This window comes from Amblyomma mixtum, chromosome 2 (genome assembly GCF_055824585.1).
Source record: "Amblyomma mixtum isolate Tamu chromosome 2, ASM5582458v1, whole genome shotgun sequence".
NCBI classification, from domain to species: domain Eukaryota; kingdom Metazoa; phylum Arthropoda; class Arachnida; order Ixodida; family Ixodidae; genus Amblyomma; species Amblyomma mixtum.
The window spans coordinates 208,269,898-208,341,682 of record NC_143013.1 but is presented as its reverse complement, the minus strand read 5'-3'; the positions used below and the strand labels follow the sequence as shown (position 1 = coordinate 208,341,682).

General features: G+C 47.1%; 3 protein-coding genes across 3 annotated transcripts in view; 2 read left to right on the top strand and 1 right to left on the bottom strand.

The window, feature by feature from the left end:
• The first annotated feature begins 25,895 nt into the window (after window positions 1-25,895).
• Window positions 25,896-40,578, top strand: LOC149362404 (uncharacterized). Its single transcript, XM_089568295.1, has 5 exons — window positions 25,896-26,018; window positions 28,120-28,277; window positions 34,400-34,473; window positions 35,004-35,087; window positions 40,451-40,578. Exons 1-5 carry the CDS (start codon window positions 25,896-25,898, stop codon window positions 40,576-40,578), a joined length of 567 nt encoding a protein of 188 aa, XP_089424421.1.
• A 4,616-nt stretch (window positions 40,579-45,194) lies between these two features.
• On the top strand, window positions 45,195-55,000 carry LOC149362403 (defensin-like). Its single transcript, XM_089569712.1, has 3 exons — window positions 45,195-45,249; window positions 51,446-51,505; window positions 54,850-55,000. The coding sequence occupies exons 1-3, from the start codon at window positions 45,210-45,212 to the stop codon at window positions 54,972-54,974; spliced, it is 225 nt and encodes a 74-aa protein (XP_089425838.1). The 5' UTR covers window positions 45,195-45,209; the 3' UTR covers window positions 54,975-55,000.
• A 9,422-nt stretch (window positions 55,001-64,422) lies between these two features.
• LOC149362402 (uncharacterized) overlaps window positions 64,423-71,785 on the bottom strand; it is an 11,091-nt gene continuing 3,728 nt past the window's right edge. Inside the window, exon 3 of the mRNA XM_089568294.1 lies at window positions 64,423-64,508. Within this exon, the coding sequence (XP_089424420.1) occupies window positions 64,423-64,508 (86 nt within the window). The remainder of the gene's footprint in view (window positions 64,509-71,785) is intronic.

Here is a 71,785-nt window from a genome sequence, read left to right as displayed (position 1 = left end):
ACATAGCTGTTTTGGTGGAACAAGGGGCTGATTTCTTCAGTTCTCTTTCAGAGGCAATCATGTGTATGCAGGGTGTTTCACGTAAGGCTTTACACAATTTTTAAAACTAGGCTTTTTGAGTTTTTTTTTCGGCACAGCAGCATCAGCAGTTTAGTGCATCAGAATACGACTAAGACGTACCAACTAGCAAGGTGGCTAACTAATATTGAATACTTAACTCTCTAACTATTATGGTTAGGCTCCTTAATTATGAGATGCGTGTAGCCCACCGTAAGTAATATCCATATCAGTTTTTAGAATTTCTAAAACGCGGTTACCGTCGGTACTGTGGCCCGACAAATTTTGGCTGTATCGCTTCAAAATACATGCTATTCCGTGAGGCTTGCAGGCAAGGTAACCTCTCCAATGCACATAACTCGTCGAAATGGCAAATAACTTTCTCATGGTTAAGAAACACAAGGTCAGAGTCAAAAAGAAGTCTAGAGAATGCTACACAATACTGGAACTGATTTATTTGCAACATATTGTTACGTGCTTAGCACGCACGGGAATTTATTTACAAAGGGTATCGTCGAAGCAGAATGGAAGCAGGAGGCAGGACGCCTACCAGAGTCCTTCAGCTCTTTCTCTTCCTTTCTCTCTGCTGGTCAGTTTTTCATCTTCTGATTCTTCCGTCGAGGTTCTGTGGAAGCACGTGACATTTCCCTCCTCGCAGACGAAGCCCGTCGGGCGAGTTAAATCATAGAGTTTCTTACTAATACCTAGAGGGAAAGCTGGCGGCGCTGCACTTCAGCCACCATGGACGCCCAAAGCATCACTGTTTATTTTCATTGCTCAAAGACTTGGCGAATGAAATTAAATGCGATACTAAAGAACATCCTTCGATCCGTGGCATACAACACAAATGCTTCACCTGATTGCAATTTGTTTTCGCTTTTACAGCTGCCCTCTTTTGATGCCCTCTTCCATCATGTAGTCATTCGTGCTCATTTTTGGGAGAGTACATTTTTGGTGCCTTTCATTCCTGTTCTTCCTTTTCGACATCATCCCCGTTTTACGGTACCTCGCTGCTACACTCACTATGGCCACTTCACTCGTAATTATTACATACCAAAAATGTTTAATTCTCTGCCTGATTCAATCTTTTCAGTTTCTTCGTTGTCTCTATTAAAGAACTTCTTAAAAACACATATGTCGGTAACCTAAACTGTTTCTTTGTTCTTGTTTGCTTTAGGTATTGCGGTTTATCATTGTTTGCTTGCTTTGTAACACCTATTGTTTAATATATCTGTCTTTCATCGATTGCCGAGTACTGCCCTACAAGCCTTTATGGCTTGGGCAGACTTGTCTTATAGATGTATTCTTTTCTCTGAAAATAAAGGTGTTTATTATTATTATCATTATTATCATGGGGCGGTGAGCTACTTGTTGCGGCATAGTCGTAATTTTTTGGGAACACGGAGTGGCTTTACTGAGATGTTTCATTCCGAAAACGCTGTTTGTGTGTGCGCAGACGACTTTCGCGCGAGCGCAGTGTGCAAAAGCCATAGTAGTGAAAACGCGACGACACACAACGCCAATAAAAGATTTTACGCTTCCGAAATGCTAATAAAAAACCTCTTAAAGTATCTAAACAACAACATTTTTTTTTAAACATATTTACTTTTAAAAGTACGCCTGTTAATTATGAAATATTAGTTTTTTTAGTGTTCATCACTTGGCCAATAGGAAAGCTAGTCATCTCTTATTTTAGGCAAACTTTGCACTTAAATGCTTTTCTGCTCGTTTGTTGCAATTATTAGACAAGATATTGAATGTTAGGACGTTTGTAGTTTTTAAACAGCTTTATTTTTTTATTATTTTTTGGCCAAAAGTTGCAGTTCCGCAACAAGTAGCTCACCGCCCCATGATGCTTTGAGCGCCCATGGTGGCTGAAGTGGTCACGTGGGGTCTCCATGCAAACTCCCATAGACGGCTTGCCAGCTTTACCTCTAGGTAATAGTAAGAAACTCTATGAGTTAAATAGACCGTCTGGGATGGAATCGCTTGAGGCGGGCTACATGCACCACCTGAAACTGGCGTGAGCATCGACCACTAGCAGTTAGTCGTGATATAACGTAATTAACGTCACTTATGCACTCCAACACAACAAACGGTCCAGTGTAGTGGGATAGCAGTTCCTGACACAGCGTGGTTTCTGACACAGACCACGCTTGCGTAGAGGGGCCCACAACCACACAATGTCACCAGGAACATAAGAAACTTCTTGGTGTTGGACGTCGTAGCGGTTCTTGGGACGCTCTTGCGAATATAAAATTCGAACGGACAAGCTGGCGAGCTTCTTCAGCTCTGCAGTGTGTGGTCGCAAGAGAAGGTTCATCATGGATGAAAAATGGTAGCATGGTGTCAAGGCCGCAGCGAGGCGAGCGAGCATAGAGCAGGTAAAAGGGGCTGTAGCCAGTTGTCTCATGTTGCGCTGTGTTGTATGCATGAGTAATGAACGGGAGGACGCCATCCCAGTCCTTATGATCTGCAGCGACGTACATAGTAAGCATGGTGGTGAGCATCCGATTAGTGCGTTCTACCACACCGTTCGTTTGGGGATGATATGGCGTGGAGTGGCGAAAACTGCAGCTGCTGAGGCGGAGAAGTTCTTCAACAACGTCCGCTGTGAATTGGCTTCCACAGTCGCTGATGAGAACTGCAGGAGGGCAGTGCCGAAGAATGACGAATCAAAGTAAGAAATTAGATACTTCAGACGCAGTAGCAGCTGGTATCGCGGCTGTCTCACAATAACGGGTTAAGTGGTCTACGCACACAAGAATCCATCGAGTTCCTTTAGAGGACCGTGGGAAAGGTCCAAGGAGGTCAATGCCAACTTGCTCAAACGGGGCTGTTGGAGGTGTGATTGGCCGCAGTTTTCCCGGTGGATTGAAGTCGGCAGCTTAAAGCGCTGGCAGTGCACACAGCTGGCTACATAGTGCTGGATGGTTGAACGCATGTTAGGCCAGTAAAATCGTCGTTGTGTGCGGTGGGGTCTGCGTGCCACTCCCAAGTGCCCAGACGTGGCGTCGTCGTGCATCATTTCAAGAACTGTGATGCGTAGGCTTTCGGGTACGACAAGAAGCATGCGTGCTCCTCTAGAAGCGAAATTGTTGTTATAAAGCAATCCGTCGCGAATGCAAAAAATATTCTTTACAGAATCTTGAGCGGCATCAAACAAAGTGGTTAATGTTTGGTCTTTGCGTTGCTCAGTTCGGAAAACTTGAAGATCGGGGAAGGCTTGTGAAAGTGACGCCAAGTAGTCATCAAAGTTGTCTGCGTCGTCATGAGTTGTTTGAAGCGGCAAACGGGAAAGACTATCGGCATCTGAGTGTTTACGGCCGCTTTTATGCACCACAGTGAAATTAAATTCTTGTAGGCGCAAAGCCCATCGAGCAAGCCGGCCACAGGGGTCACGAAGACTCACTAGCCAGCAAAGCGAGTGGTGGTCGGTCATGACGATGAAAGCATTCCCGTACAGATAGGAGCGGAAGCGCTGTACGGCGAAAACAACGGCGAGACATTCTTGCTCAGTAACCGTGTAATTTCTTTTGCACTTACTCAACGAACGGCTGGCATATGCTACCACGTGCTGATCGTGACCATGGCGTTGTATAAGTACAGCGCCGATACCGATACCACTTGCATCAATGTGCACTTCAATTGCAGATGGTGCAGATGGGCAGAAGTGGCGTAGGATGGGGCCAGAGGTCGAAAGAAATTTCAGATGCCGGAAAGCTGCGTCACATTCGCTGGTCCAATTGAACGGTGCATCTTTATGCAGCAAACATGTAAGTGGGTAAGCGATGTCCGCAAACCTAGCTATAAAGCGTCGAAAGTACGAGCAGAGCCCTAAAAAACTCTGCAGCTCTTTCACTGATTGAGGCACCGTAAAACATCTGACAGCTTCAATTTTCTTTGGATCTGGTCGAACACCTTCTTTATCAACTAAATGAGCAAGAACAATTGTTTCGCGGTTCCCAAAATGACATTTCTTGGAATTGAGGATAAGGCCAGCTCGTTCCATGCAATCAAGCACAATATCCAGACGGCTGTTGTGCTCACTAAACGTTTTGCCAAAAATTACAACGTCGTCCAAATAACATAAACAAATTTGCTACTTGAGGCCACGCAGGATTGTATCCATGAGCCGCTCGAATGTTGCAGATGCATTACATAATCCGAAAGGCATAACGTTAAACTCGTAACGTCCGTCTGGTGTTATGAATGCCGTTTTTTCCCTACTGCACCGTGCATGGGGATTTTGCCAGTAGCCGGATCTCAAATCAATAGAAGAAAAGTATGAAGCGGAGTGCAGACAATCAATTGCGTCAACTATACGTGGAAGCGGGTAGACGTCCTTCTTCGTGGCCATATTTAAGCGACGGTATAGTCAACACAGAACCTCCATGTGCCATCTTTTTTCTTAACAAGGATAACTGGAGCTGCCCAAGGACTGGACTCTCGAATTATGCCTCGCTTTAGCATCTCTTGAACTTGGTCATCGATTAACTTACGTTCAGTGGCTGAGACTCGATAGGGCTTCTGGCGTATAGGAGGTGCGGAGCCGGTGTTGATCGTGTGATGAATACGACTGGTAGGCGGTGGTGTTGTATCGTCTTTGGCAAAGTCGAACACGAACACGTGCTTCAGAAGGAGTTCCACTAGAGTGCGACGCTCGGTTGTGGGAAGAGCCTGATTAATCATAGCCTTAACTTGGGTCTCCATATCTCTCTTCACGTGCTCCTAACTGACAGAGTTGGTTAACGCTGCGACGGAACCTGACACGCCTTCCTCGAAACGGGCAAGTTTGAGGCCCCGTGGGCAACACAGCTGGCTCTTCAGAGTGGTTCACTGTCCACAGCTCGGTACGGCCTCTCACCACGGGAACGACGCAACGAGGCACGATGATACTCTTCTTAGAGCAGGCGAGTTTCGTAGGCTCTACCACAGGTTCAGAAGATTAGCTCTGATTGTGAATAGAGCAAACCCTGCACGAATGCTGCGGAGAAAGCTGGTACATTCTTCCACCGCAAATGCTCCAAAATCCGGTGTCGAGTTATCCACAAGAGCTGAAAGTAGTGAATAATTCAAAGGAATTTCTCCCGTACGACAGTCTAAAGTTGCACCACACTCTTGCAGAAAATTAATCCCAAGAATCACATCATGCGTTGACCGTGGTAGCACTGCGAATTCTGTCCCAAACGTTAAACCACCAATAACAACATCCGAAGCACACACACCAAGTGGAACCAAAGGGTCACCACCGACACCACGGAATAACGCTGCACGGTCACCACTAAACATCACTTTCCTACCTAAAGGGTTCTTAAACCTCAAACTCATAACGGATACGGTAGCACCAGTGTTCACAAGAGCCATTGTTTTCACACCATCAATAAACACTTCCAGTTTGTTCTTCAACATAAACACGGGCAGAGGTATATTGGACTTCATCAACTCGCCGGCGGCCTCACCTCCATCGGCCGCGCCTCCTAGTTTCCCGGAGGCGCAGGGGATGCACGACGTCAAAGAGAAGGTGACCGCCGTTGGCTCTGAGGTGGCGGCGTCACACTGCGGTCAGATGCAGGTGATGAACTCCGCAAATTGCTCGGATGGTACGGGTTCCAAGCGGACGTTGGGGGTCGCTGCCGCGCGATATGCAGTTGTCAGTTAGTATGCGCCGGGGGTTGGCAGTCTTGAGAAGTCGGGAAACGACGGCGGCAATATCTAGCGATATGCCCTGCAATGCCACACCGGTAGCACAAAGGTTGAGAGCGCCAGCGACCGCCATAAAAGTCCTGGCGAACAAAGTCGCGACGTTGGTTGGAGCCAGGATCTCGCTGCTGAGGAACCACGTCTTCTGGGTAGGTGGGCCTCCTTTCCGTCGGCTGGTGGCCATAACGTTGGGCAATGTTCCGATCGTCCATGGGCAAAGTGCCGCTAGGTTGAGCCCACGGAGTCGAGAGGGCGACAACATCTTCCTGCGATGCAGTACTGTTCCGCATATGTTCTGTGCGGCAGAAGGTGTCCCGGGATCTGGACAATTCCTATCGCACAATCTCTGGAATCATATCAGCCATAGAATTTGGAGGACAGGCCTCAACACTGGCTATAGAGGTGACATTGGCCAATCTTCCGAATTTAGGGGTGATTCGACGCAGCTTAAGAGCTTCAAATGTTCTGCAATGATTTTATAACGTCAGCGGTGGTGCTCAGGCTCTCTTTGCTAATCAGGAAATTGTAAACATCTTCCGCGATTCCTTTTAGAAGGTGGCCGACTTTGTCTTCTTCAAGCGTACTGGAATTCACTAGCTTGCATAACTTTAAGATGGCTTCGGTGTATGCCGTGCAAGTTTCTCCGGGTACTTGCGCGCGGTGAAGCAATGTCTGTTCAGCACGCTTCTTCTTTGCCGATTTATCCCCCAAATTTTTCTTGATCCCGGTCGTAAAGGTAGCCCATGAACTCAGTGAATCCTCATGATTGTTGAACCAGTCAAAGGCAGTGGCGGCAAGGAAAAACACCACGTTAGCCAGTTTAGTAGCAGCGTTCCAGCGATTGTATTTGCTCACCCGCTCGTAGTGTTTCAGCCACTCGTCAACGTCCTCTTCAGGTTTTCCAAAGAATGTGCGGGGCTCTCGATAATGCGGCCAGTTGTTCGCTGTGGATAGCCCGGGTTGCTCGGCATTGTCGTCTCCAGGCATGTCCGATGGCAGTGGTGGGAAGCCTGCGAGTCTACGGCTTCTTCGATAGATGGAATGCTCCGTGGTCGATACCCCGCACCTCCACCAAACTGTTGCGTGCTTAGCAGCACGGGGGTTTATTTACAGGGGGTATCGGTCGAAGCAGGATGGAAGCAGGAAGCAGGACGCCTACCAGCGTCCTTCAGCTCTTTCTCTTCCTTTCTTTCTGCTGGTCAGTCCTTCATCTTCTGTTTCTTCCATGGAGGTTCTGTGGAAGCACGTGACAATATATAGGGGGCCGTGGAGTCAAACGTCTATAAGCATTTTTTGCAGCAAAAACGCACCAGCCGGACATTCCTAGCAGAACTAATAACTTTACTTCTTTGTATTTTTCTGTTATGACCCGTCTGCCTCAGGGATTCGTCATGGGACGTATATTATTTTTCTTATATGTTAACGATTTCTCCTCAGTTCTCACTTCTGCCAAAGGAATTATGTACGCATATGACACCACACTAGTTTTAACCAGTAAATCACTGCGTTATATAACGTGCACTGTTAATAGAGAACTACTTCACGTTTAATCATGGTTTGCAGCAGGTAAACGTACACTAAACAAGGCAAAAGCTAACTACATACCGATTCATTCAAGATATAATCATGTAAACAGCGCAGCTCTGCAAATATATCTTTATGATAGCACACTGGATAAAGTGAACTCTGTTAAATATTCGGGCGTTACGCTAGACTGTAAGCTGAACTGAAAGGCACACACTAATAGCATATGCTCTAAACTAGCATCAACATGCCATGTCCTCTTGAAGGCTAGGGCATGTTTTGATCTTTCCGTATTGAAAATTAATTATTTCCCTATTTTTCACTGTCGTATCACACGCTGTTGCTCATTCACCTACTACTGCTGCGAATCATGGTGTTCCACATATAGAATGTATTTAAAATTGTTCGCCTACACAAGAGAACGATGCGAGTACTCACCTTTCCAGGTTGGTTACAATCTAGCTGTTCTTTATCTTACAGGTTGAAAATAGTTCGTTTGACGTTATTATCATTACGTATGTCCGTGATTCCTACTGATAACTCTAGGAACGCCACTAACATCAACGTCAATTTACCGGTTGTCAGAAACACGTACGGTCAGCGCCTGATTCAGTATCATGGTACTGAAATATGGAACGATTTACCAATAGAAGGGTGGACTACGAGTAACTTTGTGTTCTTCACAAAAATGTCCTATCTTTCAAAGGGGACTTAAATATTGCCGCCTAGCATTGCCAGGTGGCGCATAGCTGCTGACGACGACGAAGTAGGGCTCGCGCCGTGTGGAATCTGTTGCTTTGCTGCCCCAGCTTGCGTGGCCTTGTCTGTCTTCGCTCTTATTATTAAAGCCCCCTTCGTCAACAAGTACGTTACAGTTTGGTGGAGGTGCGGGGTAGAGCGCCTCGGAGACAATGAGCGCGGCTGATGCGGCGCGCGGACTGAAATTCGCTGTTCCGCCAAGAAGTCTTCAATGGCGAGGGGCCGATGGCCAAACCGGGGTCTGGGCGAATCGGCTCGAAAGCCCTGCAGGCCGAGGCGCCGATAAGAGCAATGACGGTAGAGATGTCCTGGTTCTCCGCAGTGAAAGCAGAGTGGCCGGTTATCAGGTGTGCGCCAGACATCGGCCTGCCGCAAGGGCGCTCGGCGATCGTCGAAATAATGCACTGGTGGCACTGAGGACCGCGGCTCAGGAGGCGTTACCGGGAACGGTGGTGGCGAAACCGCAGCCGGGCGCCTCGCAATTTCAGCATAGGTGGGGCGGTGGCAGTTTCCTGGTAGAGGAGGTGTTTCGACAGCAGGAGCCCTGAAAGCCTGTTGCACCTCCTCGCGAACAAGAGCAGAAATCGAGCCGAGCGCTGGCTGCGAAGGGCTGCAAAATTTCAGGACCTCTTCACGCACGATGGTGCGAATCAGTTCGCGCAGATCGTCAGGGTGGCTGCCGGAGGTAGTAGCAAACGACGCGGTGACAACAGCAGCATGCACGGGCCTGTCGTAGGTCGCAGAACGTTGTTGCAGCACCTTTTCCATCGTTGTGGCCTCTGTAAGGAATGCAGCAACGGTCGATGGTGGGCTGCGAACGAGGCCAGCGAAAAGCTGCTCTTTGACGCCACACATCAAATGCCGGAGTTTCTTTTCTTCCGGCATGGCCTGGTCAGCTCTTCTGAAGAGGCGCATCATGTCCTCGGCGTACATCTGGACACTTTCGTTCAGCAGCTGGATGCGAGATTGTAGTGCACGCTCAGCTCGTTCACGACGATCCACGCTTGCGTAGGCCTCCAGCACCCGACGACGGAACTCATGCCACGAGATTAAAACGTCCTCTCGGTTTTCAAACCAGATGCGAACACCATCCTCGAGGCTGAAGTAAACGTTCTAGAGTTTGGCTGCGTCGTCCCATTGGTTAAACGCCGCTACGCGCTCAAAATGAAGGAGCCAGTCCTCCACATCCTGAAAAAGTTCCCCACGGAACGTCTTGGAAATCCGCGGAGTCTGCAAGGTGTACTGGGATGGCGCGGCAGCGGCAGTTTGCAGAGGAGGAGGAGAGGCTGTCTCCATGGCGCCGCTCTCTACTAGTCCTACCTCCAAAGGCAGTCCCTGGATCCTCCGACTGAAGCGATGTACCGGGGTGTCAAGCGGTACAGGGCTGGCGCGACGGCTGCCTGGAGGGCTCTCTTGCATGGGCTCACGGGTAACCGGCAGACTCCACCAAACTGTAACGTACTTGTTGACGAAGACGGCTTTAATAACGAGAAAGAAGTCGCGGTGTTTTTCATGCACAACATCGCCTTGCGACACGGCGCCCCATCGCACGTCATTACAGACAGAGGGACGGCGTTTACAGCGCAGCTAATCGACCACATCTCTCGGCTGAGCTGCACAACGCACCGCAAGACCACGGCCTACCACCCTCAGAGCAATGGCTTGACCGAACGATTGAACAGGATCCTTTCGGACATGTTGTCCATGTACGTAGATGTCCAACACAAAACTTGGGATGAGGTCCTGCCGTATGTCACCTTCGCCTATAACACCGCCCTGCAGGAAACTACGCGCTTTACACCGTTCCGCCTTGTGTACGGTCGTGAAGTTCAGAGCATGCTTGATGCCATGCTCCCGTGCCCAGAGGATGACCAACTCGACCCAGACGCTCAAAAATTTGCCCAACGTGCTGAAGAGGCCCGTCAGCTGGCCCGCGTGCACATCGGGCAACAGCAGAGCAACGATGCGCGCCGTTACATTCTTCGCCACCGACAGGTTGGCTACAAACCCGGTGACCAAGTCTGGGTATGGCCTCCTGTCCGTCGCCAAGGCTTGTGCGAGAAACTGCTCTGCCGCTATTTTGGCCCTTACAGAGTGATCCGGCGTGTGAGTGACGTAAACTATGAAGTGGTTCCGCACGGTGTTGCGCAACCCCGACGCCGACAGCCCAGCCCTGACATTGTGCATGTTGTACGGCTTAAACCGTACTATACTCGGTGACGCAGACGTGTTGATGTCTTGGAACGCTTCAGTTGCGGAACTTTGCTCGTTTTTTGTTTATTTTTTGTTACGTCGACAGCGCTCTTATTTTTCATAAGGGGGGAATAATGCCGCCTAGCATTGCCAGGTGGCGCATAGCTGCTGACGACGACGAAGTAGGGCTCGCGCCGTGTGGAATCTGTTGCTTTGCTGCCCCAGCTTGCGTGGCCTTGTCTGTCTTCGCTCTTGTTATTAAAGCGCCCTTCGTCAACAAGTACGTTACAATATGTTGCAATGCCTCTACGGCGCCATTCCTTTCTAATCAAATTCTATTATGTTGCATTAATGTTTTCTTTCGTTCTAATTTATTTTGTCATCACTGCTCTATTGTTCCGTTCTGTGCCTCTATTCGTACTGCACATGCGCATGGGCCTGCACTAGCTTCGGGTATTGGCCCAACTAATGTTTGCTCTTTTTTTGTGCAGTTTCGTGATGAAATGAAATGTAAAATGCACAAATATCATCCTCATTGTCATTGCATAGCTCAATCCAAAGAGTCGCCTTCTACAATAGCAAAAATTATTTTTTTCCAGTTCGTCAAAATCGTGCTTTATAATTCGAATTGCCGGGGATGAACATCGATGTCAGGAGTCTAACAAACATATCAGTACGATTTCATGTGTGAAATCAAGGATTAGGGGATCTTCGTCTAGAAAGGTTACCACAATGGCCCCCTCTGGCAACCTTTAATCCTTGAAGGTGTCAAAATCGCACATGTGAAAAACGTGGTGCGGGGAAGCCGCCGCGCTTTCAATCATAACTGCAGTTATTAGCTTAGGAATGAATTTTACAAAGTATTTAAAACCATCAGCAGAAAAGAAAGAATGAATAGTGAAATATAAATGTTCAAATTTGCTACACTTGGTTTCTTCAACCATGCCTTCCGCGGTGGTTGTTCTTCCCAAGGTCATACAGCGTAGTGGAAATACAAGAAGAGTGATGCCGAGAGCATTGGACATCCTTGAGGAACTACTCCAATAAAAATCAATGGCTTTTGTATCGTTGCCTCGGTGCTAGAGGAAAATTTATACTTTGGTGTCGTCTGACACCACAAAGGCCGAAAGCGGTAAACAAAATGTGCCATATACTGTGTGGTCCGTGATGTTTAACACCCAAAAAAGGCCCATGGAGCTTTGAGAGCCGCCTTAGTTGAGGGCCGGGGATAAATATCAACCACATGAAGTTATTTAACGTCCACTGACATTGCAAAACGCACAAAAGTCGTTTGCATATCGCCTGCAGAGAAACGTAGCCTCCGCGGCCAGGATTCGACACCGCCTCCTCGTGTACAGCAGCCGAACGCAGTAACCACCACACCCGGCATGTGCAGCCGGATATCAAACCTGATGCGCCATGCTCATGAGTTGCAACAGGCAGCTTCATAGCCGCAGTTTATTTTAGTTTACTTCAATAACGATTTGAAATTTGTGTACCGAATTACTTGATTTTCATCTCCTATTTTGTTTTGCTCGTTGTCTTAGTTATTACTTTTGCCGTAATATTTTTCCTGACCTAATTTAAACAGTGGAAGTAAGGTTAAATCATGCTTCAGAGCATGGTGTACTAGTTCGAAAGGCTGGAGTTGTCAATGATGTTGTTCGGTGCCAGGGTTTCCAAATTTCTCGGTCGCTGTCGAAGGTCCATCCCAAGATCACAGGAATAATGGGGTAATATGGGGTCCCGTTGTTTCTTTGCGCCGTCCGGGGCCTGGTAATATGAAAGGGAAACAGAAATTATTTCTACTTCTTTTTTCCAACCGGCTCCTCGATAACTGGCTGAGTAACTATGTTCACTACAGTACTCTAAAGAAAACATTGATTTCAGTCCCGTCAGCCAAGAATTGCTGTCATTGGCTCGGACGTCCACTGTACAAGGGTCTCTTCAAAGAATCCGGTAAAATAATGATGGCTGGGACTGAGTATGCTCTGTTTTACTTGAGACCGAATGTAGGTAACTCTTGAAGAACATCACTGATAAAAAAACACACACTAGCTAGAATAATACACCGGGAACCCACATCTGGGTTTCCGGAAACATAAAAGCAACTCACCATGTGCTGATACTGAAAGGTAACGATAAATGTGAACATGAAATGTCATGGTTAGAAGGTATTTTAACCCTTAATCTGCCACTCCCGAGATAACTCGGGCTACCACATATGCACACCCCCTGCCCATCCCGAGTTAACTCGTTTTGGCTTTTTAACTCGCCCCCTGCCGCTCCCGATAATACTTGTGTAAAAAAAAACTAAGCAAACATGTAGCGCCATCTATGGAGAGACTCCGTAAATTCATAGATTTTGTAGGATAAATTTTAAACAACAGATGGCGCGCATGTTTTCACATCCGAGTCACTTCGTTTTGGTCTGCGCACAGCAGCCATGAGGCTATGTGCCACACCCGTCCGCGCTTTGACGGACGAAGAAATTCAAAATTGCTTGTGAATTCGGAGTCGAATGATAATGAGAACGAGGAAGGAGCCGACCTAAGTGCCTTGTCGAGTGATGACAGCGATGAAGTCCCCCTGCCACCGAAAAATCCGCGTAAAAGGAGGAAATTCGACAGGCCAGTTTGTTGCTGGAAGATTTGATTCATTACAACTAATATCTATAAGATTATCCTGAATAAACATATCTACATGTCCTGCAGAGCATTTTAGTCCGTTACTAGCAAAAAATTTCCAGGAAACTAACATGCAAAAAAACCCGGCAGGGGGTGTGCAGATGTGAGTAAAAAAACCTGGCACTGAAAGGGTTAAAGAATTCGAGGATAGGGCATGTCTCTGGTTTCGCAGGAAGCGTCGTCCATCAAGCCGTACCGCGCATTGTTATTGATGGGAATGCGATGTCCCTATGCTATGACAAATGCGTGGACATTTTTAAGCTTTCAGTCATTTGCATATAAGTTCCGCACGACTTCAAATGTGATATATGACGTCACATAAATGCCGTTCGACATTGGCCTCTCTCTACGCGTTGTTCATAGAGCCCGTATAATCCGTATGTTTTAGTGAGGTTTTCATAAGAACCATACAGAAAACATACGGAATTATGGGACTCATCACAGGCGGCGTTCACCGAGGTTCTTTGAATAGTGTGAGAAACTATCCGACGTTCATCGAAAGCATGTGAAGTGTTTGGCATTCACGCACGAACTTCTAAGTAGCGGTTCGTTGGATTTTTTAGATCTTAATTTGCTGTTAAGCTTTCATCACATCTGTTGGCACTATGCCCCACGAGCACAAGAAGAGTTTTTTGCATATGATTCTGCACATTCTGAGATAATTAAGAGAGCTATAGCAAGCTCATGCCAAGAATGCGCTATTACAATGTCATGTCCTAATGCAGTGGACGCCAGCTTTTATAATCAAATTAATAGGCTTCTTTCAGCCGCTTCCCTGCGAGGTCATCTGAGGTGTGGCAGAGAGCCTTTCGCAGAATGTAAAAAATTGAAGAACGCGGCAACAGCGTTGAGCGCATGCTCAGAAAGAAGGCCACGGTTGCGCCCTCTATGCATAAAGTCGCCGACAACCTGGAAAAAGTGGCCAACAGGCATGGCGTCAGGGTAGTTTTTTCAGCGCCACGAAAGCGCGCCGGGTCATGCCCGAGGATCTACAAGGAAGGACCCCGACGAAACGGATGCAGAATTTTTAAAAGCGGATGCAGAAATTTAAAAAAAATACAGTTGCCTCCAGCTCCTTAGTACTAACAAAGATTTTCCAGCAGACTCTCAATAATTCCCTTCTGCCAACACAATGGAAAGTCGGGAAGGTGGTTCCATTATTCAAATCAGGAAATTGAACCTCCCCTACAAATTATCGCCCCCTCTCGCTTACTAGTACTTGTTGCAAACTATTAGAACACGTCATCTTCACTAACCTTGTGAACGTTCTCGAGTCTAATTCCTTTTTTACACCCGCACAGCATGGCTTTCGGTTTGGTTGGTTTGGTTTATGGGGTTTAACGTACCAAAGCGACTAAGACTATGAGAGACGCCGTAGTGGAGGGCTCCGGAAATTTCGACCACCTGGGGTTCTTTAACGTGCACTGACATCGCACAGTACACGGGCCTCTACAATTTCTCCTCCAAAGAAATTCTAGCCGCCGCGGCCGGGATCGAACCCGCGTCTTTTGGGTCAGCAGCCGAGCACCATAACCGCTGAGCCACCGCGGCGGCCATGGCTTTCGGAAGTCATTTTCTTGCGAAACCCAACTTGCCAGTTTCACTATCAAACTTCACCATATTTTAGATCGCGCATCAGAAGCTGTCTGCATTTTCCTTGATTATTCTAAAGCATTCGACAAGGTGTGTCACCGCTTATTATTTTTAAGCTAACCCAACTGAATATCGACTACAGCGTTCTCAAATGGATTGAATACTTTCTTCTTAACCGATCGCAGTTCGTTTCCGCTAGTAATTTTAACTCACCTTTCAGCGAAGTTTATTCGGGCGTGCCGCAAGGCTCAGTACTCGGACCCCTTTTATTTCTTATTTACATCAACGACTTGCCTTCCATTGTATCATCTAACATTCTTTTGTTTGCTGACGACAGTGTTGTTTTCCGCGAAATAAAATCCCCCGACGATGCTAACCTTCTTCAGCGTGATCTCTCTAACATTTCTCTTTGGTGTAATGAATGGCTTATGGAACTTAACACTAATAAGTGCAAAATTATGCGAATATCAAGAAGTGCCAACGCTCCGCCTGTGTACTACCTAAAGAACGTTCCCTTTGAAGCGGGTACTTCATATAAATACCTGGATGTTCATATTTCTGCTGACCTTAACTGGACGCGCCATATTGAGTACATTGCTAACAAAGCTAACCGCATGTTGGGCTATGTGCGCCGTAACTTTTCCAAAACTCCGTCTTCCTTGAAATTATTGCTTTATAAAACACTAATACGCCCTAATCTGGAATACGCCGCCGCCATATGGGATCCCCATCATGAAAAATTGATAACTTCGCTTGAGCTAGTTCAAAATAACGCTGCTCGTTTTATCCTGTCCAACTTTAACCGTACCGCAAGTGTAACAAGCATGAAAGCTAATCTTTCTTTGCCTCTTTTAACATCCCGCCGGCAGACAATTCGTTTGAGCCTCTTTCATAAGCTATACATCATCCCATGCTACATGATGCCCTCATTTCCTTCCCCAGATACGTGTCAAACCGCATTGATCATCGTCACAAAGTTGGCATTGAAACGTGTAACACTGTAACTGCATTTCAGTCTTTCTTGCCTCGTAAATCACGCGAATGGAACCGCCTTCCCGCAGATATCGTCGACATAAGTGATAACCAGCATTTTCGTTCTGCACTAGTTAACATTGTATAACAGGAATGTGATAATACTTTGTTTTGTATCATGTATTGCATCTGTTTATGTATTTTCTTGTTTTTGTAACCACTCCCCTCTTTAATTCCCTTGGCCTTGAGGGTTCAATAAATGAAATGAAATGAAATGAAACCATGCCGAAAGTTCAGGAATAGTGCAACGGATGCGGTATACGAAGTCCCGTTCAAGTGTTGTCGCGTTTGTGTTGGCCAGACAGGCCGCTGCATGAATGAATGCGCAGGGGAGCATGCGCGGTGAATTAGAAACAGGGAAGTAGCAAATTTGCCGGCTCATTGCATTGTGTGCAAAGGCTGAGAGCCACGGCTCATGAGCATTAAAATTCTAGGCAGGAGTGAAGACAAAGTAGGTCGTGAGTTTCTAGAAGCGTACTATATTAAGTTAAAGGGCGAAGACTATATTATATAAGACTGTATATCAGCTACCCTGCATAATGCTGAGAAAAGCTTTATGCGCTGAGTTTGATTATTTGTGCCCAGACGACTTGCCCTGTCTCTCGCTTCTACTCCCTTCTTTTTTAGGCACATTTGCACACTGCCTATGTATAAGCATGATAGATCCGAATAAAACCAGTTGAAAGTTTACGCTTTTTTCGTCGTTATCCTCTCTCCTGTGTTTGTCCATTATCTATATGCATCTCGTTCTTAACAATAACATTAATTTACTACGCAGAGCTAATCCGAATTCCTTCTTTATTTTTTACTCCCACCCCGTTCTCATGACGCCTGTGGTTTCTCGGGCATGCTGCAGGCCTATCTGGCTTTGAGAACTGAATAATAATAGTAGTAATGTTTTTTTTAGACGACTGAATAGTCAACGTCTCGAGAAAGGTCAAGAAAGCCTGTCGCGCGAAGACAGTGCATAGCCAGAGAGAACCTCGGCGAACTGTCAAATTTCGAGTTCATTTGGGTTCGCTGCTACATCCTGTGTTCGTGGACGATGAAGCACGGCAGTATTTCACATCACGGCCAGACAGTATGCTATTCAGCAGCGACGCATGCATGCTATACCACAGGAAAGATATGTTTGGTGGCGACGTTGTACTTGCAGCGTATTTAATAATACACAGATAACTGCAGTTCGGGGTAATGTTTTACTGCTATGAGCGCCACGTGCGTTCGGCTATTCTGGCATTGACCTTTCCAGCGGAAGAAGTACAACACAAGGACAGTTGCTGGGCAGCGCTTGCACTCCGGCGCGCGGTTAACGTCCCCTCTATAGCGCGTGCGGTATATATTTATTTATTTATTACAATACCTTCAGGGCCCCAGTGGGGCGTTACAGAAGGGAGTGGATAAAAAAGTAAAAACAATGCAGCAAAATGAAAACAAAAAGTAAACGGAAAATGTAAAGTTATACAGCAAGGAATGAAAAAACGTAAGCTTGAACAAAATACAAATCAGATTACGTAAGAAAACAGCCTAGTCAAACACAGCTTTCCGCGGCATTTTTAAATAAACAGTTGTCAGAGATGTCGGCAACCAAGGTGGGCAGGTGGTTCCAATAGCTCGCCGTCTTTTGTATAAACGAGTTAAAATATGCATTGTTTCGGCAGTATGGAATGCGTACCTTGTGGCGATGATCCGTGCGAGGTGATAAGAACGATGGTTCAGATAGAAGATCCCGTTTTAGCTGATGATTGTGGTAGTAAATCTTGTGAAAAGTTAGTATTCGCGCGAGTTTTCTACGAAGGGAAAGGCTAGGAAGGTTCAAAGTATTTTTCATTGTAGTTACACTAGCAGTGCGGGAAAAGTTAGACAAAATGAATCTGGCGCTACGATTCTGTACTGACTCTAACTGATTAGTAAGAGTTTCAAGTCCCGGGTCCCACACAGAGCACGCATATTCTAATTTAGATCTAACTAAGGTTTTATAAAGTAGCAGTTTTAAAGAAGATGGAGCCATAGAAAAATTACGACGCAAGTAGCCAAGCATGCGGTTAGCATTGTTAACAATATAATGAACATGTGCCTGCCATGAAAGGTTAGAAGTTATATGAACCCCTAAATATTTATATGTGGTAACTTGTTCAAGGAGAGAACCTGAAATATTGTAGGGAATAAGATTTTCGTTAGCAGACCGGTGTGAAATACGCATGACCTTACACTTGTTAGTATTCAGTCTCATGAGCCAAACATCACACCAACTAGATACCTTATTTAGGTCACTTTGAAGTAAGGATGAGTCTGAAGCGGATTTGATTACTCGATAAATAACGAAATCATCTGCGAAAAGCCTGATTGTGGAGTTAATAGAAATTGGAAGACCGTTAATGTATATTAGAAACAATAGCGGCCCAAGCACGGAACCTTGAGGCACGCCGGAGGTAACAGAGCATGGTGAAGAATCAGCGTTATTTGCGGTGACGAATTGAGTTCTGTTACGCAAAAAACTCTCGATCCATGAAAGAATGTTTGGGTCGATATTTAGTTTACCGAGCTTAAAACAAAGTAGTTGGTGATTAACAAGATCAAATGCTTTCTGAAAATCTAAAAATACACAGTCAATGAAAAATCCCTTGTCTAATGCATCAAATAAATCATGGGTGAAGGAAATGAGTTGCGTTTCACAAGAAAATGATTGACGAAAGCCATGCTGATGAGGGAAAAAAAACGAATGATTTTCTAGAAATTTAACCCGATTAGAATAAATGACATGTTCAAACAGTTTACACGGGACACTCGCTAATGATATGGGTCTGTAATTAAGAGCACAATGAGCATCACCAGACTTGAATATTGGTACCACCTTACCCACCTTCCAGTCCCCGGGTAGCTGTCCTGAATTAAAAGATTGCGAGAAGAGTGCACACAAGTAAATGGAAGAACAAACACTTGTATTCTTTAAAAATTTAGAATTTATGTCGTCGATTCCCGAAGACGAAGAACTTTTGAGATTATTAATTAGACTTTCTATACCAAGACTGTCAAACACAATTGGGTCCATTAATGGATTCTGCACAGGCTGAAAAGAGGGCAGAGAAACAGATGATTGCTGTAAAAAAAGTATTAGAGAAGGCATCGTTTAGCACTTGAGGGCACTCCGATGAAGGAATGGCTGCGCCGCTTCTATCGTTCAGAGCTATTGCTTTATGCTTGGGACCAGAAATGATGTTCCAAAATTTTTTGGCATTATCAATCAACAAAGACGGAAGTGTACTCTGGAAAAAAAACCTGCTTGGCGTTTCTTAAGGCTTTTCGATACTCTGATGTGATGGCACGATACACATCCCAGTGATCGGGGCAACCGGTGGTTTTCGCTCTACGATAAACTCGTTTTTTTTTTTTACTTAAAAGGCGTTTAAATGCGGCATTGAACCACGGGGAACGTTGCTTGCCTGATATGACGCGTAAAGGTATGTGTTTTTGGACGAGAAAATGAACTTTTTCTTTAAAAAGGCGCCAGTTCGTTTCCACAGTACGGTTATAAAAGTTTGGCATGCACTCACCTAAGAAGATTTCGAGTTCTGCGTTAATCGACGGAAAATTTGCCTTTGAATAATCTCTGATATATTTGGGATTGGGTCGCACACGTGTGTTAGTATCTTTAAGGTCAAACTGGGTGAAGGAGTGGTCACTGAGGCCTGGTAGAAATGCCAATGAATGAACGAGCTCAGGAAGCGTAGTTAGAACAAGATCAAGGATGTTAGCGCTAGTAGTGGTGGTACGGGTTGGCTGGGTAATCAGCTGAGAAAAATTGAAGTCAGTGCACAGATTTATGAAGCCAATCGTGTCAGGTGACGAATCCAGAGTGGAAGGGAACGCACCAGACCAAATTATTTTTGGCATGTTGAAATCGCCAAGTAAAAAGATTGGCGAAGAAGGAAACCTAACTAAAATGCGATTGAGCACATCATGAAGTTCACTACAGAAAGACGGTGGAGCATTTGGAGGGCGATAGCATGCGCAGAAGATTACGTTTCGATGATTAATGCGTATAGAGGCGCATACAATTTCTATTGAAGAAACAAGTGACACGTGTGAAGAATGCAGATGATCAGCGACCGCTATCAGAACACCGCCTTCTATTCTGTCTCCACGGTCACATCGATAAGTAATGAAATCCTTTTCGCAGTTTAGTATTTCATCATTAGAAATCTTTGAATTCAGCCAGGTTTCGGTGAGGACCAGAATGTCTGCATCGCACGTGTCGATGAGAGTACACAGATCATCACGCTTGTTTACAACACTACGAATATTAGAGAACAAAACACATGTCATTTGAAAGCTCATGACCACGAGCAGGTAGCTACGCGGTAGAAAGATCGGCAGGCAAGGCACTACTATCAGGGCTGCGTGGGGATGCTTGGTTATTGATATGATATTCACAGATGCTATCTGATGCCGAAATGTAGATGTAACACTTATTCTTTATGAACAGTTTGTTCTGACGAATAGCGTACTTCTCTCCACTTGCTTGTCCAAAGTCAAAAAGTTTTTTACGTGCGTTGCGAGTTGACAAGCAGAAATCTTCCGTAACCTTTATCCCAGCATTTTTCATTTTGCTTCGGTCAGTAAACACGGCTTCTCGGATCTTAAAATTCGTAAACTTGACTATGACAGGACGGCATTTAACATTCGAAAATTTACCCAGCCGATGTGCGCGTGCTATGGCCTCGCTGGGTAGCTCAAGGTCCATTTCAGAAAGAAGCTTTTCACGCACGAGCTTTTCAGATTCATCCCAAGTTTCGTTTTGCGTGTCAGGGAGGCCGTGAAAAAGTAGGTTATCGCGTCGTGACCTGTCTTCGAGGTCATCGAGTCGTTTATGAAACGCCTCTGCTTCATTCTGTACAGCCTCAGACACTTCCTGGGTAATGTCAAAGGCGCTGGGGGCTTGCGAGGCGGCTACTTTTTCTTCGACGGCAACAAGCCTATCGTTCATACTGGCCATCTGACGCTCAAGCTTTGTTTGTGTTTGCCGAACTTCGTTGAGCTGGGAGAGTATTTCGCCATGGTTCTTGTCAATTTTTTCGTTTAAAGATTTTAACAGAGTGACTACGTCATCGTTGGACTGGCTAGAATCTTTTTTAGGGGGCCCTGGGTTCTGTTCAATGTCGCCACCTAAGAGCAATAATTTCAGCACACATACACATTCGCAGACAATGCACATGAATACGCTTGGGCATGGCACAAGCAGCAGGTTGACATTACTTGTGCGTTTACAGTGCAAAGAAGGACATGAACTGACCTGCACCAAGAAACAGAAGAACATTGGTCGCTGCTGCATTGCTGCTGCTGTTCCATGCCCACTGAAGGCGCTCGGTGATTGCCAGTGCTTAAATGGGCACGATACACTTGATGACTGTGACGATTGGGCTTGCGCGGCCAAAGGTGCAGACCACTTGAAGGCGATGGCTTCTTCCGGTGGCGTCGGGCAACATTCGCTCATTCGTAGCGAGTCGGGCTTGAACTATAGTGCCTAGAATATACTGGCTAGTGTCTCGAGCGGAGGGGTCTCCGCATGGGAGGAGGTGGCAGCGCCAGCGCTGCCTTCCAATTTTCGCCGCCAGAGGGCGCTTCCTGTCGTAAAGGTGCTGGATTGCTGCAGTTTGCCAGCCAAGCCTTGTGTTGTGCACTGTGTTTACCTTGCGTCTGCGCGTTTCTTTGGTTTTGTTTGCGCTGTGATTTGAGCCCATGAACTGAAAGTTGCAGCGACTAATCATGCTTAAGTTGCTTCTGTTCAGTTGCCTTGCCAAAACTTGGTTGCCCCGAAAACGAGGCAGCAACCAGGCTGTCGACTCTTGTTTTATGTTTTGCTAAGAATTACGTTTTATGTTAAAGGGCTAAACAAAGACAGAGAGGCACAAAGGCAACGAAAAAAATTGTTGAAGTTCAGACACTGCAACCAGTTTGCTAATATCAATACAGTGTTTTCCTTTCTGTATATATAAAGTGCCTTGCTTAAATGGTATGGCTGTGTACTGTTTCTAGGCGCTTCTCTTTATAACTGTTGATGAACGGTCTCTCCAGCGACCAACTTCAGATATTTTGTTCAGTTAATAAATAATTCAGTGCCTTGCTTACTTTGTACAAACTTTTAGCCGTGACCAGTTATTTTTACCTGTTTATTATGGCTGTAGCTTTACAGTTTGCAGTATATTGTAGCCCTTTGTAGAAGAGAATCACTGATAGGATCACTTTTTTGTTTTCGTTCTTGCCTTTTCTTCCCTTAAGAGATGGAACGAAAATTCGCAGACACCTGCATAAAAACTACTTCTGTGTAAAGCGTGTTCTAACTTCCAAATGAAATGCAACGAGTCCACTTCAGGCTGCATGTGTTCATTACATACGATCATCGCAAACAGATGCAATGTTGGGAAAGAGCCCCTGCGATTTTTTTTGCACATACACGACGCTATTAAATATTGTCTGACTGATATATAAAAATTCCAGTACGCGCGGTTGAACTGCAAAAAACATCGGCATAACCTGTCCATAAGTGTAGCACTGGACTGTAGAACTGAAATCCCTTGGGTCATAACCTTTGCAAAAGCTATGGATGCTATTTCCTAATGCCAGTGTCACACGGGCGCTTCCGATCGCTATCGATCCGTTTGGGGTGAAAATTTTTTTATCGCGATTTAAGAATGGTCGCCGCTGCGAGGTCCAGCCACCTGGATACTGCTAGTTGAGCATGACAGCATTAAAGTGCGCGCAACAGCCTACGGTCGCGGTTGAGATGCGCGGATCGCAGTCGACTGAATTCGGATCGAGTAAAATCGTGATCGAAAGTTCCCATGTATCAGCAACGAATCCGGATCGGAGAGTTTTCGGGGATACTGTGGCCGCAGCTGTCAGCCTTCGGTGTTTGTTTCAAGTTGCTAAGCTGGGCCTCTCGCTGGATATTCGGCATTTAATTTACCTTTCTTTTTCACTTCAGGGGTTCTGTACAGTGACGCTGTACAGTGTACAGCGTGTTCAGTGTACGGTGGAAAGAATAAAATTTTACGGATTGGATCTGGTAGTAAATTGGCACAACCATAGTCTTGCACAACGCATCGTCGGTCTCGCGGCGCTATCTCGGTTGATGATTTTTCTACGGACAGTGTTAGGCCGTTGAGTTTATCTTCCGTCGAGAAAGGTTTTGAACAAAAGTGTTCTCAAAGCACGGAGAAAGATGGGCTGCGTAGCGAAAAGCGCAGCGCAAGGTTAGTTTCCAACGCCGGGCCAAGGCAGCGAACGCTGCGCGGTGGCACCTTAGCGACTGGAAGCGCCACCCTGCGGTGGCTTCGGGAAGGCATCACCACGGCGGCCACGCGAGCGCGCGCCCTCGGCACACTAGCCAGTATATTCTAGGCACTATACTTGAACTGTACAGGCAGCCGAAGAGGCGATACGGGGCGCTCAGTCGATGTCAGGCAGGGAACGTTCCGCCGGTCGCTCGAGTCATGCCTAAGGCCGCTCCAAGATAGTATCTGCACCAAGAAACAGAAGAACATTGGTCGCTGCTGCATTGCTGCTGCTGTTCCATGCCCACTGAAGGCGCTCGGTGATTGCCAGTGGGCCTCTTCGATTAACCGCGCTCGGGCAGCCCGCTGGCGGCCCGCAAGTTCGCCTCTGACAGGAAAACGCATCATGATCACGTGGGCTGGCGGCCACCGGAACCAGCCTACCGGCAATCACGGTGGCAAGCAAGGCGCGGATCACGGAGGGCAGATGCTCTCTCTAGCTTCGCGTTCTGCGTCTCACGCGCGAAAGGTAGGAATCGGCTGCTTGGTATCGAAAACAACGACTCGAGGGCTGCGTGCCGCAGACTGCAGAACATGCAGCTGATCAAGCTCGCACTCGTATACATCGGCAACGACAACGCGAGCGTGTGCCTTCGGTGCACTGTGTAAGCATAGGACGGAAAAACTGCCCGTGCGTTGTTTATCAAACGACAAGCCGTACTCTCGGATTATTGCGTGTTTGCTTACTACGCAGTAAGTATATATGACTGGTATGACCGCCGACGATCGACCCTGGTGGACTCTGCTGTGGTCGTTCTACGCTGGTAACCTGCTTCCTGTAAGCTGTAAGCAGAAAAGAATCGGGATACGTTCGTTCAACTGTAGTCTGTCGGCCGCCGGCTTTTGCTGCGGGCAAGGAACGCATAATCTCGGCAAAAGCGCATATCAGCTTGTTGAACGTCCACCCAGAACAAGCGGGTGCACTGTATAAATTTAGCTGCGTCGTTTCTGTAATAATACAGCTTTATAGCAGAGAACTGGCACTGGAATGAAAGGCGCTACAATAAAGCCCTGCGTGTCGGCGCCTCACGTTCCGCGTGTGTTTGCATGACGATCAGCGCTAGAGCTCATTTTTATCTCTTTTTTAAATGAGACAAACGCGAGGAGGTGCATGCCTAGGGTAATTCTCAGATATTTTGAGCATATGTGGCAGAAGGCCCGAGCATGAAGCTGTACAACAGTTGGCGACGACAGAATCAGCACTTGGTCGGCGCGACAATTATTGCCCGCAGAGATGTCTCGAGCAATGTGCTCGTGAGGGCTTTTAATGAAGGACATGTTTCAGTCAAGCGTTTTTCAAAGCATATCCACTTTAGCACTGCGCCAAACGCAACGAAGACCATACGCTCCCGTATCGCGCTCAACCAACACTTCGTAAAACACGTTCAGCACATGCATATATGCGCGCGTCTGAACGCGTACTCAGAACTGGAATCCGGTTGCTCTCGTGAAAGGCCTCGAACACCATCGCAATATCCGCCGGGCGCACGAAATTAACAGCCGAAATATTTTGTGAATCAGCTGGTACGCGATCGTAGTATGAAGCGAGCAATTGTGCTTGCGAGGTGGTGAGACGATCGAAATATGATCGCGCATACGCACGCAAAACATATCAATAAACACCGAGAACTACCGCAAAAGGTGCCATTGCAGGCGACACAATCGATATGCACCGTGGCCTAGTCGAAACAAGCGCCTGCATCGCGCAAAACATCGCATGAAGAACCGCGGTCCTTCTAGTCCTTATAAAAATGGCCGCGCGAGCTTCCCGCTACCGTACACCTCTCTGTCGTCTGCTAGCTGCCCGAGCGCTGCCAACACAAAATCGTCCTGGCGAGTCTGGCCGCCGGCTGGCAGCCCGAAACCGCCCAGCCAGAGAAAAACGAACGCGTTCCGGGCAGCCACCGGAAGTGGGCGGAGCAACCCGAGAAAATCGAGCGCGCTCGGGCAGCCCGCAAGCAACCCGCGGGCTGCCAGAGGCGGATAATCGAAGAAGCCCAGTGCTTAAATGGGCACGATACACTTGATGACTGTGACGATGGGGCTTGCGCGGCCAAAGGTGCAGACCACTTGAAGGCGATGGCTTCTTCCGGTGGCGTCGGGCAACATTCGCTCATTCGTAGCGAGTCGGGCTTGAACTGTACAGGCAGCCGAAGAGGCGATACGGGGCGCTCAGTCGATGTCAGGCAGGGAACGTTCCGCCGGTCGCTCGAGTCATGCCTAAGGCCGCTCCAAGATAGTATCTGCACCAAGAAACAGAAGAACATTGGTCGCTGCTGCATTGCTGCTGCTGTTCCATGCCCACTGAAGGCGCTCGGTGATTGCCAGTGCTTAAATGGGCACGATACACTTGATGACTGTGACGATGGGGCTTGCGCGGCCAAAGGTGCAGACCACTTGAAGGCGATGGCTTCTTCCGGTGGCGTCGGGCAACATTCGCTCATTCGTAGCGAGTCGGGCTTGAACTGTACAGGCAGCCGAAGAGGCGATACGGGGCGCTCAGTCGATGTCAGGCAGGGAACGTTCCGCCGGTCGCTCGAGTCATGCCTAAGGCCGCTCCAAGATAGCATCTGCACCAAGAAACAGAAGAACATTGGTCGCTGCTGCATTGCTGCTGCTGTTCCATGCCCACTGAAGGCGCTCGGTGATTGCCAGTGCTTAAATGGGCACGATACACTTGATGACTGTGACGATGGGGCTTGCGCGGCCAAAGGTGCAGACCACTTGAAGGCGATGGCTTCTTCCGGTGGCGTCGGGCAACATTCGCTCATTCGTAGCGAGTCGGGCTTGAACTGTACAGGCAGCCGAAGAGGCGATACGGGGCGCTCAGTCGATGTCAGGCAGGGAACGTTCCGCCGGTCGCTCGAGTCATGACTAAGGCCGCTCCAAGATAGTATCTGCACCAAGAAACAGAAGAACATTGGTCGCTGCTGCATTGCTGCTGCTGTTCGATGCCTCGCTTTTGCGAGCTTTTGCTTCGCTTTTGCTAAAGTTGTGTATTGTCACTGGAATCATGCAAGCAATCTATGTCCGTGTCGCTTTAGCTGTGATAATCTTCGGAACTGCAAGCGCTGGGGCCAGCCAATCAAGACCCGACCTCAACCCCGCTCTGGGCTCCTATCAGGATGATAGAGACGTAAGTGGTCCTTCTTGGGCGTGCAAGAAAAGAAATAATACCGCTAGATAGAAAAAAAATCTTCTAAAAGTAAGGCGTAAAAAAGTCGATGCATACAGTACAGAGGAATAGGATTGACATCTATATGGTTGTACGATTTCAGTGCATGCAGTAATTTCTCAATAGTACCCGCTTGAGTGCAACCACATGGTTCCAAAGGGAAGCCATACAGCTATTCACGAGGTGTTGTTGCGGACTAGTTGGTTTAACATTGCGTAACATTTAACAGCGTACGTTCCTCTCTCTGTCCTGTGTTTGCCCTGTCCCCTTTTAAGCAAACATACAGCTGTCTCTGCTGATTCACAGCCGAAAAATATTCCTCCTGTTTCGGCATTTGCCGAGCCAAGTGGATGCTAATGAGTAAGTACTCTTGTTATAAGATCTACTCCACATTGGGCGATGCCCTAAAGCATTTTAAACTAACATATTCCAAGATCGAGTTGCACATCAATGCGGCCTCACCCTGCCATCTGCTAGCCACCCTGGTTAACTGAGTTGGTACAGCATCTGCCCCGGGCTCGGTCTTCGGACCGGGATCAATTTTCTTCAGCTATGAAGTCTCCGTTAAAGCTCTACATCTTTCAATTGTACCCGTATGGCGGCGGTTAGGCGGACGCTAATGAGTAATTACTCGGATGATGGAATTCTACTCCGCATTCCGGAATTCTCCTAAAACACAGTGGCTAACTGCACACTTTCGACACCAACCTGCCTTGTTTAGCTTAGCACCCTGCTAAGGTTTATTGCATGAATGTTATCATCAGTGTGATATATGTCAGAGTATTTACTCCACGACGCACCTTATGGCAGCCATAGCCACCACATTCCTTGAATACAGCTTGAATACCGTTTTCTACCCTTGGAATCCAATTGGTCGGTTTAATTGATAAGGGTTTGTGTCTTCGTCGCGCTGTGTGCTCCGCTCTATCTAATTCTTTATCTCAGTGCAGCCGTCGGGCACACACCGGTGATACAATGAATGCAACTTTTCCACCCTAGCCTGGTGCTTGGCTTATCTGGGTTCAAATGCTTTGGAATGGGCCAATGACCCCACCTTGTGTAGACAGAAATATCTTGTGTTGTGGCGCTTTTTGCTGAAAGCTGCCCTTGCGCCATAAAAATATTTTTATAATCATAATTTATATCATTTTAAGATAGGAAACGATAAAGTTTGGTTTGGTTAAAAAATGCATAAATCAAAGGAATATGAAGCGCGGACAAGCAAAGCTTCGCTGCTCCTGAAGCTAGATGATATAAAATACAGAAGCAAAGTACTCACAAGGAATTTGAAGAAGTCATATCTAAATTCAAAACAAGAGACATTGTGTTGAACGAGGGCAAAAGCGCACATTCCGCACTGTGGAAAAACACAAAAAGTAATGAAAACAAATGAAGGCCCGAATGCAGCTGTCGGAAATCTCAAATAGAGGAAAAGAAACCAGTGGCAAATGAATCCCAGGAACAGGGGTTGATAAAAAACGTAAGTCCAGATACATATTTTACGGCAACTAATAAGGAGCAGAACATTAAGAAGATGACAGTGACACAACGACGAGGAGACGAAAAAATGAAAGGAGTACAACAGACAAACGCAGAAGCCACGTGGGAACGCTGGCTGTCCTTGCCTTGGCCGGTCGCCAGCTGCTGCTGGTCCGCCGAACGCGAGACATCGCAGCCAAGGCCGAGCGTTTGAGTTAGGAGGACCACCCTCCATGCCAAAAATTTATTGTAATAAATTTCTCCCCTCTTTCTGTCTCATGGGTGACATAAATTAACCCTTGCAATCTTGTCTAACAGAAGCTCCCGGATAACGCAAGGTCTTCTTTCACACGCAGCCGCCGCATTTCGGCTCGCTCCAGTTGTAAAAGAGCCATGCTGTGCGACCACAGTGCGAATTAGAAAATAGCGGACAGTGGGAATTAATACGTATGTCTCCACTGCACAGGGTCGCTCATGTTGGTGTGCGCTTGTAAAACCGCTTTAATTTTTAATTCCTAACCAGGATGCTTGTTGTCTCCGACTTCAATCAATAACGATTCCGTACTTATTTTCTGCGTTTCAGTGCTTTCCCTTCAAGTCGCATCTGCACCAGATTTACCGCAATTTTAAAAGCGACCCATATTTCGGAGGTGAAGCGAAGTGCGTCAAAGCCAATCCAACGGGGCCTCTCCATAACTCTCATCTTCAGGCAATCTTTGAATATGGCTCCAATGGTGTGCTGTAAGTGTTTCGGTTTTTTTATAAAATCTTTTTGCTCTGGGTTCAGAAAGGACTCCTGCATGCGACTACCTAGCAGCTTACGTATCGTCGTGAAGGGTGGTTTTGTCTAGAATTAAGGTATAATTTGAATAGCAGAGCTAAATTCTGGGGTAGAGCTGTAGAATGGGAAGCTAGTTAATGCATTATTAGGGTATAATCAGCGCTGTAAAGAACTTCAATGCCGTCAGGAAAAAACGAACAGCTAAAAAGTCCATAATATATAGACGACGAGTCCGGTCGATGCGACGGAGTATGGGTTGGCATTAGTTCCACCATCTGTCGGGCTAGTTGGTTGCGATCCATATATATCAGCAGCGCGAACACAAAACAGGAAGAAGGAGAACATAGTACAGAGCGCTGAACCCGCTGGCGGGCTTGGACCATGGGAACAGGAGTGATTCAGCCCACATTCCGTGCTCCCTCTCAAATGCTCACCACCCGCCAACATTCGCCTTCCACCTTCTCTTCGTCTCCTTTCTTCATCATCTCCTCTGAAAGTGAAGAGGGGCTCTCCACTCTTGGCGAACCTGTATTGAAGGCAAGATTGGCAGCTGTAGGCGAGAAAGGGAGTCATCTACTGTTGTGCCCGCCCTTTCGTTTTCCGAAGCTGTATGTCTGTCTCTGCTACATTTCGGCTGAAGAATAGTTGCCTAGGAAGGCCGCTTGAATAAGCCAAGGTTGCTTAATGATTTACAGAGTACCGATGGAAATGAGGCCCAGTGGGAACGAAAAGCATACAAATCATTTTTTCTTGCTCAGGAGCTCTTTCTCTAAACAGGCTTAATGGTCTGCGGTGCATACTAAAAGTGGTGCACGAATACGGAAAGCAGCATTGTAATTTCTCGCAAATAGCATCGTTCCAAACTACTACCGAGACGAAAAGTGTGCAGGAGGCACAAAGTACGATGAGCTGCTATATTCTTGAGTGAGTACCTCATTTCGAAGTCCCATATCAAAGCACGCTAGTTCGCCTTTCCCTGCCACAAGTTTGCTTTCGGGTCTGTGGCTAATAACGGAGCAAATGGCTTGGTGTACAGCTCACTCGTCCTGGATTTGTGCGAAAGCACTTGCCGCAATCTCAGGATTTCAGCCGTGTGTTTCTGTGTGAAGCCTCACAATAGCAAGTGTAACTTGGTCACTGGACCAGTGGACACCACTTTCGCGCTGTGAGTAGGCAGTGGCGGCCACGTACCAGATGAGGCAGTTATGCGCCGTAACTTTTCTCAAAACCAGCGGAAGGTTCACACTCATCCCAGACATGCATTTTATAGTTCTAACGGACCAGCGGTATCCGATTCGACTGGGGCAGTAGTGTCCCTAGAGACATATGCCCGGACATCACGCTAATATGGAACGCCAGAAGTTAAGAGTGGTGTAATACCGGAGAAAACCTTGGAAAAGACCATTACATTCTACAGACTAGCCGGGAATGCAACAAGTCATGTACACCGCGAGGCCAAGGTAAACTAACAGATTGAGAGGAATTCCGAAAAGATAGTGCAGAGGCGCTTGCGACATCAACAGCAACTATGACGACTGGGCCTGTTCACTGCTTTTATACAAGGACCAACTAACCAAAACCCTGAACACCTCAGAAAAACAGCCGGCTATCGACAACCATCTGCTCCACCTTTGGGAGGCGCGCAGAAGGCCTCACCAAGAAGTGGAAAGCCCAGAAGCATAATAGCCGATAAAAACTTAGAATAACAGCGCTCGCTAAAAAAGCTGACAAATTTGCGTGGGAGCTCTCTCGTAATAACTGACCCACCAAGTGCGACTTCTTCATGGAAAAGCTAGACCCTCAAACCACATGGAATCTTCTCAGATGCCTTACTGAGCCCCGTAAAGCTAAGGTGGAAGAAAGCAAAAACCTGTGGCTGGCAATACACAACTTTAGAGGCTCGGACCAACAACCGGCGTCGGAGCTCGCCAAACGATGGATCTGCAACTAACTAGACCCGCGCTCCAACACATAATACCAGGGACAAAGCAACTGAGATCTCGATGAAGACTTCACCTTAGAGGAGTTCAGGCAGCCTTCATGCAAGTTTGCCGAGGAACAGCTCCCGGTTTCGACAATGTGACGGTGAGACTCCGGTGAGAAACAAGAGGTACACGCAAGGAGCGGTGCTCTCCCTAGTTCTCTTCAACATAGCTATGATATCTCTCGCGTCCCAACTAAATCAGATTCCGGGCATCAATCATGCTTTGTACCCATATGACATTACAATATGAACCACGACGGGCAGCATGGGAAGGAACCACAAGCATGGGCAGGCACATTGGAAGAGTCTCTCCACGATGCAACAACAACTGTTCAAACCTATGCACAAGGCTACGGACTCGCATATTGCCCTGAAAAATCACAGCTTCTTGTCATTCGCAAGCGGAAGAATCAAAACACCATAGAAATCCAGATCAACAACATATCATACATGAGGTGAAGACAGTCAAATTTCTAGGGCGCCACATCAAACACAAGGATAATAATTAACTCCTCCACCAAAAGTTCCGTGACGTGAGCGAACAAGTTGCCCGAATGATTCCCAGAATCACAGACAGGAAAAACGGTATGGAGGAAAATGACACCTTTCGCCTTACACAGACGTATGTTATCAGCCATATCGTATATGTGGCACCATACCTTCGCCTCAAGAAACCTGATATAAAGCATCTCGAAACCACAGTTAGAATAGCGTATAAAAGTGCTATTGGACTGCTGCTATCAACATCAACAGATCGACTGCTCCACTTAGGGATCCACAACACTATCGAAGAACTCATAGAGGCATACTGCACGGCTCAAGTCGTCCTACTGGCAACTGCACAGGCAGGGAGAAGGGTTCTCAGTAACCTCAATACTGAGTGCCCCTCAACCTTCTTACTAAACAAGCCATCCAAAGCGCCTAGAGAGGATGCTTCAAGTCTATTTCATTTTCAAGAAACGTGCACCCGACGTACCATGAAGCACGAAGACAAGCAAGGGTAAAGGAAATCAATCCAGAAACACTACGGCATGCAAGAAGGCGTATACGTTGATGCCGCGGTTCCCGAAGGTGTACTAGCCACAGTGGTGGTCGTCCAAAAAGTGCACCACTTCGATGGACTTACAGTAATCAGCCACGACACAACAACAGAGGAGGTGGTGGCAATAGCTCTGGCGGCCATTCATCCCGCCTCGAAATAGATACTCACAGACTCAAAAATAGCACACTGAATTTTCATTAAGGGTAGGATTGCCCACTTGCCTTCTTGATCCTACAAAGCAGACAAGCCTATGCTGACGACAAAGAGTTGATGTTGATGCACGGCCACCAGAGTGTAGAGGGAAACTTGTTGGCACACAACTCATCCCGAGCTTTTCTCCCCCCGGGCCCCGACAGATGTACTGTACGTCGGAATCGGACCAGTTCGATCCGCTCACAACATACAACGAGATACTGCGACACCTCAGATTAGAGCGGCACACATATCCCCCAACTGCCAAAACATGAGCAAACACGAGGAGTAATAAAGGAGTAATTACACATTGACCTCTACCCGAGCGCAGCCATACGGCTACAAAGGAAAGCTATGCATGCTTCTCACAAACTTCGTAGGTGAACAAAAATTCGTCCTGCTCCGGGCTTCGAACCCGGGACTACCGCTTCACCGGAGCAGTCGCTCTACCAACTGAGCTAACCGGGACGGCAAGCTCATGGTAGGGCGAGAGCGAATTGATCTATAAGTCGAAGTGGGAACTGTGCTGGTCAGAAGTTAATTGGTAGAGGTTAATTGATAGATGTTGAATTGGTAGAGCGACTGCTTCGGTGAAGCGGTGGTCCCAGGCTCGAACCCCGAACCAGGACGAATTTTTCTTTAACTACGAAATTTCTGAGAAAGCTGTATAGCTTTCCTTTTGTAGCCGTATGGCTGCGCTCGGGTGGATGTCATTGAGCAATTACTCCCTTATTACAAATCTACTCCGCCTTGGAGGATTCCCCGAAACATCTAACCAACACAGTTCCCACTTCGAGTTCTTGATGAATTCGCTCTCGCGCTACCACAAACTTGCCGTCCCGGTTAGCTCAAGATAGCTAAGCTAACCTGGACGGCAAGCTTGTGGCTGTGCCACGTAGCGTCTACCCAGGTGCTCTGTAGTTTTGTGTGTGTGTGTGTGTGTATGTGTGTGTGTGTGTGTGTGTGTGTGTGTGTGTGTGTGTGTGTGTGTGTGTGTGTGTACAAAACCATGTAAATAAACGCCATGAAAGAAAAAATGGCTGAGGCTTAACTTGGTTAACCCTGGTTAGATGCGAAGCATATTGATGGCTAGGCTTGGTAATACATGGCTTTCCTTGGTTGAATACTTGGTCATTTTAATACAACCACTAGAAGCCTTCGTCGTGGGGGAAGACAACGGCTTGGCTACAGCGGAACGCCGACTAACCCCGAGACGCGCGTTGGGTGGGCGCCTGGATTGCCACGGAAGCCGCGTCCGCCTGCCCGGTGAAGCGAGCGTTTCACCCACACCGAGTGTGAACGCGCGTTCGAAATGCGCGGGAATGCGGCTCGAGGACATTCCGGTGTCTGTGCGATGGCATCGTTCTCCCTCTCCCAGCGCGTGACGGCGATCTGTCGTGACGTCATGTGTCACGTAGTATGTCACGTGGTGTGACGTCACTGTACCACGTGGTCTGCACGGCGTGCAACCACAGCGACGGCGTGAGGTGGACCCCATCTTCCTCTGTCGTGACGTCATGTGTCACGTGGTATGTCACGTGGTGTGACGTCACTGTACCACGTGGTGTGCACGGCGCGTAACCACGGCGAAGGGCTGTAGTGTACCTCTAGTAATATGCTTCGCATAAAAAAAGTCCCGGTTAGCTGAATTGGTAGAGCGTCTGCTCCGGTGAAGCGGTGGTCCCGGGTTCGAACCCCGGACCAGGACGAATTTTTAAAGTTTCTGAGAAAGCTGTATGCCTTTCCTTTGTAGCCGTATGGTGCCGCTAGGGTGGATGTCAATGAGTAATCACTCCCTTATTACAAATCTACTACATCTCGGGAGATTCCCCTAAAAATCTGACCAACCACGAGGAGATCTACCTCTGTAGACTACAGACTGAGACATTTCACAGCCCTTATGTATTACAGGCCATAAGCGCCAATTCGATCTGATCAAAAGGCAGATATTGTAGGGAGAAGGCAAGCCTGTACCACATGGTATCGCTTGCCAAAAAAAACCAAGTTATTGATATTATAATTTCAGCCAATGCGGGAGGGGTGGGAGGCGGCACTGTCTAGCTCGGAAAAAGAACATTAACGTCCTCTTATCGAAAGAACAGAGGCAACAGTTTACTGCAGTGGAGTCCCAGACTAAGGACACCACCCTCCTTTTCCCCATCCTCTATCTGTCCTACAATAAATATTTTCATCATCCATTTATTACGATTAAAGGAAAGGCGCATAACAGACTGCCTGGGTCAGTGGACACCTCAATCGCGCTTTTGAGGTATTTTATCCCCGATAGTACATAGAGCCTTTGTCAAAATATACAAGCCTTGGCGTTTGCTTTTGGTTAATGGACTGTGTCTCCTTCCACATCATGAGTGCTCTAAATCTCCCGAAGCTGCCGCCGTGGTGGCTCAGTGGTTAAGGTGCTCGGCCAAACCAAACAAAATGAAACGTTACGAAATATGTTCTCAAGTTTCTTCTGAGAAGTCCTTGCAAGCCTCATGCGTGAACGGAGACCAACTACCTCAGTTTAATAATTCGCCAGTGAAGACACATCAGAACAAGCCTTCTGCGCGCGCACATACTATAGTATAGTCTGAATTCCTTACGAAATTCATCCCTCCGATCGCAAAATGTCCATCTCCAAATCACAATACTGTGGTGCGACCCTCGGCCCGACTAGCAGCGGTCGCTTTCCACATCTTTTCAACTCATCAGAGAGCAGATATTTCCGGCCTAAGTTCCTCAGCACTGTGGCTGAAACCTGGCTTTCATCTCCCATACGCAATTAATGCCAAAATGAGCGCGCAGCGTGCTGTGCAAAGTGAAAGCTATCATCTGCTTTGTTGCTCTCATTTTCATTTTTTTTTCAGGAAAACGAAGATTACAGTGACATCGTCGCCTGGCTACACAGCAGGAAACGTGCTCGAGGTTCAGCCACTAGGCGGTAAGACTTCTCCTCAAACTGCCGGTTCTTCAGTGAGAACAGATAACAGGGAAACTAGTGAAAGCACCCCGGTGCAGCTGCAGTTCCCGCCGGACAAAACTGGGTGAAGCTAGTCAGGGCTCCGCCGAAGGGCAATACTAGAGCACGAAGAGAGCACGCAGGACATCAAGGTCGGAAAAAGGTGGAGGGCGTCAACTTACGTACTGTATCAAACACCTGCCCATTGGGGCAAAGCTTCTGTGGAGCAAGAGAGGAAAACGTGTTCAAATGAACACAGAAACAGGCGCTAGAGTCTAGAACTGTTTTCACCTGTTTGAACTTTTATAGAATTTTCACAGAAAGATTGGTGATAGTTCGCAATTGAGGGCGCTTGAGGTATGGGTGGATTTCGCTCAAATTTCTTTCCGTAGGATGGCGCAGTGGTGACTCGCAGTGGGCCCCGTAGACTTTTCGCACGGTAGACTTATTTTTTTCTCTCCGTGTAAAGCTGGCTTGGTGGAAAATAATCTGTGCCTTTCTTCTATTTTCAGGCTCAATTCCGCCGTTTAACTTCACTGTAGCTTACAGGGACTGCGACAAGTGCAAGGTTTTCCGACACAGCTACATTGATGATGGTAAGCCCAATCGTTCACATTCCAGCGTCCTAGTTCATTTTTTTCTTTTGCAAATGCGTTTTGCCTATTTAAACAACTATGCTATTCCTGGTATATGTTCCGGCAGTGTTCAGGAACTTCAATAACTATATGAAGGAACAGACCAGTGCTTCCCGCAATACAAAAAAAAAATGAAATCCTTCATATTCAGAACAAAAACGTGAAAGCTTTTACTGCATGATAATCACAAGCGGAATTCGCTATTGTGAAGGCTATGAAAAACGTTGAAAACGACCATTCCTCTCCAGAGACAAATTTATTTACACTAAGCTACATACAGTCTATACAGACTAAGAAAAAAATGTCTAAGCTGTCACTTTATTACAACTGTATAACTTACTATGAGCGCCCAGTGCACTGGCTTTATTAAATGGCTAATAAAGCCGCCGTGATGGTTCTTGGCCGTATTATGATTTTTGAGTGTAAGGGAATATTTCTGTTTGGTTAGAGTGTGCAAAGATCCGGATAAGAATCCTGCTCCTCAAAACAGTGATTTGTCATCTGATGATGAAAGGCTGAAGTAATTGGTTAAGCTGCCGCTGACTTTCCTGTTCATGAGCACGAGTACACGCATTAACCATTTCGTTTCAACGCCTCCTGTAGCGCCGTTTCTAGCTTGCACACACGCGTTAGTTTCATGATTGCCATTCGATGACGTCAGTTTATTGCGCATATATTGTTCACAGTGAACGATTCTCGACAGAAATCTCAGCACTCTGTTTGGGTAAAATTAAAAATGACGTCAAGGTAACCATTAAAACCAACGGTCCTTTTCCATCAATTCAATCGTTGGCGATGACCTGAAGATGCAGGAGTAATTAGTCTTGCAACCATTTTATCGCAAATTGGTCCGTCTGTAGAAAACATACTTTCATCACCTGCCACTAAGACCGTGCGCCACTGTCCTCACAGAAAATCAGTAGGTGCTTTTTTACCGACAACTCTTGTTGTGCAGTTATGTTTCCCACCTTCTCACCCTGCGGAGCAATGTTTGATGCTCATGACGAAAACCTAGCCTCATTAGGAGGAAATAGTGCAAATCACCCTCAGTGGCAGTTCGTAAGCAGCGAACACGGGGCTTACTAAATGGGGTGCAACGAAGCTACTATGCGATGAGAGTTGATGCGTTGGCGATGAAGTGGCTTTCACCGGCACTAGAGCTCGCAAGAGAAAGGGATCTATGGAGGGGGCGCAGCAGAGTTGGGTGCTGCAAGAGTCGATGCATTGACAATGGAGTAAAGTGGCTTTCTCCGGCACTAGAGTTCGCAAGAGAAAGGGATCTATGGAGGGGGCGCAGCAGAGTTGGGTGCTGCAAGAGTCGATGCATTGACAATGGAGTAAAGTGGCTTGCTCCGGCACTAGAGCTCGCAAGAGAAAGAGATCTATGGAGGGGGCGCAGCAGAGTTGGGTGCTGCAAGAGTCGATGCATTGACAATGGAGTAAAGTGGCTTTCTCCGGCACTAGAGCTCGCAAGAGAAAGGGATCTATGTAGGGGGCGCAGCAGAGTTGGGTGCTGCAAGAGTCGATGCATTGACAATGGAGTAAAGTGGCTTTCTCCGGCACTGGAGTTCGCAAGAGAAAGGGATCTATGGAGGGGGCGCAGCAGAGTTGGGTGCTGCAAGAGTCGATGCATTGACAATGGAGTAAAGTGGCTTTCTCCGGCACTAGAGCTCGCAAGAGAAAGGGATCTATGGAGGGGGCGCAGCAGAGTTGGGTGCTGCAAGAGTCGATGCATTGACAATGGAGTAAAGTGGCTTTCTCCGGCACTAGAGCTCGCAAGAGAAATGGATCTATGTAGGGGGCGCAGCAGAGTTGGGTGCTGCAAGAGTCGATGCATTGACAATGGAGTAAAGTGGCTTTCTCCGGCACTAGAGCTCGCAAGAGAAAGGGATCTATGGAGGGGGCGCAGCAGAGTTGGGTGCTATCAGCTTCTTTGATTGGTTGGTTTATGGGGTTTGACGTCCCAAAGCGACTAAGGCTATGAGAGACTCCGTAGTGGAGGGCTCCGGAAATTTCGACCACCTGGGGTTCTTTAACGTGCACTGACATCGCACAGTACACGGGCGTCTAGAATTTCTCCTCCAAAGAAATTCCTTGAGCTTCTTTACAAAACAGTCACACTGTCACTAATGAGGCGCTTAAATGAAGTTTTTGTTCGCAAGAATCAGCTCAGTGACGGGGATGGTAGAAATTCAATGGCGCAACTGCCGTCAAAGAATGCCAAGGGGAAGAAGTTTAAAGGGACAATAAGGACAAATAGATAATTGGCCTCTATCGATGGTGTGCCAGACTCTAATCGCAAGGCGATCATCCCACCGGAGATGAACATTTATAGGGTGCAAAATGAAATGCAGGTGTCACCACCAGCACTGTACCTCTCAAGTGAAAAGCGTGAGCTGGCACAGATTTCTAGGCGCATATCGCTCAGGCTACCCTACACCACCACTCACTTCCAAATGATGACAACCCGTCTTTGCTGCTAAGGACATCGCGAGTTTGAAGATTTTTAAATCGGATTGTATGGGCGATAAATGCGTCTTTTGCTGCCACAAAAGCGTCAACATAGCCAGAGAGAGCCAACGAACTAATTTTTACTCAGAACAGTAATTGGATGGCGTTTTCCTGAGTGTCCCTTAATACTCCGCACTTGCTTTCGGATGTGCTATCAGGTTTAATTTGTGTGAAATTGATAAAGAAAAACACAAAGGGGGGGGGGGGGGGGGAGCACAATGGCAAGTAGCCCGTACGATACGATTTAAATACCCAATCTGATCTCAACTGCTTACGGCTGAATCTTGGTTATGCATTGTTTGTTTACAACAACGGTTGGGTAAAATCGAAAACGTGCAAAACCAGCTTTGGCTGACTATTGTAGGTGGGCGAGATTGTCGTGATAGAAAATGAAAACAAAAACAAAAACCGCTTTGCGCGATTTTTTGCGCTTCCCCTAAAACGCGTTGCGTGCTTATTTTCATTTTTTTTCTCATTGGTTCCGACATTTACTAACATCAAACCTTTCGTTTTCCCAGCGATGTTAACCCATTAGCGCCCAGCGTACTTTTGAAAGCGCAGTTAAGTTTTACATGATTTCAACATAAAAGATTGATTTTTTCTTTTCAATTATGTCATGCTTTTGTCACCAGGGGATTGGCCGACGCCTCTTAAATAAGGCACGCTTCCTCTACTCAGCATGTCAGCTATCCACGGTGAAACTTAACGATGTTTGTTTCCCACGAACTACACCATCAGTAGCTGGGTTATAATTTTCTCGCGGCCGTGTTGATGTATAGCCGGCCAAATCTTTAGCTGGCGTGCATGATGGCCGCATTTTCCGTGCTCCTGCAGCTTACGACGAAGCAAACTTGCGGAAAGTTCAGTAGTAAGCAGGGGCTTAGTGAGCCAATGCTCAGATTTGATATTTTCGTAAGTTTGCTTCGTCATAAGCTGCAGGAGCACGGAAAATGCGGCCGCCATGCACGCCAGCTAAAGATTTGGCCGGCTGTACATATTATGCAAGTTTCAAGAACAGAGCAGCACGAAAAACGAAAGTAAACAATGGATGCTTTGAATGTCCCGAACATTTAGATTTTTTTTTGTGCTATAATGAGCTATATGCTGCTGCACTTTCTATAGTACGCTGGGTCTTCCAGTGTGCACAACGGCGCCCATCTATTCCAGGTCATAGATCTTATGGTTTCTTGCAATTTAAAAAAAAACACTTTGTTTGCTCAGCGAGGCCAAAGAGACTGCTGGACTTGTCGCTAGCTATCCTGAATTTGACGAGGGGGCGATTTTAATTGCTTGTAATAAAGTTTTGGTTATCAGAACTGCATGGTCTGCAGAGCAGACAGTTATTGTTATGCATTTCACACCTACTGTGGAAAGTCCTTGAGTTCAGAAAAGAAACTTTTGGAAGTGCGTTTTGTGCGGTCGTTGCCTGAGGTGATTTCAACGCTTAGTGACCGTTTCTCTTTTTTTGGCATTTTTTTTTGCCACTGAACACATTTTTGTAATCCTCTGAAGGGGGCAATTTCGGGCTACAGATGCCTTTCGCCAAAACGGGTTTAGGAAGTGTCCACTCGGCCCAGAGAAAGCAACGGAACAGAAGCAGCCTGGAAAAATTGGTTCTTTGCTTGTAGTGTAGGTTACCTGCTTTTATTAAAGTCTAAGGACAACAGTGTAGTCAATATGGCCTGCAACTACAACAACACTGAGCCTACATGTTTTGCAAAGCTGTGGTTGCATAGAGCACACGAAAAACAGGACTTTTGTAAGCCAGAACTATTTTCCTTTTGCATGGCGGGTGTCGACCTTTCGGATCAAGCCGTCAACTACTACCACATCAGCATCAGGGCCAAAAAGGAGGGGGGGGGGGGGGGGAGGAGTGGTTGGCTGTTGACACGAAAGCTCAGCTTTTTCAATTGTGAACGCCTGAACAATTTGCCGAATTGCTATATACGAGCCTACTGACTATTTTTGCTTTGGTAAGAACGTTAGTCGTCATTACCTACGTCTTGACAGGCAGCAACCAGCGGTTCGCATACACATTGACTCAATCGTGTCTGATGCTTCTTTGAGAAGGAGAAAGCCTCCCGCGTAAATTAGAATAACTGCAGTGCCATTATAGCTAGAAAAAATTCATGAGGACCTGCAAGAAGTGTTACATCACCCTGCGCAAAAATCACGGACATATTAACAAAATTCACGCCACCAAGTAGGAGTAGAGCGAAGGAGCCAGATGTTCTATAGGGACGACCCAACGTATAATAAAAAGTACACCTGTGTAACTTCGGAACGAAACAAGCAATCGTGACGAAATGTAAGTAATCTGCTTTTCTTTAGAAACGGGCATTATGTGATAAAAATGAAGAAAATCCCACCGTTAGATTTTTCTCGGCGCCTAATGGGTTACTGCCACCCACACCAGCCCGATCTACAAGTTATGGCAGGACATATTTCTTGCCTTTAACGCGTCCGTCTTTTGTGTATGCACATGTGGCATGCGACTGAACTGGGGAAGAGGCAAAGGCCGATTTTTGACAGTGCACCGAAGATCACTCATTAATGCATGTCAGGAACAATGCTTCCTTCACTGAAACTGCTCTGCTAGAAATAAGCAGAAAGTTTTAGTCAAAACCGTTTTAGATTTCGCTGCCATTCCTTTGTTGGAGAAAAACACTATGTTAAACTTATACTTTGCTTATAAATTTCAGTTCTACCGATTTAGGACACAGGCTTTGAGCGCAAGCGAAGAGAACTTACAAAGCTTCGCGCCAATATGATCCGTTACAGCACGGCTCAGTTTCTTGTTTGTCATTCTACAGGAAATGGTTGCAGCTACTGGGTTACTGATGAGGCTCTCGGCGAAGAGGCTACCTGCTGCGAGTTCGTGTACGAGCTTCTCTGCGGTACATCGCCTAAGTACCAGATATACGACAAAAGCTGCCAATGAAAGCTCTCTCGGCACTGCGGGGAAGCAACGAAAACAACGACTGCATCCCTGTGATATCGAAACATGTATTCTATTTTGGGAATGAGCATTGTGTGTCCGAAAATAAAAGCATGCATTTCACAATTTCGATGCTAAGAGAGCGAACAACATCATGAATTTGTGAACAAAGAACCTGTAACGGTAAAACGGCTCAAACATTTCTCCTTTAAGCTCTACTGGCACAGCATATCCTTCCGCGAAATGCTTATGCGGCGAATTTTGTTTCGATTAAGCCTCTTTATTTGGGTGTACCATTGTGTCAGATCTGTTGGTTCAATATTTCTTGTACCCTATCAACGTCACAGCTGTGCTTATAATTTACGTGAAGGTTAAAAACAGAGCTTAAACATCGTATGCCACAAAGCTAGTTAGCCATCAAATTTTTGAATTCCTCAACGCTTACCCCTAGCTAGTCGACACCTTGTCCGAATCTAATCCAGCGTCAGGTTTAAAGAAAAAGACGAAACAACTTCTTGGTGAAGAGGATATATAAGAAATTCTGCTGTCTCGCTGTGTACAGCGCGTTGCTACTTTATGTAATCATGTTTATAATCCTGGGACCTATAGTTCCTCCCAAAATCAATGAATCCAAAGGCAAGCAGCCGTCGGTTACGTTGCCATCGCATTACATGCACTACCTACTCAGACTTCTTATTGAATTCGACTAGGATGACATATCGTCTATATTAATATATACCTACACAAGCATGTGAGAGAAAAGTGGAAGATGACGGCGCTGACCGGGGTCCGGGGCATCTACTCTAGTTTTTTTTTTCATTTTGTCGTCACGCTGTTGTGTCAACACGGCTTGAGCAAAATGTGTTGATATATTGTCAAAAATGCCTACGGTCTTAATTACAGTAAAGTTAGAGGTTCATTTCTCTTTAAGCGTTCAGATGATTTGCCTGTACACGACGTAGCAGGCAGCTTCTTCGAGATTCTGATGAACGGATGACAAGCACAGTTTGTTCGGAGAACAGGCCTTCACTTTATAAAAAAAAGCTTCCATGGTAGAGACAATACGTGCGCAAAAAAAGAGACACGCACTATACAGCTGCGATAACTGACCTCGAAGATTGACCTAACTATTGTACTATTTCTTCCTCCTGTCCCGTACATCTCGGCCTGTCATGACGCATTTTTTGTCGTTCTCTGTATTCACTTCCTGTAAATCTATTTCTTAGCTGAAGAGCGTATTCATGCTTCCACCAAACTTTCGATATATTTAGTTAAGACCTCAGCGCAAACGTGTCTCCTTCCATTCTCTACTTGTCCCTGTGGGCTCTTTTACCCTGTACATCAAACTGACACTAACACAATGGCGGTTGTCTGCTTTACCTTGAGCACACAAACCACCGCGGCCTATAAAAGTGGCTGGCCATTTACAAGCTCCAACACGTTTCATTCCATATCTGTTGGCCAGCTACTGCAAGATAGTGTAAGTATAATCACGTTCAACTTGATTCGTGCTTATAAAGCAGGTGTTCTCCCTAAATGTAATCCGTATATTTTTCACCCAGTAATGACTGATGACCATTGCAGACAAGAAAAGTACTCTTTAGAAAGTTGTTCATCTCACTGAAACTTTGTCTTTGAAGAAAAATTCGACGAGCTTCGGGCACCAAACCCGGCATCACCGCCCGCCCGGAACAGTTACCCTTAAAGCTAAGCTAACCATTAAGGCAAAAAATATTGTAGGGCGAGGCCTAATTGTACAACAACTTGAAGTGCGAATGGTATTGTTTATATGTTTAGGGGAATCTACCAAGGTAAAGAAGATTTGAATTGGCGAGTTAGTAGTCATTAGCATCCACCCAAGCTAAGCCTTACGGCTAAAAGCAAAGCTGGATAGCTTTGACAGAATCTTCGTGGTTAAAACATTGGTCCTGTTGCGAGGGTAAAACTCTACCCCCGCTTGTCCCGGGCAGTCACCCTACCATCTGCTAGCTGTTCCGGTTCGAAGTGCGCGATCAGTTCGGTCTCGTGGCACCGCTTGCCAGCCGTGGTGTTCAGATTAGTCTGTACAGCGAGTGCCTGGGACAGGCGGTGGTCCCGCGTTTGATCTCTGCGCCAGTACAAATCTTTAAAATCGATGTTTCGGTCAAATCTATGCAGGTTTTTCTTTGCAGCCGTACGGCTGAGCTTGGGTAGATGCTAATGAGTAGTTACTCCATTATTTAAACTGTTCCCCAGCTTGGCGGCTTCCCCTCAACAAGGACTAATGACTTCTTTTTCTGATGTTTAGCTAGTCCTTTCCTGCTTTAGCCGTGCTCATTCTTTCGCAGCAAATTTCCCCCTTTCATCACCACAGCTGGCTGTCTGCAGCCATAGGTTATCCGCTCTCCGCATCATGCCGCTGCCTAAGCCCATTGATTCGTATTTCCGGTTGAATGTAGAATAAACGAATTAGCATTATTGCAGCGCTTCTTTAGATTCAGAAACAAACTTCTTCAGCTATAACATTTAGACCTTAACAATTATTAAAAGCGCACATCATCCCAGCGCACTTACCGTGTTTCGAACTAGGAAGGCGGGAACGCAGAAGTGATTCTTACACTGTCACTAAGGAAGCATAACCAACAAAATCCCCTTTTCCCAGTCGTCCTGTGGCCCCTGGTGTACAGTTTCGGCAGGCGTTTATCCGTAAAGAGATTGCGCCACTGTGACTGATGTCTGCATTCAACAGACTTGCGCGTTACCGAGATAAAGCATCGCCCATGACTACCAGCGTAAAAAGCGCTTCCCGATACCGACGCACTCGCTGAAGGTGGCTCGACAGCAGTCACGCACGTGCAAATACACTTCCTGAACATTTCGCTTCTTAGCTCAAAGACGAGCTGCCTACGGCGCTGCAGGTTCCTACAGCCTTGATGGAACGACTGCTGCCAACGTTGGCTGCCCGTTGGCCGCCCAATGCGCCGATCACGGCACCAGTGTACCGCGGTTACGTGCTGCGTAGTACGTAGCCCGCGTGCAACACCAGAAGCGAAAACCATTATTCTGCTGCAACTCGGCGACCATTACTCCTTGAGGAGAGCCCCAAAAACGTGGTGTAGGACGATCACTGTCGCCGATTTCAGCATAGCAGAGCGCCCGCACTTAGCGGCGTTTTTCAAGGTGTTGTGGCTGTCATTAAGGATAACCTAGAAAGCAGAATATATATTTTCTCTGTGATTTTTCTGGGATTAGGAAAATAATAGCAAGGGCCTGTAATAATGCGGTAAACATTTTGTAGCACTGTCCATGAAAAATTTCTGCGCTCTCTTTGTCCGAAATCGACACAGGTGCTGCAACAACGTTGTGCGGCCTTTGTGTAACGTTTAGTTGAAGCGCGTCCTTTAGCAGTTGCTATAAGCACACGGCAGTTTACGCGACCGCAAATTTGCTTATAGTTGTTTCCTTCGATTGAAGCACTACCAGTACAACCACGCAGATTGACGTAGGCGCGGGGCACGGCTGCGTCGAATGACTTCTTCGAGGTCCGAACATTATCTTTTGTAATTCCTTGCCTCCGACGTCAGAAAGAATCCACAAAAAGCGCTCTCAGCAGAGAAAAAGAACTTGTTACGAGATGATTCGAAAGCATCGATAAATAAGTTGTGGAGTTCTAACGAAGCTAAACCGAGTAGACGTGCGAAAGCACGCGTTAAGCCAGGCTGGCTCATGATTTCACTTTCTTTGGGTCGTTGGCACATTTGGAGACGCAATTAGACTCATGTTAAGCTCTGAATGAGGTTAAGCTGATCTGACCTGTTGACACAGCTAGAAGTTGATGAAGGCGAGGATGTGCAGTGAACAGCACGAGAGTGTGTTGCAGTTTAACACGAGACGTGATCGGGTACGGCGATAGCGTAGTGCTCTCGTGCAGTTGCCAACGGAGCTGATAAGTTCGCGCCGCCGCAGGTTTGAAACCCAGTTGCGGGAGATGTTTATTTTATTCCTGCACTCTCATGGTCAGGCACGCTACGAGACTCCTAGTTGGGTTTGACCCCATTATGTAGTGTTTTGGAACTAGAAAAAATGACGCCATATCTCGGCCTCAGCGCAGTATAGAGGTTTACAGCATATGCAATAGGCTACGGCTTACTTCACGCAAGCGTACGCTCTAAACAGAAAAGAGTGCAAAGGGGGTAAACTCTCCTCTAGCGCCTTCCCTTTTAGAAGAGGGTGTGCGCTGGAGAACCGCTTTCTCCCTCCTTACTCCCACATAGGCGTATTCGTGTTTGGAGTGCAGGTGCTCAGCTGTCGAATGGTCCGTTTACATACCTCGTGTGCTCAGTAGTTCCAATGTCTTTTCCGTTATGTGCCTCGCGTCTTTCCTGCTGGCCTAGGCTTACTAGCGATGTATCACAACAGACCTGTTCGTTATCCTGTTGGAGTCCAGCCAACTTTGCTGACGCCTTGGCTTGTCCATCATGCTTTGTCCAGAGGATATTAGTCCTCAGTGAACTGGAAGGAAGTTGTCTACGTTTTTATTCTACATTTACATTCACGGGATGAAGTTCCAGTGAAGGCTTAGCTGCGTTAAAACATTGCACGTCTTCGCGTGTAACGTTTCCACTCGTGCCCACAGGTGGCGAACACATCTGACGATGAGGCTCTCCGTCCTATTCCTGTTCGTGCTGCTGGCCGGTGAGGACAAATTCGGTTTTCTTCTTGCGAGCCATGCGTGAGCATGGAGCATTGTTGCGGTTCCAGCATTTAGAAGAGTCTTCATACATATTCTGTCAAGGAATTCCTGAGTAAAGCTATGCGTTGACATTTATAAAGATAATTTCACCCTCTATGTGCAACTGTTTCCGTAGTCAGAAAGACAGCTTGCTCTAAGGACGCAGGGTAGGTCCTATATTTCCAATGTGATGTGTGCAGGGGTGGACGAGTATTGAAAATTTCTGTTAGGAACCGAACATGAAGCAAAAATACTTTCTGTTCTCACATCCAATATGAAAAAAAGTTCAGTGTGAAAAAAAAGTTTCACAAGTCAAGAGCGAAAAGTCCTTACATAACGCAGTATGGAAGGATGAAATAAAAATCACACGCTTCTTGCCGACGTAGTTGATCGAAGCACGTGTTCGGTCATATGGGCCTGGTCACGTGTGATATGTGGGAGAGCCTACATTCGGCATTTCCCGCTGCCTAGAAGCATATCAATATCCGAATGAGGTCGGCCACGCGATAAACGATGGCGAGAGCAGCGAACAGGGCGCGTTTAGAGTAATTTTCTGCCTCTTTAAAATAGATCTTAGTATAGATCTTAGTATAGATCTTAAACTAGATCTTAGTAGAATCAGCCTGCTATTCGATTGCAGCCGAATATTTGTAAATTCTTGACTATCGATCGAAATATGAACTGAGAAACAAGCATGTTAGATTCGTATTCAAAGCTCGGAATGCTCGCTTTCTCCTACTTTTGAGGCACATATAAGCACCTTTTCTCAGCAGCTGCAACACACACTCCTCGGGCTCATTTTATCTTCACTGAACTGCCCCAGATTTATTGCTTTCGGTGAAATGTTTGAAGTTGGGTAATAATATGTTGAAGCTCTTTTTTCGCTGCTTTTCTTGAATAGACCTGTTTCCAAAAAAAAAAAAAGAAACTACTGCAAGTATGTGTACTATTCGATTTTATTATCTCTGAACTCTATGTGCAGTTAAAGGAGGACGCACACCAGCATTCCTTTTTTTTCCTCTGTCCGCCGCGGTGTCTCTATGTGTTTGGCGGTCGGCTGCTGATCCCAAGTTCACGGAATGGAATGCCGGCTGCGGCCGCACTTCGATGAAGGCGAACCGCGAAAACGCCGGCGTGCCACTGCACGTAAAGGTGCATTCATACGAGAGAACTTAGGGCCGCAAACCATGTGTCACGTGAGGTCTATCTTCGGGCCCATCAGGTCTGGCCTGCCCTTTCTTGTCGGCAAGCATTTCACGGCGAAAGACCACGCTTATGCCGAATCCGCTTATCCAATCTCCAAATCTGAATGTCTGAACAGACATCAATAACCGGGTCTGACATGCGCGCGGCCATTGCCCATGCTCGGGCCAGGCGCGAGCCTCACGGAGCGGAAGTTGGATATCACGTGACGTCTGGTTTGCGGGCCAATGGTCCGTCGTGCGAATCCATCCTTAAAGAACCTCAGGTGCTCCAAAATATTCCGGACCATTTAACTACGGCATTCATGAGAGCCCATATATCGCCTCAGGATCGATACACCACCTTACAGCCATCACAGTGTTTTTTTTTAAACCATGGCTCAAATATAAGAAACAATGATATTTTGACATATTTCAATTGGATTACAGAAAGATATTTGCTAGAATTTTTGCTTGAAAGAGCATGCACTCAAACATGTTTTTAACAGCCACTAGAATGTAGTAAGTACAGGCATTTTGCTGAGTAGTAAGACGGGATTTTGCTCGTCAGTTTTGTTGTACGGCCTCCTTCGTGGTCTTCAAATCAAATCAAATCAAGTTTATTTCATATTTACAGTACATGGTTTATGGGGTATATACATCAGGAGGCCCAAAAGTCGAGACTGCAAATAGGGCCTCCTATGGCTACATGAACAGAATACATAAACCGACGCATGCACAACAATTCGAGGTAAAAAAAAGAAAAGGAACGCAAATAAAGCGACAAAAAAGAAAGAAGTGTACAGCAAATGAATGTTACATAGTGATTGCAAACACAAAAACGTTATTAAACATCTAAAGATTCAAACAAGTGGTGTTTTAACATTTTTGTTGAATTTGTACAATGACATTGGGGTTTTCAGTGAAGGGAGCAAATTATTCCAAGTGGAGATGGCAAAGAACGATGTAGTTTGCTTTCCATAATTAGTCCGTACTTTTGGCAACAATAAATTGTTCGACAAAGCAAAACGCGTGATGTTATTATTTGTAATTATATTTTCAGGGACAAAATTAACACATATGTACTTATTGATGACTTTGAAAAGAAAAACCAGGACCTGAAATTTGTGAAGATGTTCAAGGGGCAGGACATGTAGTGAATGGAACAAAGGTGCAGACGGCTGGGTAAAAGAAGAGGAAGTGATGATTCTAAGTGCTTGTTTTTGCATAGAAATGAGTATAGAAAGATGAATTCTGTATGTGCTACCCCATGAAGTGATACAGTAATTAATATGGGAGTGTATGAATGCGTAATAGATTGAAAGCAACGTATCTAAGCTAAAGAACGGCCTTGTTCTGATGAGAGCCCTTATTCCGAAACGAAGTTTATTAACAACGGAGGCAACATGATGATTAAACTTCAGGTTCGAGTCAACTATCACACCTAGAAATGTAGCAGAATGTGTTTGCGGTATTGAAACATTGTTGATAGTTATTGATAATTGTGAAGTAATTTTTCTTTGAGGGGCGTGAAATACCACAAAACTGGTTTTAGACGGATTAATTTTAATACAGTTAGCGTGACTCCAGTTCTCTAAAGATAGCAGCAACGAGTCAAGATTTGTAGTTAATTCAGAAGACGTGTTACCAGTTGCCATGATGGTTGTGTCGTCAGCGTACAAGAGACATTGGGTTGTATTTAAGTAAGTCTGAAGGTCATTAATATAGGTTAGAAAAAGGAGGGGACCTAGAATTGAACCTTGGGGCACTCCTTTATTAATTAGTCTAGGAGATGACAATATACCTTCAATGCATACGCTCTGGTACCTGTCGGATAAATAACTTTTGATCAGGGTCAACGCCGGGCCTGTAATACCATAGCTTTCGAGTTTAGAAAAAAGAATGCAGTGATTAATATTATCGAAGGCTTTGGTATAGTCTATGAAGACAGCGCCGGCTATCATACCGCTGTCAAGTTGTGTTTTGATCCAGTCAGAAAAATATAATAGGGCACTTTCCGTTGAATGACCACGTCTAAAACCGAATTGAAAAGGAGACAAGATATTAAATTTGGCGTAATAGGAATGTATTTGTATTTCTAGTAGCTTTTCTACAACCTTGCTTAAGAAGGGAAGTATAGAAATAGGGCGGTAATTCTGCATATATGATCGGTCGCCTTTCTTAAATATTGGAACTATCTTAGCCCGTTTTAATTGAGTAGGGAAAACTCCTGTTTCAAAGATGACATTGATAACGTGACAGAGAGGCTCGCAAATTAGGTGCTTGACACTTTTAATATGGGAAGAATGTATATTGTCTAATCCAGCACCTGTGTTATTTAGGTTGCTTATTACACCTAAAACTTCCTGAGGCGTGCATGCTCTTAGAAAGAAGGACTGTGGCTGACGTGATAGAACAGGAACTTCAACGCTTTGAACTGTTTCAGAGGATGAAAAATATTCACAAAACGCATTGGCTATTGGTAAGGGGTCGCGCAGAGCTGAATCATCTTTCTCGATAGTCTTAATAGATTGTTGACTAGGTCTCGTGTTTATGAATTGATTAATCAGTTCCCACTTTCTTTTCGCATTACTACTGCTTTCGATAAGCTTGGCTTCAAAAAACTTTTGTTTTGCATTTTTAAGAGACTGGTTTATTTGTTCAGATAGAATCTTGTAGCGATGTAAAAGACGCGTTTTAAATGGTTGTCGTTTTGTTTTTCTATATAAGTTCTCTTTTTTCCTCAATGATTCCAGTATATGTGGGGAAACCCAGGGACAGCGAGGTGCGCGGTACCTTTTGGTCGTTATATGTGTTGTACAGGATGTAACTGCAGCTGTTATGAGACTTGAGAACATATCAATGGCCTGTTCAGCGTCTGAGCTTGAAAAAATTGCTGAGAAATCTGCCCGTGTTAATTCATCACTGTAAGCCTGCATATCTAGTTTCGTCTGAACATAATTGGTTTTGTAGTCATGATGGGAGCTAAAGTAAAAAAACACCGGATAGTGGTCAGTGATGTTGACCTCTGCGACTCCAACATTCGGCGAAAGCTCAACATTAGATAGAATAATGTCCAACAAAGTATATGGATTATGCGGCACGCATCGGGTCGGTATGTTTACAAGAGACTCAAAGCCAAATCCACTAAAGCAGTTAATGAACTCTTCATAACTTGGGCATGTACCATCAAGTAAATTAATATTGAAGTCACCCAATATTAGCGCGTTCTTGTTTTCGATAGATATTTTTTCAAGCGTAGCAGAGAAAGAGTCGCAAAAGTCAACAGTTGAACAGGAAGGGGAGCGATAGACAGTGCCCACGATTATTTTCTTTTTGTTGTACTGAGGCAAAAAATTTTCAATTTCCAGCCACAAGGACTCACACTTATTCACGTTAATGCTTAAATCATCCCGCCTATTGTATGAGAGGGAGGATGAAACGTACATGGCAACGCCCCCGTGGGGACTGCTACTGCGATGGAGAAATTCAGCATTGTAACCTTGTAAGCAGAACAGTTTTTCGTCTTCTGGGTGAAGCCAAGTTTCCGAAAAACAGATGATTGAAAAGTGATGGTTTGTTAACTGTTGGAAGGTAGCAACCTCATCGAAATGTTTCCTTAGGCTCCGGACATTAAAATGTACAGCCGAAGTAAGATTGTTTCCGCCTAGTTTATTTGTCAAATCTGAAGTTGAAAAATAATGCATTCACTAGACGGCTGAAGCGGTTGAAGTTTCAGAAAAAACCTGCAAATCCTTCTCGGATGTTATCCTGAACACAGTGCTCTCTGTTGACTGACGGGCTCTGATGACACAATTGTTTGTCCAAAGGAACATTCATTTTTTTTTCTTTTTTTAGTTTCAGCGCCGCTCCAAACAGCCTTTTGTTAGATGGTGTGAGGTGTTCATTTACATACACAACATTTTCATGCAGGGCCGAGTAACCAAGACTTTTCGTTGTCAGCCGCGTCTTCCGAGCCTTAGCGAAGAACTCATTTCGCTTTTCGCGGGAACGAAAACGTGCTATCAGATTCTTCTCGTCAGAACGTGTAGGAACCCGATGCACAACTTCAAAATCCTCAGTCCCAACAGCACAGCTGATCTCGTCGCCCCCTTTCTGCATTATCTGGATGCAGTCCTCACCTTGTGTCAGTGGGATGCCTTTTATCTCAAGATTGTTAAGACGGGAATACTGCTCTAGCTCAGCCACACGGTGAGCGAGCTGCTTGTTGCTATCAGCAAGCGTTTTGCACTGGGCGTCGATGTCAGCTCGCGCGGTTTTTAGTTCTTCAAATGTTTGATTCATAAAAGTCATGCTTGACCTGAAACTTTCAATCTCAGCCTTTAATGCGTCAAATTCGCTTTTCGAACGCTGAGCTAGTTCTGTTTTTGAATCGTTGATGGCTTGAAGCATTTCTTTCATTCTTTTTTCAAACATTTGCTTGAATTCTTCAAGTTCTTTTGCAAGAGACGCAACAGTCTCTTGCAGTCTCTGCATCTGCCCCGCTGAAGTACATGCGACGATGGTGAAACTCATGCCAACGTGTCCGGATGCTGCATCGCGAAGACATCCAAACTGCCTTCAGGACATTAAGTCGATCCATGCCGCCATCATCTAATACTGAGACCTGCGCCTGAGCTGGTAATTCGGAGATGTGCATTCTAAGGAATGCATTTTTCGATGAGCGCTTTCAGACGACATGATTAGAGAGAGGACTGTCGGTAGTACTATGCGTGTACTGAAGTTCCTTACGGGCGCTTTGCTTTTAATTCAAAGGACATTGGCAGTTTTGTATCCCCCAATTAAATACTTTTCCAATGCTTGCCGCACATCGGAAATTGTTCATTTCACTGGTCTGTGCAGTTATCAGGGACAAGTGTCGCAGAAAAGGGTATAAGAGCGAAATGTGCTGCTTGCTTGTAGAGCGTTGACATGTGTGCCGCATCAGGTTAACACCGATTACCTGTGATGCGTGCAGTTTCCCTGACCTTGACGTCCGGGGCGGAGGACAAGAGCCAGGAACCGCACTTGCGTGTCCGTAAGTGCAGCCAAGAACCCGTTTGAAGGGACATCCTGCAGCGCCTGGTGCAGGCTGCCCCTGCATCCTCGGCATGCCAGTTGTAACTGCACGCGCACGGAGAGAAGTTGAAGCGTGTCGCTGATGTTCGTCCTATGGTTTATCTGGTGCTGGATTTTTCTGTTTGTCTTAATCCGTTGCTTTCAAATGCACAAAGCCAAAGCAAAATCTTCAGGTTGCAATTCCTGGTAAAATCTCTGTATGCGGTGAAGTTCATAAGAAACATGATTGAAGAGCATGCCACAAGCGCACTCCATCATATAAATTCAAATTATAAATACAAAATTACACCGATAGTATAAAAATTACATCACACAGGGCAACAACAGTAAAAATTGACCAGCGACTAAGAATCGTTATGAGATACGATTTACATAACATTGCAGATTGGTTCGCAGTGAGCAAACCTCAGTCACCAAACCAGAAGATATGAAAAATAGCAGCATTTTATTTTATTTACTTTATCAATAAAACTAAGATAGTCAACATTTATCCAAAAGCCGAAGTAGTTTGTTTTACTGTCGGTACTATCGAAGTACTTTATGTTAACACTTTGAAGTAGGAAGAGTAGACAACGGCAGCTTTCTTTCAAAAGAGATGTCGGCCCTCGGGTTGTTGGCTCGCTGAAATAAGTATATAATATGGAAAAAAACCGAAGTCGACCCATGCTTCAGTGCGCAGCAGCAGTAGGAGACGACCAGATAGGGCCAAAAATACGCGGCCAGCGCTACATAAAGTAATGACGTCGCATTAAAACATTGCGTGCTGTCTTCCAGCGAGAAAAAAAAAATGACCAGAGGAACATTACGGTATTTTCTATGGTACTCTTCAATGCGTAATTCCAAGCCACGAGTTTTGTTACTAAAGTATTTGAACTCTTTTCTTATTCCTTCGACCTTCGCGATGCTAAGGCTGCGCTGAAGCCTGTACTGGAAACCGGAAACCTATCGCTCGCTATGGTAGCCGTGAGGCTTACAGGAATGGACGCCTTGCAGCGGCGTTCCAGCTTACTCAGACGCTGGTCTACTAGTGTTTTTGTTTGGAAGCCGTGTAGTCATGTCGTCAATATGACTCCCTGCCTCCGAATTTTTATCCGCGGATGGGGTGAATTAGGTGTTGTTGGCATTAATTGCCGATTTCATGCCAGCTTTGTGCTGATAACACCTTGCTTGCTCTGCTGTAGTAGTATTTTAACTCGAGAAGGTTAGTACTTCCATGCTGGAAAAAAATTGTCCGGTGGGGGCGTTGGTTTGAACCCTCGCAACAGGAGCGGCCGGTTGCTCCGGTCGCTCCCGCAGCCTAGGTCACGTGCCCGTGTGGAGTCATCACAACCGGCCTACAGGATTTTATTCAAACTGACCACCTGGCAGGTGGCCCTTATAGTAAGGATTGGTCGTTAGAGGTTGATCTGGAAGGGCAACCAGAAACTCACAAACCCCGCCGGTGGCAGCACCAGGAATCGCAGGGCAGTGGCGCTTCGCTTAACCACTGCACCGCTGCCCCAGGATTGACATGAGTGCTCCCGGCGATATATGAATGTAAAGTTTTGAATTGCTAATTCTACATATCTGGGCATTAACCCATTATATATATTGTGTCATACAGTTAAGGTGTACTTTAGGTTTCCCTTCTAGTCTTTTATCTGCGTTCGACATGTGTGAGTCCCCATATGGTCCGCCAGCCTATTCCGACGGCGCTGGGGCATTTTCGGCTCCTTCATTTCTCCATTAAGTGCTGATTCCCCTAAATTTAAGCAGAACCACCCGCTAATTGCACATCTGTTGGGACGCAGTCCAGGTCTTCGTTCCTGAATAGGCGGCACTCAGTGCTGTTTGGCATCTTGCAGCTCTTCCGAACGTGACCTCTTTTCCTGTATGGCCGGCATAAGGAGGCTCGGTCTGCCATCACCAAGCCAACAGAGATGCTGTCCCACAAGGATGTAGAGAGAACAAATCCGGTAGCGCGCACAGGTTCACGTCCTCTTAAGGACACAGGCGAACAAGTCGCATCGTGAACTACTTCAGTGAAACACCAGCCCTCAGTGAACCACCTGGTGTGGCTGACGCCCCTTCCTTCGCTGTAATGTTCAAACGCCTTCCTCGTTTATTTGCCGGGGACAACGAATGGCATCCGACGCGCCTTTGCGGTTTTTTCCGGTCGTGCTAGGCCATCCATTCGGGAAAGGTTTCACACCAATAGCGCCTTGTTTTCAGTTCATCGTACAGATTATTGCTTTCACTTCAGGAGCCCCTACCTTGACCAGGGCTGCCTCTGTTCCCGGCAGTACGAGGGTCATTTAGCATTCCTTAATGTTGCAGAAGAGCCCTAAAATCTTGAATAAGATTCGGCCTCCCCGCAACATTTCCCGTCACGCTTTAGCTTAATACATGCAAATATATAACTGCGTCACTTGGCAGCTGTAATTAATGCCCTCTTAGACCAAGGATTGAAGTGTGTTTGAATTGCTTTTCGTTTTTCGGCGGGCAACGGTCGACAGCATTTTCCTCTACACATTACTGTTCCGCCGGGTGCCATCCCTCTTCAGAGAGCGTTGCTTGTAAACTCGTCGAAAAGCAGTGCATTTGCACATTCTTGACACCCGCTAACGAACCATCGAAAACATGTTTGAAGAACCTCGTACGTATATACGCGAATTGTTATCTGCCGATCACTGCATATCCAAGATGCCCTTAATGGAGCAAAATTTTTTGGACCCAGTACAGACAGACCAGGTGGTGTTATTGTTACTAATTAACTTTAAAACATTGTTTTCACTTCTTCCACACCTTAACGGGCCTCTATCACAAAAGGCTACAATTTCAAACCAGCGAATGTGTTGTTACATGAAAGTAGTTTACAGCAAAGCGAGACGATCACTCCGTTCATCGGAGTTATTAGTCCGTTTCAAGCCAGGGAACGAGAGTACTTTGCACACGGAGTAGTTTGTGCATGGTTACGTGCACTGGAGAGGTTGCTTTGCCAGCAAGCTTCTTGAAAGCGCGTGTATTTTGACTGCAGCCAATATTTGTTGGGCGACATTCCCGGCCTATAAATATTTAAGGAGCCTAAAGGTAATAGCTGAAAAGTTATTTTCATGTACTGCACAGCTGACAGTGCTGTGCCGAAGAAAGCGCGAGCTCTGCGAACTTAAAAAGCGTATTTCTAAAATTTGTGTAAAGTCTTAGGTTAAACACCCTGTATAACGTCACAGTACATAGCTTTTGTAGTCCGTCGTTCTAGCAATTAGCGCTTCATCAAAGGGTGAACACAAGTGTGCCTGTAACGTGAAATCACTGCACTCGCAGGCCGTGGATTTGGCTGCCCATTTCGGAGGGGATACTGCCACAGGCACTGCAAGTACGAACTGGGCCGCCGAGGAGGATACTGCGCGGGACGGTTTCGGCAAACCTGCGTTTGCGTCTTGAAGTGAGTGCTGCCTGCACCTCATCTCGTAATAAAGCTTACTACGCACATGCACCGTGGTGTCTCTGGGGCCTTTGTGCATCCGTGATAGAGGTGCGACCCCTTGTGGACAGCTGCTAATGTCGCTCCTCTCGCGCTACAGACTTGATTCTATGCAGTCATAAAGAAACACTTCATCGAGCATACCGAATTACTCGATGCATGACACGGCGCTGAGCCGATGATTGTTGATAGCCCACTGCATTGGACGCCGTCGGCCACAACGCCGTCTACTTCATCGCAGCGCCGACTACCACCGACTGGCATCGCAAAAGGGTCGCAAATAGGGAATAAATTAGAAAGCCTGTGCTGAGGTCAGCGATGTCTCGTTTTGTTGCCTTCTCGGAGCTACCATATTAAATTGCGTACGAGCTTAAACACAAAAAGAAATCGGCTGTCTCTCTCTGTTAAGCCGAGAGTGGAATCGGGCGTTCTTAGATCTGTGCGCCAACTGTTAGTGCCGAGAATGAATGGAAAACGGAAAGACATAGACGGGAAATTAGGGAAGCTTGTACCGGCCTGCTATTCCACAAAGGCGTGAGGGGTGGAAGCAGGAAGGGATATCGAGTGTCGATGAAGACACAGACAAGGTGAGTACGGGTGTGCAGTGCGATTTCTAGGTTTTGCGCAGAGCAGAACTGTACCGCAACATGCTCGAATTTTAAATTCTGCTTCACTTCAGCGTCGCTGGTTTATCGCAAGGTCTGCTTAAGTTTTGTTGGTGCCGGTTGAAGCGTAGATGATGACAACGACGTGGGAGATAAAACTAGTGAGCCGAAACTCCTGAAGTGGATGCCTACTGATCCTCTCGCAATCCGGCGGCTGTTTTAGTTCAGGCGTAGGGAAATTATTATGTATACAAAAAAAAATTAAGTAGACATACCGTGACGAACGGGAAGCACATAGAAAAAAAAGCAATCAGATACGATGTTAGTTCACCGTGTATGATATATCGCGGTGGCTCAGTAGCTATGGTGCTCGGCTGCTGACCCAAAAGATGCGGGTTCGATCCCGGCCGCGGCGGCTAGAATTTCTTTGGGGGAGAAATTCTGGAGGCCCGTGTACTGTGCGGTGTCAGTGCTCGTTAAAGAACCCCAGGTGGTCGAAATTTCCGGAGCCCTTCACTACGGCGTCTCTCATAGCCTTAGTCGCTTTGGGACGTTAAACCCCACAAAACCAAAACCAAACCGTGTATGATATACGTAACATGACTCAAAGCTGGAGCACCAAGATAACTAGCACACATCGTTTCCATAGCGAACGTAAAGATACAAAGACACATACCCAAAATGCGGAGCTGGAGAAGAAAGTTCAACGTGCCATTGAGAAATGCTGATTTGTTTAAATAGAGATTATAGTGACTTCCACGTTAATCCAATTCCGAATTCTTAACTGGTGCCGTTAAGTCATTGCCCTGCTTTAGGGCGCCAGTGCTCCAACTGTTATCTACTGACGTCTACCGCGAAGGCGTTCACATTACCTATGTTATCCGGTAACGAGTTTTTGCTAACTAGAAAATAAGAAAACGATCACAATTGAATTGCTTCTTGTGAAATGAAACGGTCAATTGCAGCCCCACAAAAAAGACTGAACAATTGAAGAAAAACAACCGATTACTATTGTAATGAGATGCAAAATAGTTGTGACCGCTAATGACTAGGGAAGGCGCAGACAATGCACAGAATAAAGCCCAAACACATTGATCATGGCACTCCGTGAAAAATGTTTACATAGTTCTCGCCTCCGTTTTTTACTATGGGCGTATAATGCTTTACAAAGCCTGCGAAAAACTAATGCCTTTCCTGGGATACGAGTAAATTTTGCATTGCTAACTTCAAAGTACATAACTACGGGGATGTCGTTAACTCTTTTTAAGCTCCAGAGATCCTCAACGGCGTTCGACGGATCATCACGTTTTTTCGGTAACCTAGCATATATCCCTTCCCTTGTTTGCTTAATTGCTTAGCGAGGGCCTCGGTTCTGGCAGTCTTGACGCCATAGGAAGCATAAGAGGGTTCTCACACAGCTTCCACCCTCACCGTTCGATGACGTTCTACGTCACATCAGCGGTACCTCAGGACGTGCCACGTCCGCCGCTTAAGAATGTGGGTGGAAGCATAAATACCCCCGAAAAGCAGAAGAATTGACAGCCGTCGCCGTAGCTCAGCGGTAGAGCACCGGACGCGTAATTCGGAGGTCGTGGGTTCGGATCCCACCGGCGGCATGTGGTTGTTTTTTCTTCTGCTTTTCTAATCAATTAGCTTTAAGCAATAACATATTCAGTAATATTCTAAATCGAACAACAGCACAAAATAAAATAAATAAATTAAAAATCCCCTGTGCCCCTTGGTTTCTGTGGCTGTTGGCTTCTCTCATAGCATATATCTGCAAGAAAACACCTTCAGGGCAATATATATAAGTAACAAAACCTACTTACCGGCAGCTTCTTTTTCACGGATTTGCTTTATTTTCTGAATACTAACTTCGCTGGTGAAAAAAAATCACAGGGCATACCATTAAACGTCTGTACTGTGCTTGCACCCTAATGATCTAGTCTATGCTCAACTTGGCGAAAATCACCAGAGCTCAACTTATGGTGGGCCTACGCACGGAACACAACAGACTAAGAAACGTTTCGCAATGTGCGACAAAAGCTGGAACGTAAAAAAATGGCTCAACTAGGCAACTGTCCAGTTAAACAATGAACGTGAGCCGGCGCCAGCTGCTTCGCGCTGAGGCATTCTACGCTCTCGCTCCAGCGTGGCCCTCCTTGTACCCGTTACAAGGCCTGGATATATGCTGCCGATTGGCTTCTGGCTTGGCGGCGAGCACAACTCGATCTTGGCCACGGCAAGTCTCGCGCACACGCGTTAGACAGGCGTGCTTTTCATTTATTTTGTATTGGCTTCAAGCTCAGCAAAGCTCCACTGGTCCGGGCCTCTTCCTTTTTGCCAGGTGTTTCAGGGATGATTTTCAATAATTATGAAAAGTAGATTTTTGAGGTAAAAATATTTCTTTTTCACCATAATATTACCTGCGTTGGCGCACACCAGAAAACCGCTGAATCGTCTTAAGTAGTAAGCTGGGTAAGTAGGTTTTAACAATTAACTTTTCAAGTTGTAGAGTTGGGGGCCTAGTTCTAGTTAGAGATTTGTAGCCCGCCGTTAGTGCTAGCCATATCAGTTTTTAGAATTTCGAAAGCACGTAATCCTCGGCGCTGTGGCTCAAAAAATCTGACTACAACGTGCCAAAATACACGCGCTTTCGAAGCGCAGGCAGACAAAGCATCCTTTCCAGTGCTCGTAACTAGTCAAAAAAGCCAATTTTCGTCGAGTCACGCCGCCAAAAGTAATCGCGTTTTCGAAATTCTAAAAAGTGATATGGCTGTTAAGTTCTGGTTAGCAAGGACTAGTTAGCAGATAACGTAGCTAATGTGAACGCCTTTGCAGTACACATCAGTAAACAACGGTTAGAGCACGGGCGCCTTAAAGCAGTTAATGATTTAAAGGAACCAGTTCAGGTTTCAGAATTGATACAGCAGAATTTATAGCAGAGAAAAGAATTTCTCAATGGCACGCTAAACCTTGTGCTTTTTGCGGTACGTGTCTTACATTGAATATTGTTATTCGCTATGGGCGCGGTGTGAGCTACTTACCTTCGTGCTCCCGTTCTGAGTCATGTTACGTATATCATACATTAGGGAAATATTTGGGGACAGCCTTCCGCCCCGCACTCCCACTCTACGGATGCAGCGCTTCCGCTTGCTAAGCGCGGAGAGGTTCGCGCTCGAGGGAACAAAGGGAGGGACCACAAAGCGTGAACACTCATATGATATCTATTATACTTGCAATGAATACACAGAGCGGCCCAGCTATCTACAGAACATCAACGAGGCATTCATCGGAAATAGAAGGCTACGTAGGAAGGGTTTCCTACTTGCCGGCTGGGGCAGTGGTGCAACTTCGGAGGTATCAGCGGCAAACGTTTGTACGCGCCGACAGTGGCTGCCGGGTCTTCCCGTGCGCGTCGCATTCTTTGGGGCAAAGCCATCCCCGAGCATTTGCTGGGGGAGGTGACGAAAGCGCGCATTTGCTGCGTTCGTTTCGCTGCCTGGAACCAGAAGCCCAGCGGCAAGGCGCGACGGATCTCCGTGTGCCTGCTGCGGAAGCTGGCGAGAGCGTGCGGCTACAACCACTCGCGACACTGGCCGGATCCTGAAGAGACTCTCTTCGGCTCCGCGAACTCCGCACAAACTTCGAGGTGGCGCTCCAGTCGCTGCTTCCGCTTCCCCCATGAGGGAGACTTCTTTCCTAGGTGCTTTCCTGACGCACGATGATGAAGATAGTCGGCCGCGTCGCAAATAAAAGTGCGCGTGTTGGGGGGTGGGGGGGGGACAGGTTTTTCAGAGCATGGTACGTGTGCTTTAAATTTGTATTCTTTTTGTATAAACAATATTTACCTTTGCCTCCATTTAAACAGGCGCCGGAGTGCGAGAGGATCGGTGGGCCTGCATTTCAGCAGTACCGGGTCGCCGTTTTTACCTTCCATGGCGTTGTCATCATCTTCTACACTTCAACACCGCCGCCAAAAAAATTGTAGGCAGACATGGTGATAAACCAGCGACGCTGAAGTAAAGCCCAGATTGGTGAATGTGAAATTCGAGCATGTTGTGGCACTGTTTTGGCTCTGTGCAAAACCTAGAATTCGCACCGCAGACCCGTACTCAGCTCGTCTGTGTCTTCATCAAGATCCGTTATCAGTTGCCCTTTCCACCCTTCACGCCTTTGTGCAATACCATGCCTGTGCAAGTCTCCCTGATTTCACCTCTATGCCTTTCCGTTTTTTATTCATTCAGGGCACTAAAAGTTGGCGCACAGAGCTAAAAACGCCTTATTCCACTCGGAGCTTAGAGAGAGACGGTTGATTTTCTTTCGTGTTTCAGAGCGAACACAATTTTATATGGCGTCTTGGAGAAGGCAGTAAAACATGACATCATTGTCATCAGCGTAAGCAGTCTGCTTTCTTCCGTATTTGCGACACTTTTTCGATGCTTGTCAGCGACCATGCGGTACCATATGGAATGGCCCCACGGAGGCCTGTCATCGTCGGCGCTGCGATGAAGTAGGCGGCGTTGTGGCTGACGACGTCCTAAGGGTATGAGCAGTGGCCTACCAACAAGCCTCGGCTCAGCGCCATTTTGTACATCCAGTATTTCGGCATGCTCAATGAATTGTACTTTATGAGTGTATAGAACCAAGGCTGTAGCGCAAGAGGGGAGACATTAGCAGCAGTCCACAGTGTGTCGTAACTCTGTCACGGACGCACAAAGGCCTCAGAGACACCACGGTACATGTGTGTAAACTTTATTGCGAGATGTGGTGCGGGCAGCACTCGCTTCCTGATGCAAATGCAGGTTTGCCGAAACCGTCCTGCGCATTATCCTCCTTGGTGGGCCGATGCGGACCTGCCGATCCTTTTGAAGCCTCCTGCCCTCAATGAGCTGCCTGCGGGTGCACGGCCTGCGAGTGCATTGATTTCATTTTATGAGCGCACTTGTAGTCGTCCTTTGATGAAGCACGTATTTATCGAAAAACCGGCTACAAAAACGCATGTACTATGAGCGTAGGTACAGCTGCAAATAGGCCTAGTTTTTTTTTTTTTCAAGTTTGACTTTATTAGTGCGGCATGCATGTGTACGAACAACACCAACTCAAAACCCACATATACAGAGAGCGCGCAGACTATCAACTAATTTCATTGACTGTGAAATTCAATTTATGGACGGGCACGAAGGAGGGGGGTTTCCGAACTGCATGAAAAGCAGTTCTCACACAAACCACTGAAAGCGAACCGCGCACCGAAGCCCAATACGGCGCCTACGATACCATCGAGCGTCTATGCGTGCCCGAGCACCTCTTATGTTCATGAACATGATATTGCTCTATACAGCCGTGGTTTAGTCAAAACAGCAAACGAGAAAGCGCCCCCGTTAATATAGAGCGCTTAAATGTTGAAAGCACTTGTTGCCTCTCGAGTCGCTGAAATTAGTCACTCGGGGCAGCCATTAGACCCCCCCACCCCCCTTTTCTTCTGAAACGTGGTAACAGCGACCACATGCGCGCCGTTTGCGAAGTGCACTTATTCACTGGCTGGAAAAGGGCTAACGACTCGGATGAACGGAGTAGTTTTCTCGCTCTGCAGTCAATTCCTTATGTTTAGTAGCAGATTGACTGACTTCGAATTGTAACCGTTTGTTTGCTTTATTGGGGTTTAAGGTCCCGAAGCAACTCAGGCTATGAGGGACGCCCTAGTGAAGAGCTCCGGAAATTTCGACCATCTGGGGTTCTTTAACGTGCATTGACATCGCACAACACACGGGCCTATAGAATTTAGCCTTCATCGAAATTCAGCCGCCGTGGTCGGGATCCAACCCGCGTCTTTCGGGTCAGCAGCCGAGCGCCGTAACCACTGAGTCACCGCGGCGGGGCTGTAACCGTTTGTAATCGATGCTTGTTAAAAGTACGAAAATACAGTGTGCTAAGGAAATATAGGAATGAGGACGCACTAAGGAAATATAGGAATAATAATAGAAACATTTGCTGTCTCTGCGTTGACCGAAATATTTTGCTGCATCAAGATGAGCGACTTGAAACGGAGCGATAGGCACATTACAATGCGCTCAACTAAGCGCTTGGTTCTTCCAAAACGCGTTCGAAGGTTCGTTAGCGTGCGTCAAAAATATGCCAATGGACTGCCTTTTCAATGAGTGTGCGAGGTACACTGCCTGAACAGGCATGACACCCAGCGAAGCAGTAATGTGTAGAGGAAACTACTGTCGATCGTCGCCTGCCGGAAAACGAAAAGCAATTAAAACACACATCCATGCTTGTGTAACAGGTATTAACTACAGCTGCCGAGTATTGGAGTTATTTATTTGCTTATCTTGAGAGCAAGCGTGACGGAAAATGTTGCGGGGAGGCCGACACCTATTCAACATTTTAGGGCTCCTCTGCAACACTAAGGAGCGCTAAACGACCCTCGTACTTTTTATATGATCCACGACTGCCTGTTGAAACTGAGGACGCTGGAAACCAAGGAAGCCCTGGTCAAGGTATAGGCTCCTGAAGGGAAAGGAATGATCTTTACGGTGAACTGAAAACAAGGCGTTCCTGGTGTGAAACCTTGCCCGAATGAATGGCCTAGTACGGAAGGAAAAAAACGATGAATGCCCGTGAGATGTCATCGCTATCACCAGCGAATAGATCAGGAAGGCGTTTGAGCAACACGCCAAAGTAAGGGGCGTCAGCCAGGACAGGCTGTTCACAGAGGGCTGGTGGTTCACTGAGGTGGTTCACGATGCGCCTGGTTCACCTGTGTCCTTGAGAGAACGTGAACCTGTACGCGCAACCGAGTTTGCTCTCTCTACATCCTTGTGGGACAGCATCTCGGGTGTCCTTGTGATGGGAGACCGAGCCTCCTTCTGCCCCCTATACAGGAAAAAAGGCCACGTTCGGAAGAGCTGCAAGATGCCAAAGAGCACTCAGTGCCGCCTGTTCAGAAACAAAGGTCATGAGTGCGTCCGGACAGATGTGCAATTAGCGGGTGGTTCTTCTTAAATTGAGGTGCATCCGCACTCAATGGAAAAGTGAAGGAGCCGAAAAGCCCACAGCGCCGTCGGAATAGACTGGCGCACCGTATGGGGGCAGCGAAATGTATGGCGCCTTAGCCGTCGAACCCAAGGATGTACACATGTCGAATGCAGACAAAACACTAGAAGGGACACCTAAACTCGTCCTTAAGTGTAAGACGCAACATAGTTAATGGGTTAATGCCCAGATGCGCGGAATTAGTAATTCTCCACTTTACATTCATATATCGCCGGAAGCACTCATGTCAATCCTGGGGCAGTGGTGCAGTGGTTAAGCGATGCGCCACTGCCCTGCGATTGCTGGTGCTGCCACCGGCGGCGCTTGTGAGACACTCGTTGCTCTTCCCGAGCAGCCTCTAGCGACCAATCACTAACTTGACTGTCACCTGTCAAATCGGTCTGTTTGCTGACAATCCGCTGGGCAGGTTGTGATGTGGGCAGGTTGTGATGCGGGAGCGGCCGTTTGCTCCGACCGTTCCGGCTCCGAAGCTTCAAACGGTCGCCGACGCCGGAAAATTCTTTTCCCACATGGGGTTACTAACGTTCTCACGTTAAAATACTACGACATCAGAGCAAGCAGGGTGTGGTCAGCACAAAGCTGGAATGAAATTGACGAGGAATAGCGACAATATCTAACCCATCGAATCCGCGGATAGAAATTAGTAGGCAGGGAAGCCGAATCTACGACATGACAGCGAGGCTCCCTAACCAAAGCATCTGTACACAAGTGTCTGAGTGAGCTGGAACGCCGCTGCAAGGCACCCATTCCTGTACGCCTCACTGCTGGCATGGTGAGCCATATGTTGTCGGTTTTCATAACAGGCTTAATGTAGCTCCAGCATCGCGAACGTAGAAGAAATGAGAAAAGAATTAAAAATAAATTAGTAACAAAAATTCTGGCTTGTAATTAGGCACTGACGAGTACCATAAAAAGTACCGCAATTTTCCTGTGGTCATTTTTTTATTCTCGCTGGGAGACAGCGCGCAATGTTTTAATGCGAAGTCATTTCTTTATGTAGCTCCGGCCATGCATTTTTGGGCCTACCTAGTCGTTTCCTACTGCTGCTGCGCATTTAAGCATGGACCAACTTGGTCTTTTTTCAGATTATATACATATTTCAGTGAGCCAACAACCCAAGGGCCAACACCTCTTTTGGAAACAGTTGCAGTTGTCTACTCTTGCTACTTTAAAGTGTTTATAATTTTTGTTTTGCGAGTGTCGACAGTACCACAGAGTGCTTCAGCTTCTGGAGAAATACTGACAATTTTATTTGTTATTATAAAATATAAAAAATGAAATACTGGTATTTTTCATGCCTAATTGTTTGGTGACTGAGGTTTGCTCATTGCGAAGCAATCAGCAATGTTATATTAATCTTATCTCATTACGATTCTTAGTCACTGGTTAGTTTTTGCTATTATTGTCCCGTGTGATCTAATTTTCATGTGATCGCTGCCATTTTGTGTTTATGGTTTGAATTGATAAGATAAGGTGCACTTGTGTCATGTTCTTCAGTCATGTTTTCTATACCTGCGTGCGTAAGTACACTACATAAAGAGCTTTTCCCAGGCATTGCGAACAGTAGATTTTGCTTTGGCTTCGTGCATTTGAAAGGAACGATTTAAGACAAACAGAAAAATCTAGCACCAGATTAACCACAGGACACGCCTCAGCGACACGCTTCAACTCCTCTCCGAGCGTGTGCAGTTACAACCGGTGTGCCGAGGTTACGGGGGCTGCCTGCACCAGGCGCTGCAGGATGTCCCTTCAAACGGTTTCTTGGCTGCACTTACGGACACGCAGGTGCGGTTCCTGGCTCCTGTCCTCTGCCCCGGATGTCATGTTCAGGGAAACTGCGTGCATGACAAGTGAACGGTGTTAACCTCATGCGGCACACATGTCAACGCGCTACAAACAAGCAGCACATTTTGCTCTTATACCCTTTTTGGCGACACTTGCCCCTGATAACTGCGCTGAACAGCGAGATGAAAAACTGCCAATGTGCGCCAAAGGATTGAAAAAAAGTATTTAAATGGGCACACAAAACTGCCAATGTCCTGTGTATGAAAAGCAAACTGCCCGTGAGGAATTTTAGTGCACGCATACTACTAACGACGATTCGTATGTCGTCTATAAGCGCGCATCAAAGTATGCCTTCCTTAGAATGCACATCTCTGAAATATCAACTCAAGCGCAGTTCTTTATACGCGATGATGGCAGCACGGCTCGACTTAATGTCTTGATGGCAGTTTGGATGTCTTCGGACTGCAGCATCGAGACACGTTGGCATGAGTTTCACCACCGTCGAATATACTTTACGGGGGCAGATGCACAGCACTCCACTAAGAAGCCCATAGAACAAAACTGACAAGCAAAATGCCTAAGATCGGTACCTGTACTTACTACACTCTAGTGTCTGTTATAAACATGTTTGAGTACATGCTCTTTCTAGCAAAAATTGCAGTATATGTGTTTCTGTGCTTGAATTTAAATACTTCAATCAGTCATGGTCTCTTACACTTCTGCCATCGTTAAAAAGTAAAATCACTAGTTTCATGGTCGTTTATCGATCCTGAGGCGATACGTAGGCTGCCAGGAAAGCCTCAGTGAAATGCTCTGGAACAATTCAGACCACCAGGGGTTTTTTAGACTGATTCGCACGACGTGCCATTGTCCCGCAAACCAGGCGTCAGGTGGTATCAAACTTCCGCTTACCGCCGCCTGCTACCATGTTTAGATTTGGACATGAGAAAAGCGGATTAGGCGCACGCGTGGTCTTTCGCCACGCTATGTTTACCGACAAGGTGAGGTAGGCGCAAATCTGACGGGTCAAAAGTTTGGCCTGACCTGACGCCTGGTCTAAGGGCCAAATTTCTATCATATGGACCTGAACATGCGCTGACACTGTCCGGCATGCGGGTGTTTCCTCGTTTCGCCTCCGCCGAACTGCGGCCGCCGCTCCCGGTATTCTATACCGCGACCTTGCGATCACCAGCTGAGCGCCAAGCCAAAGAAATGACCGCGGCGGGTAAAGAGAAAAGAGGAGGCTGATTTTCGTCCCGCTTTATCTCTACATAGATGCAAGAATACTAGATAAATAAAACTGTACACATCAACGCAGTATTTCTTTTTGAAAAACTGATATTCTAAAACATCCGCAGAAAAAAGTTTTCCGCAACAGTATTACAAAACTGCAAACTTTTCATAGAAAACAATAAATCTCAATCAGTTCAATGAAGACAAAATGGGAAATAAAAGAAAATCAACCCTTGTAGTTTTGTGTTCTACTTGCTGAGAAAATGAGCCTTGAAAAGTAGGGAAGTGCGAAAATTTCCGAATTAGAATCGTATATGTTTGTTCGTGCTTAGATTTCAGAAATTGATAGTGAAGAATTTTACGCTACTCTGCTGCGATCGAATGAAGGGTTGACTTTCATATATCAGGCCGCAGCAAAGCACAGTGTCTGGGAAAATATGCGAAGATCTAGTTTAAAGAGGCAGAAAAGTTGTCTAAAAGTACTCCGAAGGCGTCCTGTTCGCTTCCCTCCCCGTCGTTAATCGCGTGACCGGTCCCATTCGGGTGCAGATATGCTTGGACGCGGAGCGAAATTCCGAGAGTAGGTTTTCCCGCATATGACATGTGACGAGAACCACATGACCGAACACACGCTTCTAACAACTACCAAGATGGAAGAGGGCATTCTTTTGTTTCATCCTTCCATACTGTGTTTCGTGTTGAGGATCTTAAAAAATTACCTTTTTCTGTAACTTCTTTTTTTCATACTGAACAGATATGGGATGCGAGATTCGAAGGCATTTTTCCTTCGTATTTATTTCGGATTTGAAAATTTAAATATTCGCCCGCCCCAACTCAAGTAACATGGAAACTAAAAGTGCTGCCCTGCGCCCTTGGAGGAAGATGAAAAATCCTTGCACAAAGGGAGAGATATTTTCTCTTTAAATGTCATCACTAAGGTTTACGTAGGAATTCCTTGATAACGTATCAAGTCTCTTTTAAAAGCTAGAGCCGCAGCAGTGCTCCATGCTCGCGGCTGCCACGCAAGAAAAGTAATGCGTTCGTCCTCACCGGTCGGCTCGAAGGTCAGCGTATCGCGTCTGTCAGACGTGTGGCGCTTCGGCTCCGTCATTTTTTGACAGGAGCCACGACTCAAGTCGTCGGACCTCATCAATTTTGCTCACTTTGGATTCGGCAAGCTGATCGGCATCCGTGGACACCAATTTCATTCAGGTGGGCCCAGTTTTTCAAATTTTAAAGCGGGTTTTCCTTCCCGCCTCCGGCGCCGACGCTAAGCCTAACAGCTGCGCCGGCGTTCGGCTGCGAGGGAGCTCCTGCTTTCAGCAAGATGACGGAGACGCCCGTTCAACGCGGTTATGACCCGGACGCCATGTCTTGGTCGACCGTTCCCGTCACTGTGGAACCCAAATCGGCACCCGCGGACCCGATCCGCAATGCATCTCTCCACCGTCTACTTGAGCGTCGCTCCAGACTAGAGGCCAAAATAGCGGCGGACGCCTCGGCAAGCGCCGAAAATGCTACCCACCAAGCTCCCGCCTCGCAAGCGGCGAAGGACTCCGGCCGTAAGGGCCGCAACCCAGTTACCAAGTGGAGGCCCAAGCCTTTACCAAAGTTTCAAAAGGACGACTTTGTCATCGTGATCAAGCCCCGGAAATCGTTGGCCATCCGGGACGCCTTTCAACACGGCGAGCTCGGTGCCGCGTTCGGCGCTTTCCTCGGGGCGCCTCAGGCAGCCGAATTGAGCCTCCTTTTAAGCAAGGAACAAAACTTGATCCTCGCCAGCACCCGGAACGCTCACGTCACAGACCGTCTTCTAGGCGACTTTTCGATCAAATCGACCAAAGGAGATGTGCCTCTCGCCGGCCATCTCAAAGAACACGAAGCGGACGTCTGCTATGGGGTCATTACGGTGGCCAACCAAGAGACGTCTGAGTCTCTCCAACCTTGCGTACAGTGGAGGAGCGGCACTTTACTCGATATCCGCAAATTCGGCTCCTCAAACAAGGCTCGGCTCACTTTTGCCGGCACGGTGAGGCCTCGATACGTACACTACAACTCCGAGATTGTCACAGTGCACCAATATTTGCGCACTATTCCGGCCTGCAGTTTGTGTGGAACTGTCGGCCATCGGGCGGACTCTTGTCCCAACCCAACACAAGACAAGTGTGGCCTGTGTGGACAGCAGGCACCCATAAAAGAGGGGTCGCGGGGCCCTCACCAGTGTATGCCAAAATGTGCGGTTTGTGGTGGTGGCCATGCCACGAACTCGCGGGACTGCAGTGCTAAATATCGGCATACCAAGCCAGCCGCCCCTAAGGGCGGGAAATCCAGCGGGACGGGCAGGCAGCCACGTCACCCAAGCAGCGATGCTTCAAAACGAGAGACGCCTACTAGCGGGAAGGACGTCAAGAGCTGTCCAGTGCAACCACCGCCTCCACACGGCGGCCAGGAGAAGCAAGCCCGCTCTCAGGACAAGAATGGCGCGGCCGGTTCCTGGGCCAGCGTCGTCAAAAATGGCAAACAGGTGAGCGGTTCAGGCAGGGTTGCCTCCTCCTCCCACCCCCTCTCCCTTCCCCCTCGCTCGGCGGCTGACGCTGAGCTCCACAACCTTGTAGCTTCTCTCCGGGCACGAAACGAGATGCTACTTGCCAAAATTGAAGCCTTAGAAGCTAAAGCAACTCCCCCTCCCCCTAGTACCCCCGACGCGGACGCTATGGAGAGCGAGACGGCGGTGGCGCTGGCTATGGAACCTTCCCTTGCCGAACTCGAAGCCCGTCTTAATGCGAAATTTGACACCCTGTTGGAAACTGCGATGGAACGCCTCATCGCTAGAGTCATGGAGGCCATCCCCTCTATGATCGCTCAACACGTCGCGACTAACACCCGCCTTTCTCGCAGAACCGGTCCTCTTAAGGACGTATCTGGTCGGCCCTCCAGATTGTCCCGCCGAGTAAATGACCTTGACGATGACGAAGACCGCTGCCCCCTTCCAGTTGCTGAGCTTCAGCCCCTTGTATCTGGCTCGGGGGCAACCTCACTTCCACCTCTCACCTCTAAATCTGATCATGGCGGGACACCACCGGTGTAGGCGCTCCCCTCTTTCCAAATTGGCTTCCCCCATTACGATTACTCAATGGAACTGTCAGGGGCTCCGGTCCCGTTCCAAGCGGGCCGACCTCCGACTTTTCCTTTCAACCTTTCAGCATTTGCCTGCCGTAGTTGCCCTCCAAGAGCCAGGGAAAGGCGCCGTACTAACAAATTATACGACGTTCCAGCAGGATCCCTCGTCTTGTCTATTAGTCCATAGAAATTATACAGCCAACCAGGTCGACTTAGACATGCAACTTGATTACTCCTATGTAATGGTGACCCTCCTCCCACTCCGCAAACAGTACCCACCGCTACACATACTCAATGTATACTGTAATCCAAAATTGCCGAATGTATCATTTGCGGACCTCTTTAGCCGCGCACTGAGAGTTGCGGGTCGAGACCCCCTCCTGATTGTGGGCGATTTCAACGCTCCCGCTCGGATGTGGGGTTACTGCCGTGAAGAGAAGCGGGGACGCAAGTTGGCGGAGCTTGCGTCAACGCTGGGCCTCACTCTTCACACTGACCCAGTCCACCCAACTCGTATAGGCAACTCCGTGACTAGGGATACATGTCCGGACCTGACCTTCACCCGCAACATTCAATATGCAGACTGGGTCAACACCGAGGAAACCCTCGGCAGCGACCACTGCCTCCTGAATACTACGATTAGGCCCCTTCCTTTCGCGCGACCAACAACACAAGGCCGACTCCCAGATTGGACCAAGTTCAGGCAGAATTATAACAATGTCACACCCATACATGAGCAGGGCTACCAGTCTTGGTCACAACAATTGGTCTCTGGCCTTCGCTCCTCCGAAACTCAAATTCAGCTCTCAGAGGCGGTCTCGGATGTGGACAACCACCTGCTCCATCTCTGGGAGGCCCGGCATTGCCTCGTCCGTCGGTGGCGCCGGCAAAAGCACAACCGGAAACTTAAAGCTCGCATCGCCGAGCTTACTCAACGAGCGGCTGAGTATGCGGCCCAACTCGCCGACTCCAACTGGGTGGCCCGATGCAATACGGCCGCGCGGCAAATGTCCAGACGGAATACGTGGCGACTCTTTCGCGCCCTAATTGACCCAACGCAAACACGCACGGAAACTCAAAAACACCTCCAAAGAGCAATACACAGCTTTCAGGGCAACACAAATCAATTGGCGCACAAGCTCCGGGACCAGTACTTGTGCACCACCCAGGACTCCCGCGGGCCGGCGTACTCTTATGCAGGTTCTGAGAACGTTGAGCTGGATCAACCGTTCCAGCTCCACGACCTGAAGGCGGCCCTGGCAAAAATGAAACGCGGCACCGCTCCGGGTCCGGACAAAATTACAGTCAAATTGTTAGCCAATCTCCCCGACCCAGCATACCTGTCTTTATTGAATTACATTAACTCAATCTGGCTTGGGGAAGTGCCACTGCCCATCGAGTGGAAGACCGCCCTGGTCATTCCTTCATTCCTAAAGCTGGCAAGGCCATCAACACGGACAACCTCCGCCCCATCTCTCTGACTTCCTGTGTGGGCAAACTCATGGAGACGATGGTACGTGACAGGCTGTCCGAGTTCATGGAATCCAAACACCTTTTCGCAGACACCATGTTCGGGTTTCGCCCACACAGGTCTGCACAAGATGTCCTGCTACAACTCAATCGGGCTGTCCTCGACCCCGTGGAATGCGCTCAGAATGACAAGGTCGTACTCGCCTTGGATTTGAAGGGTGCATTCGACAACGTTACCCACGAGATCATTCTCACCCACCTCTCTCAAACTAACTGCGGCAGAAATGCCTTTCAGTACATTAGGCAATTTTTAACCGACAGACAATCTTACATTCGGATCCAGGATAAAGAACATGGCCCTTTTCATTTAGGAACCAGGGGTACACCCCAGGGCGCGGTGCTCTCTCCCCTCTTATTCAATTTGGCTATGATGCGCCTACCGGCCCAGCTGGACGTTGTCGCCGGTGTGCAGCATGCGCTGTATGCTGATGACATCACCCTGTGGGCCACGCAGGGTTCTCTTGCAGACATTGAGGCTAACCTGCAGGAGGCGGCGACCATAGTGGACCGTTATGCTCGCCGCTGCGGCCTCCAATGCTCCACCCAAAAGTCTGAATTTGTGCACATACGCCCCTCACCAAAGTGCACAGCCAAAATTTCATTGTCTCTCGAGACAGGTCCAATCCCTGAAAATATCGAATCCGGGTACTGGGGCTCTTTATACATCAAGACAGACGGTCAGAAACAACATTGGTCAAACTGCGTCAGGTGGGGGACCAGGTGGGCCGCTTGGTCCGCCGGGTTTCTAACAAGCGCGGGGGGTTACGATGCAAGGACGCCTTGCGGCTGGCGCATGCATTTGTAACCAGTCGAATTCTATATTCGACTCCATACCTCCACCTGCGGAAGCAAGACGAGGAATCACTCGAAGTCATCCTCCGCAAAATTATTAAGCGGGCTCTAGGCCTCCCCGTGACCACCTCCAACAAGCGCCTCCTGGGGCTAGGCATGGTGAACACATTTCGGGAGCTCCGGGAAGCCCACTTGACTAACCAATACACACGTCTCTCGAAGACATCGTCGGGTCGCCGCCTCCTTGCCCGACTACACATCCAGCATACCACTCTCATGGAAGAGCGCGTACGTATTCCATCCCAGTGGAGATGCGCCCTCCACGTGCGCCCTCTTCCCGCGAACATGAACCGTGAGGACCATAATGGCCGGCGTCTGGCGCGGGCGGAAGCCCTGGCCCGCCACTATGAATCGAAACCCGGCGTATTCTACGTGGATGCCTCTGCCCCCCCCCCCATGGGGGATGGTACACAGCCGCAGTCATCCACCAATCCAAAACAGTGAACGGCCTTACTTTCCGAGCCCGTGACATAACACACGCGGAGGAGGTCACCATTGCGTTGGCTGCATCTGATTCCAATTCAAAAACAATTATTTCCGACTCGCGAGGGGCATGTCGGAACGTCGAGCAGGGCTGGGTACCGTATCTAGC

Bases quoted from the DNA above. Each gene is read 5' to 3' on its own strand.
- LOC149362403 (XM_089569712.1), top strand. From the start codon at position 45,210: ATGAGGCTCTCCGTCCTATTCCTGTTCGTGCTGCTGGCCG. The intron at 45,250-51,445 runs GTGAGGACAAAT...TGATGCGTGCAG, and splicing joins CCTGTTCGTGCTGCTGGCCG to TTTCCCTGACCTTGACGTCC. The intron at 51,506-54,849 runs GTAAGTGCAGCC...CTGCACTCGCAG, and splicing joins GGAACCGCACTTGCGTGTCC to GCCGTGGATTTGGCTGCCCA.
- LOC149362404 (XM_089568295.1), top strand. From the start codon at position 25,896: ATGCAAGCAATCTATGTCCGTGTCGCTTTAGCTGTGATAATCTTCGGA. The intron at 26,019-28,119 runs GTAAGTGGTCCT...TCTGCGTTTCAG, and splicing joins CCTATCAGGATGATAGAGAC to TGCTTTCCCTTCAAGTCGCA. The intron at 28,278-34,399 runs GTAAGTGTTTCG...TTTTTTTTTCAG, and splicing joins TATGGCTCCAATGGTGTGCT to GAAAACGAAGATTACAGTGA.